Source organism: Dendrobates tinctorius, unplaced genomic scaffold (assembly GCF_039654945.1).
Source record: "Dendrobates tinctorius isolate UK_male_01 unplaced genomic scaffold, ASM3965494v1 ptg000084l, whole genome shotgun sequence".
NCBI classification, from domain to species: Eukaryota; Metazoa; Chordata; class Amphibia; order Anura; family Dendrobatidae; genus Dendrobates; species Dendrobates tinctorius.
In genome coordinates this window covers 36,386,114-36,458,202 of record NW_027361752.1, presented here as the reverse complement: position 1 = coordinate 36,458,202, position 72,089 = coordinate 36,386,114, and positions in this window count along the sequence as shown.

The following is a 72,089-nucleotide window of genomic DNA, read 5'->3' as shown; positions in this document are numbered from 1 at the left end:
CAATGACGAATGAATAAAAAAAATGCTTAAAACCAATCCTTGACAAATCCAAAATAATAGTAAAAAAATCTGAAATTTGGCATTTTTACCAAAAACTGATAGTCTCATTTACTGTCTGTTGAGTGAAAAAAATATGACTTTACCTGCGTCACAGATTGGGTCTGTTTCAGTAAATGAGAAGCATATGGTGATTTGTGAAATATAGTAAATCTCTTAATCTGCAGTGGGTGAAAAAAAAATGTCCTCGCTCTGGCTCAGCAGAGTTCTTGGAGTTCGTTGTTATTCCAAAGTGCAAAAAAGTTTCACTAATGTTTTTACGAACTCAACAGATTCCTCACCATCATCATTACAGAATAGTGCGAGTTTTTCTTTATTCTGTCTTATGAAATATGATGTGATTTTCTGTTTGCGCTAATAAAAATTTAAAACAGAGTTCTAATAAAATTTTCTATCGTCCTTTATACCCGTTCTCTTATTATGTTTCATTTTTAACTTGTTAAAGCAGCAGTTTGTCCTCCAGAGCTGCACTTCCATCAGAAAAAAAGTTACACTTGCAACTATTGTTAGCTATTTTGAAGTTAATAATTTGAAATCTTCCTGTAGTTGGTCACCTGCCTGCACGGACCCTCACTGCTGCCCATGTGAATACAGTTAACTACATTTCCCACAATCCCCCACTTATTCTACAATTAACCCGCTTTCCCCCATGTAACATTAGCTACTCCTTTACTGGTCTGAGACCTGCTAGTAGTCCCCGGCAGAGCTGGCAAGAGGAGCCGCAGTGCTGTGCATAGTTTGGGCAGCATGTTGGCTCAGTGGTTAGCATCACTAGGGTCCTGGGTTCAAATCCCACCAAGGTCAACATCTGCGAGGAGTTTGTATGTTCTCCCTGTGATTTCATGGGTTTCCTTCTGGTTCTTTGGTATCCTTCCACACTCCAAAAGACATGCTGCTAGGAATGTTAGATTGTGAGTGATTATGATGTCTGTGCAGTGCTGTGGAATTAATAAGCGACTAAAATAAATACATTAAATAATATTATATGAATAAATATCACTCTTGTCCAATCCTGCCACCCAGAGTAAATCCTCCAATTCTGTACATGTTTTTTTACACATGTTCCCTCCTCTCTTGGCTCTAAAAGCTGTCCCTGTTGCACAGAGCAACCAATCATAGTCATCAGATTTCATTTCACCAGAGAGGTTTAAAAAATGAAATCTGCGCTCGTATTGGTTCCTGTCACCAGTATAGATTGTACTTATATTGTATTAATAGGCAGGAGGTGGCCATTAAATATGAACAGAAATACATTGGTCCTTTAGTGTCTGGTATTCCTGCGATTACTTCGCTTCGCTTATGACACAACTGGGGGGTCAGTCAGAGGGGAGGATCGCTGTTTCTTCTCTGATGAGTGGGCGCACAGCGCCCAAGACCATCTCGTTCAGCAAGGACCATGCAATCACATATGCTCTGTATCATGGCTCCGTGCATGCATCCCCTCAGCAATGCATCCCAGCAGCTAAGCATCTAGATGAAGCAGTTAATCCATGGCAAGGAATTAACATCCATCTTCTCTCTTCACACAAGTATAACCTCTACTTGCTGTCATCTGTGCAGAAGACAGGTAACCCACACTTTTCTCTCCCTTTTAGCCATGTGCTTTATTTCTCTCCTCCTGTGTTCCCTTGCCATACACATTATCTGCCCCATCCTCCCTACATCACGACTCATACACATCAGCCCCTCTATACTTCCCTCTCCAATGTACAGCTCCCATATACTTCTCACCTTCCTGAAAAACCTCAACCCATCTTGACCAAACACATCGCACAAAAAAACTTGACAATTCCAATAACTACTTGCTCTTTATCTTCCTACTCCTACTGATTTCAGGGGACCTCTCCCCTAACCCTGGTCCACCATCACTCAACCCCTACCCTACCTCACATAGAAACCTTACTAACCTTATTAATATTAGTTGCACTCCCTCATCTCTATTCTTTTAATTGTGCCCTCTGGAATCCACGGTCTGTATGTAACAAGCTTCCTTTCCTGCACAATTACTTTCTGAACAACTCTCTTAATCTGTTGGCCCTCACTAAAACCTGGATTCAGGATTCTGACACTGTCTCCCCTGCTGCCATTTCCCATGGTGGCTTACAATTCTCCCATTCACCCGAGACCCACAAACAGACTTGGTGTTGGAGTTGTAGTATAGAAGACTGGGCACACTCAAGTATATGTGGTGAAAAAGGATTTAATATGCAGTAATACAGTAGTCACAAACATTTCGGCCTTTGAAGACCTTCATCAGTGTACTAAATGAACTAATGGTGAGAAACGTACAGATACATACACTGTGATGGTGATCAGGTTAAGCAGAATGCTGGTGAAGTGGAATGCCAATTCAGGCTATGAGAAGTCAGGGTCAGAGTGGGGCCGTGTGTCCAAGGACGCCCATCCCTGCATTTCCCCTGGCTCACTCTCCCCATTTGATCCCATCAGAGAAGAAGTCTCCATGCTCCTCTCCTTCTCATCTTACTACATGTACTACTGACCCCATTCCCTCACATCTCCTCCAGTCTCTCCAGTCGTCACAACTCACCTAACTACAATCTTTAATCTCTCCCTCTCCTCGGGCATTTTCCCCTCCTCCTTCAAACACTCTATCATTACTCCATTATTAAAGAAACCCGCTCTCGACCCATCCTGCACAAGCAACTACAGACCAGTCTCCAGTCTTCCCTTAATTTCTAAACTCTTGGAGCGCCTGGTCTACTCCTGCCTTACCCGTTACCTCTCCACTCCCTCCTAGACTCTTCACAGTCCGGCTTCTGCCCCCTACATTGGACAGAAACTGCACTCATCCTGGCCGGTTTTTCAAAACAGGGGCCAGGAATGTAGTTAGATAGGAGCCAACTTTCAGGACTCCAGTCAGGTGACTGCTGATGTGGGTGATAGACTGGGTTCCGTGAATTGATTTGCACTAGCACTAATAGTACATAACTATAATAATATGTATCATGCATTTTTAAGCAAAAGAAACAAAACTATAGAATTTGACATGTCTAAGAGAAATATGGCATAAGTGTACCCTTATACATAAAGAACATGCATTGATGAACAATGCAAGCCTGAAATTTCTTTTTTTTTTAAGAACTGTATGACGTCGATGTGCTTGCAGTTGATCACTCAATTAATGTTGTGCCATGAGGAAGAAGGAGAGCCAAAAAGAACATTTCTTTGAAAAACAGCTGACATCATAGGCCATATTTTATCTCAGTTCCCAAATTTCACGACGTCTAAGCACTGCACAGACATATCTTCTGTCTTCTGCCTCCCATAGTAAATATTTCAGGGCAAGTTCTGTAAATCGTATGCTGTACAGATTAAAAATTCTGAGGTCGACCATGGGGCATAGAGTTGGAACTGTATTTTGCAGATGCTTATTAAAAATTATTATAGATATGTTGGATGTAATATAAAAAGTTATTTTGATTTTTTTTAATATTTATTGTTTAGATGCTGTAGTTATTGGAACAAAGGCAATGCCTTCCATAGGAATGAATGGAAATCCTAAGAGCAAGAGTTTGCTGACTCCCAATGTGAATGTGGGTGGTCAGAGGTGGTCATCAGAACCATAACAATTCATGGTGGCATAGGTTCCACTTGGTGTTGAAATTGTTTTGCAGGAATATTGGCACATGTGGACAGAATATTGGGTCGCCCTCCCAGGGCTGTGGGGTACTCGGTACCGGGCCGGTGTCAGCGGGATGTGTCACAGCAGTGGTGACCCGGTCCGTGGCCCTGGGCGCCCAAGTAATGGGGGGAATGTAGTTAATGGAATAGTTTGTGACGCCACCTGTGGTGCTCGGCAAGGGAGGTGTTAAGCCGACGCTGCATGCAGATCCGCTGGGACGGAAGGTAGGGTGCAGCAAGGATGTTAAAGCTCCCCACAGGTGAAGCTATAGTCCCAGGGCAGTGTAGAGGTGGTAGGCACGGGGATGTAGCAGTGCCGTAAGGGTAGGAAGCAGACAAGACACAGCGGGTTGCAATTTCTGTACCTTTACTTGATAACTGTGGTCCAGGGTCCTGATTACAGATGGTAACGGAGCAGACTAGCCTAGAAGCAATTCAGGGATTCTCTCTCAGCAGATGGGCTGTGCAGTCTCCTTCCTAGTGCCTATTTGAATGAAGTACTCCAAGTACTGAGTTACACTGAAGTTCTTCCTGTCAGATGTTCCCAAGAACCTTACTTGCATGGCAGACAGCTGTAGCCTATCTTGGGGGCTCCTTTCTCCTGAGTCCCAGCTCTCTATCCAAGCTGCTGTTGTGCCTTGAGTCTTAGATGGGAGTAGGGCATTTCCAGCCTCCTACTCCTCTGGTATCTGTTGTAGGACCGTTAGTATCCGTACAACCGTGGAGACCAGGCTCCAGTTCATGTGCTCACTGTGAGGGAGCTCTCCTTTCCTAGCTCAACCTCCAGCTTCTCTCTCCATGTCTGCACACTTCACCCTCCGCAGACTAACAACTCACCACCACTTCCTCTTGGCCCTCAGAGAGCACTCCTCCCCTTAATCCCAGTTCAGAGTTCCCCCTGCTGGCCTGGATTGGAACTGTGTTGCATGCATGGATTGACTGCGAGAGAGACCCATCATTGTCTGCAAGCCTGGCATTACCCTACCCTGGAGGAAGGCAAAGCCACTGTGGCGACCATACTCCTGGGGGCGCCACATTCCCCCCTAGTGCGAGTCAGCACTCCTGGGCTGAACAAAACAGGAAACATATATACAGTTATAATAATAATTGTACAAGATTTAAAAAAATGAAAAAGTTACAAAAACCAAGTGCTTCAAAAATGGTCCTATGATGATAAGTCCAAGCATCAATGTCCATGGTCCATTCCTGGGCAAATGGTGAACTGTTTACAAAGAAAGTTTTTGACCACACAAGTCCTGTGGTGCAATGTCCATAAAACAAAACAAGAAAATTCAAAGGAAACTCTTACAGGTTACCTGTAGGCACAAAACTTGAAAACAGTTACATATATACATTTCAACAGTCATATTACTTTATATGCGGAATCTAACTGGTAGTATGCCTTGGGTGATACGAGTAGATCTGCGTAACACTGGTGTGGTAGTGACCCTTACTGACTGTCTGGTTCTAACTACCGGTGTAGTGGGTACTGCTCTGGATACACTACTGGTGGTTCTGTGTAACACAGGGATACTAGATAGCCTAGTAACTCTGGGACTCACCAGGGGCACAACGGGTTCACCACTGGCAGGGCGAGGGTTCTCTGGCTCCACTGCTGGTGTGGCATCTGCTACCAGATTTTCCTGATTCTCTTGAGTCACTTCTCCCTGTACTACCAGTTGGGGAAATGTCAACACTGGCATCGTTCACTTTAGTCCAATTCGCAGGGAATTCTCCAAGCACTGTGCTGACTTTCTCTTCTTCCACTATGGGTTGGATGTTATCTAGTTCTTCTTTTCTTTCTTTTAACTGGTCAGGGCATAATTCCAAATGATCTCTCGATACCGCTGCTGAGGTCTCTCCTCCATCTTTACTAACAAGGCATACCTTAGTATTATCAAAGTTCGAGGGCAGAATGGTATAGGGTTCAGCTTCCCATTGATCATCCAATTTGTGCAATCTCCTCTTTCTTTTCAAGATTTGTTCTCCCGGCGACAAAGGAATGGCAGGTGCATTTTGATTGTAAAGCTTCTCCTGCTTTTGCCTTGCCTGGGCTAGACTCTTCTCCACACACTCTTGTACTCTTCTGTACTGTTGCTGCCTTTCTGTGTCCCAGTCAGCATCTGGTGACGTTACTTCCGGCGTGAGGACTCCCATGTCCAAATCAATAGGCAGCTTACCAGGTCTTGCTCTCATTAAGTAGGCTGGGGTACAGTTGTTAGAGTTCACTGGAATATGGTTCTAAAGGTCCACCAGATCGGGCAACTTCTCTGGCCACAGATTCCTCTCCTCCAAGGGCAAAGTCTTCAGGAGGTCAATCACTACCTGGTTCATCTTCTCGCACATGCCATTGGTCTGTGGGTGGTACGGTGTTGTCCGGATCTTCTTACAACCATACAGGTTACAGAATTCTTGGAACACTTCTGCCTCGAAAGCTGGACCTTGATCTGTCAGCACTCTTTCAGGATATCCATGTGGTCTACAGAAGTGCTGTTGGAATGCTCTGGCTGCTGTCCTGGCTGTCTGATCTTTGACAAGCACAACTACCAGGAATCTTGAGTAGTGGTCCACAATGGTAAGTGCATAGGTGTAGCCTGACCGGCTTGGAACCAGCTTCACATGGTCCAGGGCTACCAACTCAAGGGGCTGTTTGGTGATGATTGGCTGTAGAGGAGCTCTCTGGCTGTTTTGATCCTTTCTGCGCAGGTTACATTGTTCACACTCCCGGCACCACTTCTCAATTCCTTTCCTCATACCAGTCCAGTAGAACCTCTCTCGGAGCAATGCTTCCAACTTCTTCCATCCAAAGTGTCCAGCTCCATTGTGGTATGCTTCCAGGACCATTGATGCCTCTCTCTTTGGGACTATCACCTGCCAAACCAGCTCATGAGTGCGGGCATTGATACTCCTCCGACACAGCTTTCCTTCCTAGATAAACAGCCGGCCTCTCTCCTTCCACAATTGCTGAGTTTCTTCAGGAGCATCCGACTCCGGGAGTGAGTCAGCTTGTGTCAGCAGCTCCTTCACCAGGCAGACTGCAGGGTCACTATCTTGCATTTCCGCCCAGTCATGATGGGACAATGGATTCAGGGTGACCTCCTTCAAGCCAGACCGTCGGTTCCTCACTCCTTGAGCACGTTGGACCGCAAGTGGCCGATGGAAGGGAGGTAGCTCTATCTCTTCAAGAGCCTCAGGGTCTTCTCCTGCATCTGGCAGATTAGGCATCCTGGACAGCGTGTCAGCATTGGCATTCTTGTGCCCTGCTTGGTACTTGATAGTAAACTCATAGTTAGACAGCCGAGCCATCCATCGCTGCTCCAGTGCACCTAGTTTTGCAGTGTCCAAGTGCGTCAACGGATTGTTGTCCGTGAAGATAGTAAACTTGGCGGAGGCTAGATAACGTTTGATCCTTTCGGTGACAGCCCAGACTATGGCAAGAAACTCCAGTTCGAAAGAACTGTAGTTGTCAGGGTTTCTTTCAGTGGGATGCAACTTCCTGCTGGCGTAGGAGATCACTCTTTCCTTTCCATTCTGTACCTGCGACAGTACCGCTCCATGTCCCACATTGCTGGCATTGGTGTACAGCACAAAGGGTTTGTCATAATCTGGGTAGGCTAGTACTTCGTCATCTGTGAGAGTCATCTTCAGCCGAGTGAAGGATCTCTCCAACTCTTCAGTCCATTCAAAGGTGGAATTTTTCTGTTTGATCTTCTTGGACTGCCCCACCAGAAGATTTTGCATAGGGGTGGCTATTTCAGTAAAGCCCTTGATGAATCTTCGGTAGTAGCCTACCAGTCCAAGGAATTGGCGTACTTAATGAAGGTTGCTGGGCTTCAGCCAGTCCCTGATGACTGTGACCTTGTCAGGATCTGGTGCCACACCTTCTGCACTGACCACATGACCGAGGTACTGTACCTTGGGTTTCAGGAGGTGGCATTTGGAAGGTTTCACCTTCAGGCCAAAATTGGACAGAGCTTCAAACACTTCAGCCAGGTGTTCCAGATGATCTTCATAGGTTTTGGAGAAAACAATGACCATATCCAGGTACAACAGGACCATCTCAAAGTTCATGTGCCCCTGGCAGCACTCCATCAGCCGTTGAAATGTCCCTGGAGCGGTGCAGAGCCCGAATGGCATATAGTTGAACTCACAGAGACCCATTGGAGTGGTAAATGCCGTTTTCTCCTTGTCTGCCTCTGCCACGGGAACCTGCCAATACCCACTGGTGAGATCCAAGGTGGAAAAGTAATTAGCAGTTTTAAGTGCAGCTAATGATTCTTCACTTCTAGGTAATGATTGAAGAGAGAGAGAAAAGGAATAGGCCACACAATGGGGATCACCAAACATAAGATTTAGCAAAAATTTGTAACAATCTTTATTTAGACACAAACAACTAAACACCCAATTGTTAAAAACATTAAGGCTGAGTGCAGATGGACTTTTTAGCCCTGCGGATTTTTCCGCGCAGAATGGAAGAAATCCACAGGTCAAATGACCTGCATTTTTCCTGCGGATTTCTTCCATTTTTCCTGCGGTTTTATTGCGGTTTTTGTGTGGTTTTCCACTGCGGTTTTCCCCCTGCGGATTTGTTGACAGGGGAGATGGAAAACCGCACAAAAGAAGTAACATGCTGCGGATTTTGTACCGCAGGAAAACCACGCAGAAAAATCCGCAGCGTCTGCACAGCGGTTTTTTTTTTTCATTGATTTTAAGGCTACTGTACATCACAATGCGGATATGCAACGTTTCTGCACGGTAAAATCCGCTGCGGATCCGCTGAAAATCTGCATCGTGTGCACACAGTCTTAAAGTTAGTCACACATGTGACTTGAACATCTAGGTTCACAATAGAACCAAACCCTAATAACTTCACCTCCACAGAAAAACATCTCAATAACAGACCAAATATGTATGTAGATAGCATACCACAGTATAAAAGGTTTTTACATGTAAACTGGCTCACATTCATAAATAAATGCACACACCAAAAATTCAAATATTGGCAATTGATAGCAGAAAAATAAAACAATATTAAAGCCACATATGCTATATACACAGGAAGAGATGGTATAAACCATATATCAGCCAATTATAATAAATATATATGATCTAATTTACCTGTGAGAAATTGCACAAAAAGCCCACAAACAGTATCTGGCCTATATAACACACTAATGCAATGTTATTGATCAAATCCCTTAGAAGTGCATGTATTTCCCTAACAACCGCTCAGACTTTCATGTTTGACCAAACGCATTGAAATAAAATGGTATTGGCTAAAAAATAGCTGCATAATGGGAAGGCAATGCTCAACCTTAGTTTGGTTATGCACTAGTTTCCAATCAGAAGTGGATCATGCCTGGATCATGACAGTTTAAATGCACAAATTGAACTTTTTTCTTTAGGCTTGGTGCCAAAGTGGGTTGATTGCCCCTGGTGGCCATTAGAATTATTACACGTGGTTTCGTTCATTCTAAGTTGCCCCGGTGGTGGTGAGTGGTAACGCACTTTAGTTCTTTGGTTAATGTGCACGCAATTACAAATCAGGTGTTAAGCTTTATAAAAGGGAGCCAGGTGGGTTCAATCACTGTTGGTGATATTGTGTGTTAGTCATTCACAAGGAAGCCTGGGTGAATGAAGGAGCTAAACATGAGTCCTGCGCAGCCCAGCCAAAGGGGACGAGTGGCAGCTTGGTGGTCTGCAAGAAGGGCTGGGATGGCGTGGTGGAGTCACAGTTTATGGTGTTGGCAGGAAGTGCTTGCATGGCTTGGTGGAGTGCCGACTATGGAGAGAGTTGCACTCAGCATGCGGGACTTGGTTGCTGAGAGCTGGACTCAAGCATGCTTGACTTTTTGGGCAGGAGCTGAAGTCATCTTTGGGACTCTGTTACTGGACTTCTGCAACTGGTGGAGGACTCTGCTCCAAGGCTGCACTACGGTGAAGGATCCAGTTATGGTGATGGATCCGGGTGGAGGAGAAGATGCACGCATGTGGTGGGCTCTGTTGCTAGGAGCGTACGCAACAGAGCAAAGCTAAGTGGTGTTTCCCATGTTTTGTCATCTTTCCTCATGTGTGTTTTAGTGCAGTGGTGGGATTAGTTTCTGCACCGACCAATTCCCTAGTGAGGGTTAGGTCAGGGCGAGCTAGGGTTTTTAGGTTCCTGTTGCACGCCCGGTGCGGAACCGGCATAGGGAACGTTAGGAGTGCAGGGACACTGGCCAAGGGGAGCTCAAGGGGTCTCCACTTCCCTATTCCCTATCGCAGGGCCCACCATTGTTAATGTTTCCCAGGTTTCCCTTATTGTTTAAATTTGCCTTACTGGAGGCAGGGTTTCCAGACTTGTATATACGTGTAATGTCTAAATTCGCCAGTTGGAGGCAGTGTATCCAGCTGCACGTGTTTATTATTTAAATTCGCCCCACTGGAGGCGGTGTATCCAGGGTCACATGCGTCACATGGGTTCGCCTTGCGGTAGTCGCTGCGTCCAGAGACACACGTGACCGTGACATTATCACCAACCGTGATTGAACCCACCTGGCTCCCTTTTATAGAGCCTAACACCTGATTTGTAATTGCGTGCACATTAACCAAAGAACTAAAGTGCGATACCACTCACCACCACCGGGGCAACTTAGAATAAACGACACGACGTGTAATAATTCTAATGGCCACCGGGGGCAATCAACCCGCTTTGGCACCAAGACAAAGGAAAAAAGTTCAATTTGTGCATTTAAACTGTCAGATCCAGCCTGGATCATGACAGGTGGATGGTCTCCAGTGGGGATATGATGTTGAACCCATTTTGCCTGCCCAATATCTAGTGGGTGTTTGCTGAATACCCGCTCATACTCTTGCGCCACTCTGTAAACCCCATTTTTCTGGTATGAAGGCGTAGAGTCAGTTCCCACCTGCAGTTGCTGACACCACTCCTCTGGCTGCTTCACAGGGCCATTGTCATCCACCTGACCGGATGAGACCAAGGGCTCTGCTGCCTGCAAAGAGTTGTTATTAACAGTGAGCAGCTTAGCAACTGTGGCGTACCAAGGTATTGTGGCCTCTTCCTCCCCACAATTCAAAAGACGTACAGGTACTCTCCCTTTTCGTACATCAACCACCCCTCTGGCTGTCAGGACAGTGGGCCTGCTGTCGGAGTATACTGTTCTACCAATGCCTGGTAATCTCTCCCTCTGAGACCTATAACCGCCCGACACCAAAACAACATTTCACATCTGGGGGGTATTGCAATGGGGAATGCATCACTCACTCTGACGCTGCCAATCTCTCCGCCAGAGAGTTCTACCTGTTGTCTTTGCATCAGGGCTCTGATCTCCTTCTGCAGGACTCATTGGTCACCGGAACCAGCAGTCTCAGCCACCTGTTGCAACAAGACAATAACCTCGGAAAGACAGTTTTCAATTACATTTGTACCAAGAGTCATCATGGGATTACATTCACGTCGATCAATATCAACAACTATCAGACCTTGAGATTTTAGCTCTACCCGACCCACTTTAACAGTAATCTCTTTACATCCAATCTGTGGCAAAGACTGACCATTACTAGCAACTACTGTTAGTTCATCAGTTGGGCCACGAGTGAGTTCAGAATCAGCCCAATACCTCTTGTAAAGAATGTATGGCATAGTGGTCACCTGGGAGCTAGTGTCCAGCAAAGCGTTCATGGGGATGCCGTCAATCACCACAGGAAGGATCGGTCTCATTCCAACGTACTTGGCTCTCCAGTTCCTTGGGCCTACGGATCCTATTCCTGGGGGTTGGCCCTCTGCCCCAGGGGTTGCTCGTTTAAAGGACAATATCTTGCAAGATGACCTGCCTTGTAGCAGCGGCGACAAATGGGACGTCCGTCCTGGTCATAGCGATCGTTGTTCCTTCCTCGAAATGGCGGGGCTCTCCTCCTCTGGAGCCTCAGGACATCCTCTGGACTGGAAGCAAGCTGGATGTTTTCTTTGGAGGACACCTGCAGGGACTGCACGGTTTTCGTAAGTGCAGCCATCCCTCTGGTCAACTCCTGGACCTGAAGACACAGCTCCTCATTTGGATCTTTATCCAGAGTCTGTGCATCAGCCTCCACAGGGATGGAAGGAAAAGATGTTGCTTCTTGATGGTAGGTGATCGCTGGGCACCTAGGGGGAGCTGGACGGCTGTCGGTGGAATCCTGCAGTCCTTAAAATCAGCAATGTCCAGATCAGGGTTTTGCAAGGTTATGATACGCAACTGTCCTCTGTGGGTACTGGATAGGAGTCCTTCAATGAACTGCTCCTTTAACAGTTTATCTTCCTCTTTCATACTGTCAGGATCAACTTACTTAACTGCTCATAGCGCCTCCTGCAGGTTAAGAGCATAATCCCTGATACTGTCCTGTGCTCTCTGCTTACAGCCAAAGAACCTCATCTTGATTTCAGCTGCAGTGCGGGTGTCAATGGTGCTTCTCAGCTTGGCCAGGATCTTTGCAACAGTCTCTTTATTACTGTCCTGCCAGGTTTTCACATCTCTCTGTGCTGCACCCGTTAGCTGTAAAATCAGGATATTCACTTTCTAGCTTTCAGACAGAGGGTATACTTTAAACAAACTGCACAGTCTGTCTTTAAATTCACTCAGGGTATGCGACTCACCCGAGTACTGGGGCAGCCATGCAGCTCCCGGTATTTAGGGCATGGACAGCGGCATAATGGAGACCGCTGCGGCGGGCGCTCCTCCTTGCGGTGCTGCGGGGTTGGCAACGGCGCCTGCCGCTGCATTGCTGTCTGGCGCGGACATCCTCTTCCCCTCCTACTTAATGTTAGCCAGGGCCGGGGGTTAAGTGAGCTCACCGGCATCCGCTTCACAGGCCCGTCGCTCCGGGCTGTACTCGGTACCGGGCCGGTGTCAACGGGATGTGTAACAGCAGCGGTGACCCGGTCCGTGGCCCTGGGCGCCCAAGTAATGGGGGGAATGTAGTTAATGGAATAGTTTGTGACGCCACCTGTGGTGCTCAGCAAGGGAGGTGTTAAGCCGACGCTGCATGCAGATCCGTTGGGACTGATGGTAGGGTGCAGCAAGGATGTAAAAGCTCCCCACAGGTGAAGCTATAGTCCCAGGGCAGTGTAGAGGTGGTAGGCACGGGGATGTAGCAGTGCCATAAGGGTAGGAAGCAGACAAGCCACAGCGGGTTGCAATTTCTGTACCTTTACTTGATAACTGTGGTCTAGGGTCCTGATTACAGATGGTAATGGAGCAGGCTAGCCTAGAAGCAATTCAGGGATTTTCTCTCAGCAGATGGGCTGTTCAGTCTCCTTCCTAGTGCCTATTTGAATGAAGCACTCCAAGTACTGAGTTACACTGAAGTTCCTCCTGTCAGATGTTCCCAAGAACCTTACTTGCACGGCATAGAGCTGTAGCCTATCTCGGGGGCTCCTTTCTCCTGAGTCCCGGCTCTCTATCCAAGCTGCTGTTGTGCCTCAAGTCTTAGATGGGAGTAGGGCATTTCCAGCCTCCTACTCCTCTGGTATCTGTTGTAGGACTGTTAGTATCCGTACAACCGTGGAGACCAGGCTCCAGTTCATGCGCTCACTGTTAGGGAGCTCTCCTTTCCTAGATCAACCTCCAGCTTCTATCTCCACGTCTGCACACTTCACCCTCCGCAGACTAACTACTCACCACCCCTTCCTCTTGGCCCTCAGAGAGCACTCCTCCCCTTAATCCCAGTTCAGAGTTCCCCCTGCTGGCCTGGAGTGGAACTGTTTTGCATGCATGGATTGACTGCGAGAGAGACCCATCATTGCCTCCAAGCCTGGTATTACCCTCCCCCGGAGGAAGGCAAAGTCACTGTGGTGACCATACTCCTGGGGGCGCCACAATAGCTTGTCTCAGGTGGAGCGCCAGTGTTAACATTATGTCTGACCAACCTTCTTCACCTTTTTTTTTTCCAATTTTTCCATCATTCACATTCTCTTCAAAATCTTCAAACTGGGAAAGTTCTTGTGGTTGGACAAGAGACGGTACAGCATACAATGACATGATTCAAGATCGAAGAGTATGTGCACAACGGAGAAAAGAGAGAAGAGGGACGAAGACTTGTTTGTGGGCTGCAGGTGTAAGAGTCGGTTTGCACATCTTCCCTCCTTACTAAGGCGAATATGCTTTAAATAATTAAAATGTATGGTTTTATGACTATTATATATATGTACAGATTTATGACTATATTATATAAAGGTAAAATTGTTTGTATGTCTATAATGCTGTACTCTGTGTTGAAAGGGACAATGTATGGTTAGAAATAATAAATAGACATCATAGATAGAAATGGGAAGCACCGTTCAGTGGGCGACATTATAGTGCAATAGTATTAGAATAAGATATGCCCACATCATGGGGGACTTTCCAAGTTGGGAGGGGTTAGAGATGGGTCTAGTGTCTAGTGTAATATAGTGTAGAGACTTTCTGATTGAGATGAGACATAGAGATAACATGAGGAGACGGAGTACAGATAAGCCAAGGGGTTGTAGAGCACAAGAGGAGTACAATTTCAGTGGTCCTCCAGGAAACATCCGGGGCCTACTGTCCAAATTAGGTAGAACTATAAGAGCCTCTTTCTTCTTCCAAGGGAAGCCGGATGGGAGAGTGACTGAAGTTAGCGGGCCTAAGAGTACCAGACCTGCAGAGGTGGAAGGAACATCTCCGGGACCCAAGTTGTCAGAGAATGCAGGGAGAGCTCAAGGAATATAAATGGAAATATGCTGTGCTGCTTCTATACCAAAACCTCTGTTATCAAGCAAAGTTGAACTGTTGAATATGAACACAGAGTCCGGAGTTGTTTGTGTGAAACCTGAATCTGGAACTAGGAATACAGGACCAGAAGGAACTGCGGAGCCTAATGTGAATGTTCTGCCTTGCACATATCACACACACCAGATGGGACATTGCATTTCCTTTATGGGGTGCCAGGGTGTGGGAATACAACAGCCCCTCACCATGACTACCACCCTGACCATCTCACAAAATTAGCGTAGTCGGCAGGATTTAGATTCCTCGCATTTGAAAAGCAGAGGAACCCCTAAGATTATAAAGATGGCGGCCGTTAGAGACTTTAAAATGGTGGATGATGGCGCGGAGGCTGGCGTGGGCATCCTAAACTGAAAACGGCTCAAAAATCCACCTGGCAGAAACAATGGTCTGAGCCCAAGTTTCATCCCTCTGTGAGTGGTGCCTGCCCACAGTGGGTATAGCGAAGAAAGAAGAAATTCCGACCCCTGCAACAGATTCCTGAAGAATGGGAAGAGTCCAAGGAAGAACGGATGGGGCAACCAGAAGCGGCTTCACCCACAAAATGGCGGAGTCTGGAAGAAAAATACATTGTGTAGGGCAGCATGGCACCATTGCTGAGCATACAGTCTATCCATCTGAAGCGGAGCACCATGACTTTTTGAGGGGACATCTGGCAGCAAGGCTGTGTCCCTGAATAGGCCAAAGTTGGAGCCACGACCTGGAGGACTGTGTAGTGTGGAATCTGAAGAGGACCTCGAGAGAGACGTTCTCTCTTTCCCTGGACGACTGGTTTCCAATCTCCCGGTGAGGAAGAATGACGGTGGATGCAAGAGAGAAAAAGCTGAGAATACTGAGCCGCAGCAGCAGGAAGAAGAAGCTATCGGGAAAACCAGAGCAAGTGACTGTGGAACAGTCGCAGCTGTGGCCCCTAATTCCCACTGACGAAGTAGAAGGCCATCCCGGTCAGAAGCATCCAAAGCGGTGAGTCCAGCACCCATCCCTGCCCGTGCTCCGCAACCCATTAGTCACTCAGGGGGGCCCCTACTGATGAGGAAGCCTGGTGGATAACGGGGTTATTGAGGAGAAGAAATGGTGGGAACGTCTCATTAGAGAGGAGCTGTGGTGCCCTGGGGAGGAGCCATGCCGGTCAGACGACACACGACCTGATTAAATATTTTAACCATACAAGGGGATATGGGTTCACTCAGCAGGCTGGGACCGGTGATAAAGTCTACGTGAATGCCAGGTCCATCGAACACGAAGGTCCTTTGTAAGAGTTGGACCGGGTGGCTTTCATAAAGGAGGAGAGGCCCAGGGGACCATATGCTATCGCGGTCACTATGATTTCCAATATGGAAGAGTGGCAGGCGAGAGAGGCCCGACATATCGTGGGTCCGACTGTTACGGTGACAGCTCAAGTGACAACCCCGATACTTGAGGGCTTCACAACCCTGAGAGCGGTGATGCCTCCAAACAAAATGGTGGGAGAAGCCGAGCCACAAGAGCAGGAGGCTCCAAAGTCGCCAGGCCAACTGTCTGCTGGAGGGAGTAGTAGGAGAAGCAGTGAAGAGTCTTCTTACAGTGGATCTTTGGTCCATATTTTTATTATTGTGCAGCTCACTACTCTGGTCACAAGCACACTGCCGAGTGAAGGCTATCCCTTTAAATTGTTAATGATGTGCTAGTTGCACAAGGAAAGAAAAATGGGACTGTTCTGTATCCCTGAGGGCAGGAGCCCCTGAGTAAGCAGGATTCAGGAACAGCTGGTGTTGACCAGACTGGTCGGTGTTTTATTAACAGGAGTTATATTATTTCCCTCCCCTCCAAGTTCTTTCATGCACATCTGCGCATGCCCCTGCTGGATTACGGGACTGAGACCCTAATGGTGTCAACGACCCTTTGTGATAAAAACAAACTGTGCAGCTGCTCTATGGACTGTGCTCTATTAACCATGAACTGCCTTTGTTTTAACTTGAATTTTCTCCCTAGGAGTTTAAGAGCAGCACCCTTGTTTTTAAAGGGCTGTGCTCTGCAAAAAGGAGGGAGGGGAGGACCCAAACAGGATGACCGGAGGAGTGAGCCAGATCAGGACTACATGGACTGTGAGTGCTCCTGAACCGTTGGAGCTGTGGTGAGTTGGCCACTGGGCCATTAAGTTTCAAAAGGACTTCCTGTGTTTGGACACTTGGAGCAGGAAAGGATTGGCCAACGGGCCTGGAATGTTGTAGGTGAGTACGATGTGTGTTCGGGTGCCAGGAGCAAGGGGACCGGGGTCAGTCGGACCATGTTTAAGGAAAAAGGATCTTGGACACACTGTGTCGGTGTCCCTAGGAAAAGAAACCGGGGTCATGTGGACCTGTACCACTGAACGGACAATCCAAGGATCGTGCTGGGTTAAAAGAAACTGTGCCCATGCGTCTTCGGGCAAATGTGTATTGTTGGCTAAAGGACCAGGATAATAAAGTATTGATTTTAGGTGTATTAAAATTAGAAAATGTTAGCGTTTAAAGGGGATTTTATGCATGTCTGAATTACTCAGTATCTTACTGGCATCATATGGTCGGGAACAACCATGTTTTAGGAGGGAGAAATGTAAGGGTGTGACAGAGTCGGTTTGCTCCTGCAGCCAGGAATACAAAACCAGAAGGAACCCTGGAGTCTAATGTGAGTGTTCTGCTTTGCACTTATCACATTATCACACACCCCAAATGGGACATTGTATTTCCTTTGGGGGGTGCCAGGGTGTGGAAACACAACAGTCCCTCGCCATGACTACCACCCTGGCCACCTCACACAGGGACGGTGGGGCAGGTGAGCCATAAGGTGAGTATCAATTTTTTACATCAATTTTATATCCAGCTATTACTTTCCAGATCACAGGAACATTCAATGCATAGAGAATAATCTCACAGCAAATTGAATTTCCCTGTAAAATCTGTGTGATTTTCCAGATTAGCATCTCAGCAGATTCGCTCGTTCCTACTTATAACTATGCCTCATTCGAAGTCACTCAGATCACTAGATTTTCCCATTCTAAATGCTTGCTCACATCTGTGTACCGTATGACATCCATATGCTATGCGTTTTTCTCTCTTCAACTATTATTCGACAATCATTTATAGGACTATTTACAGTGTTCTATGCTAGAGAAAGGCAATGTATCCATAAAAATCGGACGACATACACATTGGCGAGTCCTGTCTGTTTTTTTGTTCGCATCCAGATTCCACCTGAAGAAAAACTCGTAGATGTGCACTGACTCATTTAATAACATTGGTGTGAATACAATGCGAGTTTTTCTTGCATTGCACTAGAGGATTTTACACGCAAGTGGGAGGCCTAATGTGGAATTCACACTGAAAGTGATCAACGAAAAAATGATTACTTGACTCTGGGGGTCACTTGTATAATCTCCATACAGGGAAGATCAAATTGTGAAATGTCATCTGTCGCTAAAAAAGTGGCCATTCAAGGTACGTGCCCATTTTAACATCAAAGGCGTTTGTAATATCCCATGCATATGGCCAACCTTAAATTCTTAAACTTTTGTAGTCCTCTTGAAAAAATCAAACACAAGCATGGTCCACTCCACACCTGGTCAGGCACCATTCCCGTCAGTTCTGTTTTTGGCTCAGCATTCTCAGTTTGATGTGACAGGTCTGACCTCACATTCTCAGGAAGAGCGAAAGTGAAGGGTATATGCAGTATAGTATAGGATATGAACTGAGTGACTAGTCTATCACAGAAGTTCAGCATAGCTGTCAGGGAGATACTATGGCAAGTTCATCTGAAAGCCGCACTAAAAACCTCGACATGTTGTGACGCGAGGGAGAACAAATGATGCGGTTTGGCTTCGTTCCATGATCAAAGTGTCCTCAAACCCGTATTCACAGTGGAAGGTCAGGATTTACAATATATGATTGGAACATGTGCAGGGAAGATACAATATTTGGCCTGAACTCCAGATTCTTTTTCCATGACTAAACCCCAGGATTCTGAACAAAAATCTTTCTTATTATTCGTTATTTGCAGTTTCTAAACATTTATCACACTTAATGACAATTGAGAAACTTGTGGGGCATGTAAAAGCTTACGCTCAAGTGTAATACGGGAAGAAAAAGGAGGTGTACAGGTACATTAGTAGGAGCTACTCCACCACACATATTGTGTACTGTACCCTTATCTCTACACCGTTCTTTGGCAGAAATATAAAAAAATCTAGCTGTATTTTATAGAAAAGTATTCAGATATATGTCTTAATTATTTAATTACAGTTTATAATTCAGTCCCAATGCCCACCGGTGTATAACATCTGGCACCTACGTCTCCAGTGTATAACATAAGGCCACATTGCCTCTGATATAGAACATCTGGCCCTTCTGCCCTCGCTGTGTAAAACATTAGGCCCCAATGCCCCCAGTGAATATAATCCGGCCTCTCAATCTAGTTTATAACAGTAGGCCCCATTGCCTTTGGTGTATAACATCCAGCCCCTCACCTCCAGTGGCCCTTCGACCCCGGTGTATAACACCTGGCCCCTCACCCCTGGTGAATAACATAAGGTCCCATTGACCCCAATGAATAATATTCAGCCCCTTTTCCCCGATGTACAACATCCAGTGTGGAACCCCAGGAATTTGGTTGCCTCAATGGCCTTGCCTCCCTTCAGGGGGGAGTGATGTCACGTCTGGAAGCCAAGAATGAATCCTCTTACTAGGTAGTTCCAGCCTACAACACAGTTCCTGCTTCAGGCCAGCAGGGGGAGCTCTAAATCCGACTTCAGGGGAGCTGCTCTCTCTGGTCAGGATGAGGAAGTTAGTGGAGAGAGTTAGAGCCTGAACAAGGTTGAGAGAGGACATGTGAAGAGGAGATGGGGATAGGAGCTCCATCTGAGCTCACCCCAGGCTTGAGCGCCAGTGATCAGGTTCCAGAGCCCGAGGATGTGTGGGTACTTAAGCCCCAGCAGCAGAATCCGGAGGGCAGAAGAACGCAGATCCTCTGTCCCCTGCTGATACTCGACGACACAGCAGCATGTATGAGCCGGAGACGCCAGACAGGAGCAACCCCTGAAGCAGGCTCCAGCTGCCTGTCATGCAAGTGGAGTTCTACCTAAGCATCGGACAGAAACAGGGACTTGAATAGAGTATACAGCAGCAAGTACCTCAGAGAATAGCGCTAGAAAGGAGGCCTCACAACCCACCTGACTAGGGAAATTCCCAAATTGCTTCCAGGCTGACCGACTCCAGAACCATCTGTAACCTGTGCCCCGGACTGTACCTACACAGCTCAGTAAAAGATAAAGGAAACTGCACCCTGCTATGTCTTCCGAATCATTCCTGCATCACCTGCCCTGCACCACACTCACCATCCTCACCTTTAACATCTACATCCAAACTGCCCTGGGATACAGTTCTACCTGTGGAGAGCTCAACCATCTCTGCTGCCCTGTCTCCATCCCAGAGGATCTGCATAGCAGCGTCGGTCCCTGACCGAATACCACAGGTGGTGTCATGAACACTTTATCATCACTTTTTCACAATCTCTTTTATTGGACGCCCAGGGCCACGGACCAGGTCACTGCTGCTGTGACACTTACAATTTAAGAAGCGGCCCGGTACCGAGTATCCGCACTGCCCTGGTGGGTGATCCACCGGCCCCTGATGTATAACATAAAGATAGGTAAGCAGGCCGCATGCAGATGTAAGCAGATAACGGAGGAGGTGCGGCAGTGGGCGGTGCTTCACGGAGGAACTACGCAGCCCTCTGCAGCTCTGACATCCGCAAATCTGAACCTAGCCATAGATGATTAACACATCTCTTTCACGTGTGTTCATTGGGAGAAACCTATCAGTCACCTGAAGCCATTTGGGGGCAGCATCCAGACTTGCCTTGCCTTTGCCTACCACAGAGTCCCCCAGATGGCTCTTTGAATTATGTTTGCCCTGAAATGCCAGAACATTTGCCCAGCCAGTCTCTGATTCATGTTGCCCGTGATTTGAAGTGCATGAATCAAATGACAGGTTCCCTTTAATATTGAAATACAGTATATGGCACTATCATTTGCACAGCTTGTGGTTGTTGTACTTGCAGCAGGCAGTATATAGAAAAATCTTCAAGATAAGATGAAATAAATACGCTGTGCTCAGTTTAATAAATGTATTCATACGCCTACGAGCGGAAAGACATTGAATAGGGGCGTAATAATTATTTTCTTCTTCTTACTAATTTTTATTCATTATTACATTTAATTTTCCCGTTAAAGCCGATTTTTTGTTTTTTTTTAAATGCACAAAATCCTTTAAAGAAAAAGCAAATGTTGCCTAATATTCTTATCTCTGTCTGCAGACTCTTCTCAACAGTATATTCCTTTCAACTTTTAACTTTACAGGCAGCACCCCGGGGTGTCAGCGTTCATACAGGTTCTCGGGGATATTGCCTGCTATTAAATCTGAACATTTACAAAGGACACATGTGTCTCTGATGCTACAAATGTACAACTCTTAACTTTATATTATTACCTTCCATATTGGATTTATCTGGTTGCCCGTCTCTGCTCCACTTAATAGATATATTAAAATTTGAATTTAAGTTTGTACTTTCCCGATAAATGGAGAAGCTATAAGTGCATCCTGTATTACATCCTCGCTGCTGCCCGTATCAGAGATAGCACTGATCTTGACAATTTAATCGCTTACATGCCACAATCATTATCGACTGTAGACCCTAAGGTGTTTGAGTGATGTTGGAGACTCTCTCTGCCTTCCCAAAAATGAGACCTCCTTGGCATTAGTGAGTTTCCACGGCAGTTGGGAGACATATTGTTATCTGGCTATTAATCCAATTTTATTAGTAAAAATATATTTTTTAAATAGTTCGCCATAAAAAATACATATTTGATATTGTTGCAACTCACATAAATTAACTTATTATTTATATTGCACAGCACATAAAAATTGCATAAAAAACAAGTATTGAAAAGTTCCTGTTTTTCATCCATCCGTCAAAAAAAAACATTTTTACAAAAAAATTATTCAACATATTACCTGTAGCTCAAACTGGTACCAGCCTCGAAAGCCTGATAATAATAATCGTGATAAAAAAGACAATATTATTACTTTCCAAATGCACCAGCACAAACATTGCTTTTTTCTCTCTGTGAAATGTGTGTAAAAGTAGTAAAATGTAAAAACAAAACGATATGCATAGAATTTATTATAATTTTTAGATCAATTTTACGATCCCTAGAATGAAGTTACCATTATATTTTTACAGTATAGTAAATATTCTTCATTCTGCGTTCCTTCCTAAAAAAAAAAAAAAAAAGAAAGAAAATATTAAAGTTTGCAAAATGGGAGAATTTGTCCTAAAGGGAATGGCCCTCTAAGTGGTAAACCTACATTTGTGAGGCCAGACATTGATGGTGGGGATAGGCTAGACTTACAACCTCCATTCTATTCTTCTACACCAAACTCCCCAAACCATGTCTGTATCGACCTTGTACATTGGGGTACAGTCTTGGGTAACAAAAGGGTCCTTCCCAAACAGTTCCAACAAAGTTAGGAGCTACAATTGTCCAAAATATCTTGTTTGCTGAATCAAAAGGTCACTTCCTGCCCACGGTCGCCGCAGCTATTACCGCTGTGCTTCAGCCTGTTGTGGCTGGTCCGCCGCCTCTCGCAGCCGCTTCACTCCAGCCCGCGGCTGCGGCCTGCCAGCTGCCATCTCACTTCAGCCCGCGACTGCGGCCTCTTCATCATCGGCTGCAGTGGACGTCACCCCACTGCAGTCGGCAGTTGGGGCCTACTCCTTCGCTTAGGCCCAGGCCGTGCACGTGGCCTACCAACCGCTACTCCTGGTAACTGTGACACAACCCTACGTGGAGACTGGACTCTCATTGAACTCGCTTATGATCAGAACCCCGCTGTTTCTACAGGGGGGCACCTCATCAAAGGACTTCCTCAGGGCCTGTTGTGCCCCATCACCTCCTGGGCACTGGGCGCCCGAAGACTACGACAGATCCTCAGCAGCTGGGCCCAGCGGCTGTGACGCCAACGCAGCCTCACCAGAGACGCCAAGGGACATCAGGACGGATAAGTGACACTATAAAAAATAAGGACCCGTAGTCGGCCATATCGCGGCCCTATAGTAACCGGCGTTTGCTGGATTAGTCGTGTTCACTTTTAAAGTGTTTGTTTGTGCAGAGTCCCTACGAGGACAATAGCTGTTATTGTTTTGGTTGCTTAGCATAGCCCTAGCGGCTTAAATTCATAAAAGTTGTCTAGCCAAAATTCAACTCAGTCTCGCGTCTCGTCACTGCATCCTGCGTTCCTGCTGTTTCCTACTCACATACACCCGGTTTCACCATTATCCTCGGTCTTTGGACTCCTGTCCTGCAGCAGATCCATGCTTTTTACGTGTTGCTTAGTTGCAACAAAACAAGGCGAGTGTACCTCTTCCTGGTGCACCCCATGTTTTTACCAGTTAGGGACCTATTTGCGTTTTTTTTTGCTCTCCAGATTTTCTACTTCTTTTGTTTGCTGGAAGAGTTAAGATAATCCCTCCACCTCCAAACTGTACAGCGGACATAATGCAGTCAGGCAGATAATGTCCTTCTTGCATTCACCAAGTCCAAACTCATCTTTCTTGCCAAAAACAAAAGTGTGGCCCTTCAGTCCACAGGACACGTTTCCAGCACTCCACAGTCCAGAGGTGGCAGCTTTAGACTAATCCATCTCTCTCTCAATCTTTCTCCTCTCTCTCTTTTCCCTAAGGCCATATTAAGGATAAAACAGATTGGATACAGCATTGGGGAACTGCAAAATGTTCAACACACTTTTCCAAGACCATTAAACTACTTGAGATTCGTGCCAAATTCAAATTTTTACAAAAAATTTGCCAAACCTGGCAAATTTGAATTTCAAATGGTTTAATCATCTCTCCTGGCAAATCATATTGTCAATGAATATGTCAAACTCAAAGATGCAGCTTGAAGCTTTGGACCCCAATGTGTCATTTATTACACTGGTGGAACTTTGACCTTGAGAAAGGAGCTGGTTTGGAGCCAAAAGGCGTTGGTACTAATAAAAACCTTATCTGAAGCTCCAAGACTCCTCGTTTCCTAATACGATTCTCTCCGTTCTGGTAAAATGTATAATAATGGTGTCATCCTATGCTGGAGAGGGGCCTTTGGGCACTAGAACTTGGGTACTATTGCTTCCTCTGCTCCACTTACACCTACACCACCGGCTGTTCTGAACCAGCCCTTAGCCGGTGATCTGAACTGGACATGACCTGCGTTATCTTCTTCTCATCTCCATTGTTTTAGCATGTGTCCCTGATTTTTGTTTTACCACATGTTCAGATTCATGTTTTGCACAATCCATAACCCTGTGGTAATTGCTTCCTGATCTGCTTCATTTCTACTTGCTCCCACTACAGTATATACAGACGCCATCGCTCAAGGCTAAACAGGTGTTATAGGAAAATGAATTCCTATTTCCTCGAGTTACATAAAGTATTTATTTTTCCAATGTCAGCAGGGTTCACCTCTGATGAGGTTCTCACCAGTGTTGATCTTAAGACCAGGATAACGGAACCATCCTCCGTCCATCTTTCACAGCTCTGTGATGGAGCAAATAGACCATCTGAGGGTGTGCAGCGAGGGGCTGGGAGTCTCCTCTTACATCTGTGCTCATCCTTCCCAGCATCGTTTGTAAATGGCAGGCTGCAGAGAACAAAATGTTTTCATCCTTGGAATAATTGGCTAAAAATGGAGTTCAAACAATCAGTGATCACATGTCAATATATGTCTGCAAGACAGCGGTGTGACAATGCTCCGCGATGAGTAAATACGAAGCAGATGGGTAGGAAGTGAGGTGCTTAAAGCTGTGTTCTCTGTATGGGCCATAAATCCAGAGGCAGGTCTCTGGCACACATAGTAATGTTGTAACACGATCATTTATAATTCGAGGCGTGCTGCAATATCTGGAAAATAAAACCAAGCACATTGCAATAATTCAGGGATCGGGACCAGAGTTCAATTGTTGTTAATATTACTTTTACTATTCAGGTTTTGTTATATATACTATAGTGCTCTCCAGCAGGGCCGGGTCCAGATTTTTCTGGGCCCCGGGTGAAAGAGTATCAATGGTCCACTTTAACACTTATCACGAGTCATGATGCACAGATATGGCAAAGAAATATAGGTATAGTACAATGCCAAAGATTTCACTTATTTCTTACATTACATGAGTGATATCTATTGTAAATTCTACAATAGCTCAGAAACTGGCGAATACTCACAGCACACAGTGCGTGCACTGGGACAATTCAAAAATCTGTAGTCAGCTTGACTGTAGACTTTTTATTTTAGACCAAACAGTATACTCCACCATACAGTATTATGGGCACCACATAGTCCTCCATACAAAATTATGACCACTTAGTTAGTCCATACAGTATTATGTGCACCACATAGTCTTCCATACAGTGTTATGGGCACCACATAGTCCTCCATACAGTGTTATGAGCACCACATAGTCCTCCATACAGAATTATGAGCACCTAGTCCCCCCATATAGTATTATGAGCACCACAGTCCTCCATACAGTATTATGGGCACCACATAGTGTTCCATACAGTATTATGGGTTCCATGTAGTTTCCATACAGTACTATGGGCACCACATAGTCCTCCAAACAGCATTATGATCACCACATAGTCCTCCATACAGTATTATGGGCATCAAATAGTCCTCCATGCAGTATTATAAGCACCACGTAGTCCTCCATACAGTATTATGAGCACCACATAATCCTCCATACAGTATTATAGGCACCACATAGTCCTCCATACAGTATTATGAGCACCTAGTCCCTCATATAGTATTATGAGCACTAGATAGTCCTTCATACAGTATTATGGGCACCACATAGTCTTCCATACAGTATTATGGGTTTCACATAGACTTCCATACAGTACTATGGGCACCACATAGTCATCCATACAGTAATATGGGCACCACATAGTCCTCCATACAGTATTATGAGCACCACATAGTCCTCCGTACAGTATTATGGGCACCACAGTCCTCCGTACAGTATTATAGGCACAACATAGTCCTCCATACAGTATTATAAGCACCACATAGTCTTACAAACAGTATTATGGGCACCATAATGTCTTCCATACGGTATTATGCACCACATAGTCCTACATACAATACAATGGGCCCCATTTATTGCTTCATTCAAAATAATGGGCCCCATGTATTGCTCCATACAGTATAATGAGCCCCAAATATCGCTCCATATAGTATAATGAGCCCCATATATTGCACCATACAGAATAATGGACCCAATATATTGCTCCATAAAGAATAATTGACCCCCATATATTGCTCCATATAGAATGTTTGACCCCATATAATTCTTCATACAGAAAAATGGGCCCCATATAATGATCCATACAGAATGGACCCCATATAATGCTCCATACAGAATAGGCCCCATATAACGATCCAAGCAGAATGGGCTCCATATAATAATCTATACAGAATGGGCCCAAATGCCCCATATCATGCTCCGTACAGAGTGGGCCTCATGTAATACTCCACACAGAAATGACCCCAATTACCCATATAATGCCTAAACAGAATGGGCCAGATATAATGCTGCATACACAAAACATAAATAGTCAAATACTCACCTCTCCTCATTTCTTGCTGGCTGCTGCTCCGGTCTCCTCAACGTCTTCTTCTGACTCCCTGCAATGCTCAGTACAGAGGGCTCACTGTAGTGACATCATTGTGCCCTCTGTCCTGAGACTTCACAAAATCAGAAGATGTGGAAGAGACCAGAGCTGCAGAGGAACATGGAGAGGTAAATATTTCAAACATTTTAAATTACAATGTGGTGGGGCCCGTGGTAGCGCCTGCGCTGGAACCAACCCCTCCCAACCCAGACTTTTCTTTACTTACAGCTGAGTATATTCTTATTTTCTTTCTAGCTTAGGTTTTGCTACTTAATGCGTAATGTTAAAGGGGATTTTGATTTTTAGAAAAGTTGACCTCAAATGTTTACTGTCATGTGAAATAAAATCAGATCATACCACACCCCGCTTCTGCATCGACTGTCTAATCTTGCACAGTCTCAATAGTTTGGCTGCAGTGGTGACATAATGTTGACAGCACACATCACCGCTGCAGTCAATCGCTGAGGTAAACGACACAAGTCACTGATCTCAAGAATTGCCTGCAGACCGGAGCAGCAGCAGACCAGGGAAGGTGATTTTGATCTTGTTATTTGACATGGCAGTGAACGTTTAAGGTTCACATTTCTAAAAGTGGAAACTTCCTTAAAATACTTAATTCTCGTTTACTAAAAGTTCATTCCTGGGAATTGCCATGCAAGTTCTGTGATATCCTCGTTGTATAGTTTCCTCTACACTGGGTTCCTGTGGAAGAAACAATGAAGTTTTATCTGGGGAGAAGTCAGCTGCGAGTTAAGGGGGTTTTACACATAGCGATATCCCTGGCAATATCGCTAAAGCGTCACCGATTTTGTGACGCAGCAGCGATATCGCTAACGATATCGCTATGTGTGATACTTACCTCCGACCGGCTCCCCCGCTGTCTGTCGCTGATCGCGCGAGATCGCGCAGCTCCATTTCTCGTCGGGCGCTTCCTGCTGGGATTCCTACTGGCGCCGACGAGCGACGCGTGGACGCGGACGGAAGGACATCAGGATTGCCTCGTCTGAAAGGTAAGTAAATAGAAAGGACACCATTGTAGGCATTTACTACAGGCCGCCTGTGCAAGCTGAAGATATGGATGAACTCTTTATGCATCAAATGGCCAAGTTCTCCAAAAAATATGACATAGTTGTCATGGGAGATTTCAACTATCCAGACATTTGTTGGGAATCTCTCTCAGGCAAAACTAACAGGTCAAGGAAATTCTTATCCTCTCTTGCTGACAACTTTATCTTCCAAAAGGTAAGGGAGAAAACAAGGGGAACTGCTACCTTGGATCTAATCCTTATAAACAGGGAGGAAATGGTTGAGGAGGTAAAAGTGGCTGGGACCCTAGGAGGTAGCGACCATGCTATTTTAGAATTTTGGATAACTAGAGGCGGAAGACCTGTGAAGACTCAGACGTCAAGGTTAGATTTCAGAAAGGCAGATTTTAAGGGATTCAGAAAGAGAATTGGAGGGATCCAATGGCTGGATATCCTTAAAGACAAAAATGTCCAGGAAGGATGGGAAATCTTGAAAAATGAAATTCTCAAAGCACAGTTGTTAACAATTCCAAAAAGAGGGAAGAATAGGAAGCATTTAAGGAAACCAGGATGGATGAACACAGAACTTAAGCACATGCTAAAAAGGAAGAAAAAAATGTTTATAAAATGGAAAGAGGGAGGCATATCTAAAGAAGAATATAATGCTGTCTGCAGAACCTGCAGGGCACAAATCAGATTAGCTAAAGCTGAAAATGAATTGAGGCTTGCAAGAGATGTCAAATGCAATAATAAAGGATTTTGGGGATATGTCAAAAGTAAAAGAAAAGTCAAAGATGCTATAGGATTTTTACAGGATGAAAATGATGAAATGGTAAGACAGGATGTTGAGAAGGCTGAACTTTTAAATTCCTATTTTGCATCTGTTTTCTCTCAGAAAGGAAATGTAACATCAACTGTTATTCACTGTCCTATTAAGGGAATAGAAGAATCCAGGATATCTGTAAACAGAAAGATAGTGAGGAAACACTTAGCTAACCTAAATGAATTCAAGTCTCCAGGACCAGATGAATTACACCCCAGAGTACTGAAGGAGATAGCAGAAGAAATTTTTGAACCCCTCTCCATAATCTTTGAAAATTCTTGGAGAACAGGAGAAGTGCCAGAAGACTGGAGAAGAGCAAATGTTGTTCCTATCTTCAAAAAGGGGAAGAAGGTGGACCCAGGCAACTATAGGCCGGTGAGTCTGACTTCTATACCAGGTAAGATCTTTGAACAAATTATTAAACAACATGTATGTCAATACCTGGATAAGAATGAAGTGATTAAACAGCGTCAGCATGGGTTTGTAACTAATAAGTCATGTCAGACTAACTTAATTTCCTTCTATGACGGTATCACTGATTGGGTGGATCAAGGAAATGCTGTAGATATAGTATATCTTGACTTCAGCAAAGCATTTGACAAAGTCTCTCATACAATCCTTATTGAAAAAATGACTAAGTATGGAATGGACAAGGCAACTGTTAGGTGGATTCATAACTGGCTTAGTGATCGGACCCAAAGGGTGTCCGTAAATGGCTGCACATCCAGTTGGAAGAATGTCTCAAGTGGGGTACCACAGGGCTCTGTCCTGGGCCCTGTATTGTTCAACATCTTTATCAACGATTTAGATGAAGGAATTGAGGGTAAACTGATTAAATTTGCTGATGACACAAAGCTAGGAGGGATAGCTAATAATAGAGAAGAGAGAGAGAGGATTCAAAAAGATTTAAATAAACTGGAGAAGTGGGCAGCAACTAACAGAATGGTTTTTAATAGGGAGAAATGCAAAGTACTACATCTGGGCAATAAAAATGAAAAAAGCATATATAGAATGGGAGGAATAGAGCTAAGTGACAGCACATGTGAAAAAGACTTGGGTATACTAATAGATCACAGACTGAATATGAGTCAACAGTGTGATGCAGCAGCAAAAAAGGCAAATGCAATTCTAGGATGTATTAACAGAAGCATACAGTCTAGATCACGTGAAGTCATTATTTCCCTCTACTCCTCTTTGGTCAGACCTCATCTGGAATATTGTGTCCAGTTTTGGGCACCACATTTTAAAAAAGACATCATCAAACTGGAGCAAGTTCAGAAAAGAGCGACCAGAATGGTGACCAGTCTGCAAACCCTGTCTTATGAGGAAAGGTTGCAGGATTTGGGAATGTTTAGTTTGCAAAAGAGAAGACTGAGAGGAGACTTAATAGCTGTCTACAAATATCTAAAGGGCTGTCACATTGTAGAAGGCTCAACTTTATTCTCATTTGCACAAGGAAAGACTAGGAGCAATGGGATGAAACTGAATGGGAGGAGACACAGATTAGATATTAGAAAAAACTTTTTGACAGTTAGAGTGATCAATGAGTGGAACAGGCTGCCACGAGAAGTGGTGAGTTCTCCTTCAATGGTAGTCTTCAAACAGAGGCTGGACAGACATCTGACTGGGATGATTTAGCGAATCCTGCTTTTAGCAGGGGGTTGGACCAGATGGCCCAGGAGGTCCCTTCCAACTCTACGATTCTATGATTCTATGATTCTAAGTACCGAACACTGTATCGCTGCTGCATCGCTGTGAGATCTGCCTGTGTGGCAGCTCACTAGCGACCATTTAGCGATGCACCAGCGATCCTGACTGGGTCGTATCATGGTCGGGATCGCTGGTGCATTGCTAAATGTAAAGGGGCCTTTAGTCACAAATTCAGGGTTTTCCTCTGCAAGTTCAGGTTTTAGCACAATAGTTTCAAGATCGTTCAGATTGTGATTTTGATAAAGACAGACATGGCTGCACCTCAAGGGCTTCTTCAAAGTCAAGATTAAATCTCCCAAAAATTTAAAAAAGGCTGTCGATAAATTAAGACTGGTGTCTGGTATGTTGGTCTTAATGAGGAGTATGCAGCAATAAGGCACACTAAATTCATTAAGAGTTGCATGATGCTTAATGAATTTGGTGAAACTTATACGTGATTAGTGCCTCATCAGAAATGTAACTCCAGTCTGAGACCGGAGTAACATTTCTGGCATAAAAGACACCGACGCTTTCCATGAATTTGACTGTCGAGCTTAGCCACGTCCCATCCTGACCTGGCTCCTTCCAGAGCTGCTTGATACTGGAGTGAAAATTTAAATTTCCACAATGTGTAAAAATGTTGCGACTGTTCAAAGTGTTTACCCTAGTTTACTGGTGCAAACACTTTGATCTGTCGACCCCTAAATCTGTAAGATTAAAGTCGGTCAAAACTGACACCGGTTGGCCATTTGATGTGTATAAGTTCCTTTTGACTCTTCATTAATAGACGATATTGGGGAAGAGAAAGATCAGGCAGTTGGAATATCAATGTTGAATACTTTAGTTTTTAGGGAAGATAAGCTGCTGCTAATGTTATCTGACAGCAGCTTTCTCCTCTCTTCTTGTTGAAAGCTCATGACTGATCAGTCAGGTTCTAATAGAAAGGAAATGTTCTTCCTGTAATGCCTGCTGCAGTGCAGTAGCACACAGCCTCCACCAGGGGGTACCGGTGAAAAAACAGGTACACTCACAGGGAAACCACAGAGCAGCAGGCAAGAGCCACTAGGTGGGGGAAGAATAGTCAGAAAAGCCAGTTCAGCAACAGAGAGGGAACAAAGTACCAGAGGTCACAGCAATACACATGGTCAAAAACAAGCAAGAGAAGTCAGAGCCGGTCGGGAGAAGGAAAGCCAGAGACGGAAGACAGTCAAACAGGTCAGAGGACAAGCCGAGTCAAATACCAAGGGGGTCACAACACAGAGAGCGAGTACTACAATGAGCGAAGTCACAGGGGAACACAGGAACGGGACCTAGGAAATTGGGCAGAGGACAAATCAGGGTTTAACGGGGTCAGCTGCTCAAGCCAGAGACAGGAACTATAACTGACGCTGCTTGCAGGTAACAGCGAACTGAAATAGCCAGACAGATCTCAAAACGAGGCAGGGAAGATTAACCTCCACATGACCATCCCGGGGAGAGAATAATCAGAAGCAAACCCTGAAATGGATCATGACACTTCCCTTGTACCTTCCCTTCCATTTGTGATTCTAGTCTAACTATACATCTTAAAAGGGAACTTGGTTGGAGAGGTTCCATACACCAAAACAAAAAAAAAAATGGTTCCTGATGTTCTGCCATTAAAGTCATATTGTATTTTATGTAGAAGCAGAGATTACGTGTGATGATGTCAGGTGCAATCTCAGTAGGGTGGATGGATGAGGTGTTTGGGTTCAACAAGAGTCTCAACAAAAAGTTTGTTGAAGACAAATGTCAAATAGCCTAAGATTTCATGAATTTTAACATTTATAAAAAGTCTCACAATCGGTCTTTGAGCCTGTGCTATTGTCTAGCATTCAATGGACTGATAATGACCAATCCAAAATGTGGATTTCTAGTCCATCTAAAAAAAAGTACATTTATAGCATTTTCAGAGTAGAATAATCAGTTTTTTAAAATCTCTTCCAGTCAATGGAAACCGATCTACTCGTTTTCCTGATAACGTGCCTGCTCCTTTCTGTGAACAATTTGTAGAATATGATAAGAAAACAAGCAAAGTGACGTTTTCTTGATTAGAGTCATATCCATTTATCTCAAGTTTTTCATCTTTTACCATCAACTTTGCTTCTCCTTTTTGGTTTTAACGGGAATGATTAAAGAACATGTGCACATAACAAATATTTTCCAGATACCCGATCTGATTGGCTAGTAGACATCTTGCGATAGGATCTGCTATGACTTTGATAAAGCAAGGAGAAGAACAACGGTTGTTGATTTACTGTTTTGTCCTTGGACATATGTGAAGACTATACTTCTTTGATGCCTACCAAATATTTAGCAATACATAATTACTGTTATGAAATGTTCCCAAAGAGGACAAGCTACTGATGGTAGCTACTAACTATTTATGGTGTGAGTTCAGACTCAGGATGGCTTGTCAAGCACACATTTCAAAGTTACAATCCATCTGGATACAATAGAGTCATAAAGTGATGTAAGCGCTGAAGGACGAAATTCTCGGAACCCATTAGAGTACAAGGAATGTTGCTGATGTTCAAAATTGCAAGGTGTCTTGTGCTTTAAATAACCAGTAAATAGGCTCCTCGTATGGATGTTGGAGTTATCAGGGTTTCCTGAAAATGATCTGTTGTAATAGGTTCCTATTTTTCGGAAGGCAACTTGAGGTTGACACAAAGATTCCATAGATGGAAACTCCAATTTTAAGAAGCTTGAGTTATTTTGTTGTATTGCTTGACTGCTGATTTCCAACCTTTGGCTTTCTATGCCAATTCCTGATAGAGAATGAAATTTCCAACTCCAAAAAGCTAGTCGGCAGAGGGAAGCATGAAGTGCTCTAAAATGTCCTGGTAAACGGACGCGCAGACTTTGTTCTTGATAAAACACGGTGTACCCATACCAGCAGATGATATGGCTCTTCAAACCATCACTGATTGTGGAAACTTCACACTAGACCTTAAGCTGCTTGGATTGTCTGTCTCTCCACTCTTCCTCCAGACTCTGGTACCTTGATTTCCAAGGTCTAGTGTGAAGTATCCACAGTCAATGATGGTTTTGGGAGCCATGTCATCTGCTGGTGTAGGTACACTGTGTTTTATCATGACCAAAGTCAGCGCTGCTGTCTACCAGGAAATTTTAGAGCACTTCATGCTTCCCTCTGCCGACAAGGTTTTTTTGGAGATGGAAATTTCATTCTCTAGCAGGACTTGGCACCTGTCCACACTGCCAAAAGTACCAATACCTGGTTTACAAACATCAGTATCACTGTGCTTGATTGGCCAGCAAACTCGCCTGACTTTATCCCCATGGAGAATCTATGGGGTAAGAGAAAGATGAGAAACTAGACCCAACAATGCATATGAGCTGAAGGCTGCTATGAAAGCAAACTGGACACCTCAGCAGTGCCACAGACTGACCTCCTCCTTGCCATTCCACATTGATGCAGTAATTGATGCCCCGACCAAGTATTGAGTACATTTACTGAATATACATTTCTTTAAGCCAACATTTAGAATTTTAAAATCATTTTTTCAAGCTAGTGTTTTAAAGTATACTAATTTACTGAGATAATACATTTTGGGTTTTCATTGGCTGTAAGCAATAATTATCAACAGTAACAGAAATAAACACCGGAATACATCACTCTGTTTGTAATGACTCTATTTAACATATGAGTTTCACTTTTTGTATTGAAGAACTGAATTAAATTAACTTTTTGATGATATTCTAATTTTGTGAGATGCACCTGTAGTAGTCATAAAGGAGGGCCCAATACACATTCTCTTCAAATTGCTATGTAGTGGTACATCATAAAGACTGTGCACTAAGTGCAAAGGCTGCCAAAAATTAGAAGCAGGGTCATCTATGCACCCTTGAAAGCACCAACTGTTGCATCTCATTCAAATATTATGAACAAAGTGTAGTTGTGGTACTACTACACTCATAAAAGCTCTGCACACAATGCAAAGCCATAAAAAGGAAGGTCATCCATATAGCCTTGAAGGCTCAAACTGGAGAGTCTCATTCAAATAATTAAGAAAGTGTAATTGTGATACTTGCACACTTATACAGACAATGCAGACAGTGCAAATCCAGAAAAAAATTATAAGGAGAATTGTGACGACAGCATGCCGCTGCCACCAAATTGTGATGAACGACAGCACCCTGTGCCACAATACGTCACGATCCCACCACTGGCACCAGAATGTCAGCGGACGGAGGGATGCGACGCACTGTCAGCACACAGCTATCACAGGCCCAGTGGGGGCTTATCTTAGTTATCCCGCCACTGATACCATGTGACAAAAATATACAGCAAGCTAATCTCGCTCTAACAATTTACCGCAGAGGGGTTATTTTGGATGCCCCACCACTGCTAACAACCTTCCAAGAACTGCGGGGATTTATGTATATCCCACTTTCTCAGTTCCACTTTGGAAATCGCAGCTATCCAGCGCCCCCCTTACCTTCAGTTCAGTCAGGGAACTGCACCAAGGATAATTAGTCGCCGGACGGGCTGCTTGTTGTGCACGGGCAATTAGGCTACTGCAGTGAGGGAATTATCAATGCTTTGAGCCTCAGCCCCTCATTCAGCAATATAAGACCCTTTCAGACTGCCAACTAGCCCAACCAACTGAACACACCACGCTGCCACCAGCCACGATTCACTTAATTCAAAGAGTTAAGTAAGAGGGTCCATGGCAAACCCCCAAATTAGTAGAGATTATGTAAAAAAGGCGCATAGTTCATTTCTTAGAGCATGGAGGCAAACTGATAATTTTTATCATTTATTCCCAAAAATGTGGGCAGTGATTACACAGATAAAAGGTTGTTACAAAGTTGAGACATTAAATATGTACAGTACAAATATAAGACAACAAAGGATTAAAAGGCAGAAAAACACTTACATGTGCTTAGTTGGTATTAGGCAGACTATGTGGCTGGGGGATGGGTCGCAACCAGACATCCCAAGACATCGGCAGATCTTTCTAGCAGGGCATCTGCAGCTCAAAAAACTGAAGCACTGTACGTGAGTGGTACCTAATAGCCCAGGGTCTGTGACCTCACGAAAGGGGTGGTCTGGTGAGGTCCAACCACCCTCCTCTCCAAGTTGAAATTTTACTAAAAACTTATAATATCCATATCTTAACTCACCAAGGGTATCTGTCATAAACTCATTTTCTGCTCCACCAGTTGAGAGTTCCCCTTCCGTTCTCCCTCTGGTGGTGACAGGAGGTAGTGTGGTTGGTTTAAGTGGTAGTGATCTGCCACCTGATGAGGAAGATAACGATTGGATCTCTGGAGTATCAGACTGGATATAAGACAGCCGACGCCCTATCCGGGTGCTGGTGATTCAATCTGCTTCTCAGGTCCTGGACTTCAACTCTCTTCCAGTCTTCTCAAGTTAAGTTTGTTTTTTGCTAATGTTCACACTTGCGCTTGTTGGTCAATTCAGTTTTTTGTGTAATCAGCCTGCCCCTGCTGAGGCTATACTGAAATTCCACTCCTATTAATCAGTATTTGCCAATCTGCTTTTTGTCCCTTATTAGTTTGGCCTCTTTTTTGCTCTGTCTCAGAATAGTTCAGAGTGCTGATATAGGTTTAGAAGTCTAGTGACTTCAGGGTTAATTTTGCTATCAGAAGTGTTGGACAACATTTTTGTAGGTTTTTTTGGCAGATTGCAGACAGTGTCTTTCCTTTTCTGTCCTTTTAAGTTAGCCGGGCCCCATCGTTTGCTCAGCCTATTTTCCTGCCTTTGTTTGTATTTTCATCTTGTTTCACTGTCAATACATGTGGGGGGCTGTCTTTCCTTTGGGGTCTGCTCTGGGGCAGTTAGTTTTCCTCTTTTCCTGCTTTAGACTTATGTAGTTCTCTGGTTGTGACGAGGCATCTAGGACCAATGTAGGAACGCTCCACGACTGCTGCTAGTTGTGCGGTTAAGATCAGGGATCTGCAATCTGCATAGTTACCAACTTCTCTGGTTTTCTGAGACTTAGCTTGCCGTCTTTTTTTCCTCCTCGGTTTCCCATTTATAACAGAATCACCAGCCATACCGCAGATTCTAGGGTACTCAAAAGCAGGAAAGAATTGTTAGAGAAAGAAAAAAAAGGGAAAAGAAAAAAAGTGTCAGAATTTTTTTTTTTTATTATGTATTTTTTCCTCTTTTCTCTGGGGCTGTAGGAGGATTTTTTTCCTAATGGAGATTAAGCAACTGTCTGATCGTGTGGAGCAGCTTGCTGCTGAAGTACAGGGAATTTCCACCTACCTTATTCATGCTGTTGAACCCAAGATTCGTACTCCTGATGTGTTTTCTGGGGATCGGTCTAAATTTCTGAATTTTAAGAATAATTGTAAATTATTTCTTGCTTTGAAGCCTAACTCATCGGGGAGCTCTGTGCAGCAGGTTAAAATTGTTATCTCCTTGCTGCGCGGCGATCCCCAAGATTGGGCTTTTTCTCTGACACCTGAAAATCCTATTCTGACTAATGTGGATGCATTTTTTCAGGCCTTGGGGTTGTTGTATGATGAACCTAATGCCATTGATCAAGCTGAGAGAACCCTGTTGGCATTAAACCAGGGTCAGGATTCTGCAGTTATACTGTCAAAAATTCCGAAAGTGGGCGGTCCTTACTACATGGAATGATAGTGCATTGGCGGCTCTCTTTCGGAAAGGTTTGTCAGAGACCGTAAAAGATGTTATGGTGGGATTTCCTGTTCCCTCTGGTCTGGATGGCTCTATGTCATTAGCCATTCAAGTTGATCGGTGTTTACGTGAACGTAAAACTACATGGGAGGCGCTGCCACCTTTTGAATAAATGTCTGAACCTATGCAATGTGATGGGGTTTTGTCTAGGGCGCAACGTCGGGAGTTTAGAAGGCGTAATAAGCTGTGTTTTTTCTGTGGAGACGCCTCATACTATTTCTGTCTGCCCGAAATGAGAGAAACGTTTTGCACACACATTTGCTGTGGGCAGTATACAACCTAAGTTCCTTTTGGCAATTACTCTGATCTGCTCCTTGTCCACATTTTCCACTAAGGCTTTTGTGGATTCAGGAGCAGCTCTGAATCTGATGGATTTGGACTTTGCTAAACATTGTGGTTTGTCCATGATGCCTCTGCAGACGCCCATTCCTTTGAGGGGTATTGATGCCACTCCTTTGGCAGAGAATAAACCTCAGTTTTGGACCCAGGTGATAATGCGAGTTGCCCCAGACCACCAAGAAAATTGTAAATGTTTGGTGCTGCATAATTTGCATGATACTATTGTTCTGGGGTTCCCCTGGTTGCAAACTCATAACCCAGTTTTGGATTGGAAATCTGTGTCTGTGGTGGTGAGTTGGGGTTGTCAGTGTGTTCTTAAGAACGCTCCTGTTTTCTCCACCTCTCCTCAGTCTCATGATATTCCTGTTTATGTGGCTGATTTCTCTGATGTTTTTAGTGAGAGTAAGTCTGCGTCTTTGCCTCCTTATAGGAGTTATGACTGTGCAACTGAGTTGATGCCTGGGTGTAAATTTCCCAAGGGTCGGCTTTTCAACTTATCTGTACCCGAACATGATGCTATGCAATCCTATATTAAGGAGTCGTTGGAGAATGGTCATATTAGACCATCCTCGTCACCGTTAGGCGCTGGTTTTTTTTAGTGGCCAAGAAAGATGGTTCATTAAGACCGTGTATTGATTATCGTTCCCTTAACAAGATGACGGTTAAATATCAGTACCCGTTACCTCTGATGTCTGATTTATTCTCCAGAGTTAAGAGTGCCTGCTGGTTTACTAAGCTTGACCTCAGGGGGGCGTATAATTTTATACGCATCAAGCAAGGGGATGAATGGAAGACGGCGTTTAATACTCCGGAGGGACATTTTGAGTACCTGGTGATGCCTTTTGGGCTCTCTAATGCCCCTTCTGTCTTCCAATCCTTTATGAATGATATTTTCCGAGACTTTGTGGATAAGTTTTTGATCATCTATCTGGATGACATTTTGATCTTTTCTAGTGATTGGGATTCCCATGTGGAACATGTCCGGACTGTGTTCCGGATTTTGAGGGAGAATTCCGTTTGTTAAGGGATCGAAGTGCCTCTTTGGTGTACAGAGGATTTCATTTTTGGGATTTAACTTGTCTCCATCGACTATTGAAATGGACCCGGCCAAGGTACAGGCCATTTATGATCGGGTTTAGCCTACTTCTTTGAAGGCTCTCCAGAAGTTTTTGGGTTTTTCTAATTTCTATCGTAAATTCATAGGTAATTTTTCTAGTATTGTCAAACCACTGACTGATCTGACAAAGAAGGGAGCTGATGTGCTGAATTGGTCTCCTGAGGCTGTCTCAGCATTTCAGGAGCTTAAGCGGAGATTTACTTCAGCTCCAGTTTTACGGCAACCTGATGTCTCACTTCCATTTCAAGTGAAGTTAGAAGCTTCTGATATTGGTGCAGGAGCGGTGTTGTCCCAAAAAGACCCTGTGACTTCTAAGATGAATCCCTGTGCCTTCTTTTCTCGAAAGTTTTCCCCATCTGAATGCAACTATGATGTGGGGAATCGGGAATTGTTGGCCATGAAGTTGGCATTTCAGGAGTGGAGACATTGGTTGGAGGGAGCTAGACATCAAGTTGTGATCCTCACCGATCACAAGAATCTGATTTATCTGGAGTCGGCCAAACGCTTGAATCCTAGACAGGCTAGATGGGCCTTGTTTTTCATGCGTTTTAATTTTGTGGTCTCTTTTCTTCCGGGCACTAAGAATGTTAAGGCAGACGCCCTTTCTAGGAGTTTCTTTGCTGATTCTCTTAATGTGACCGAGCCTACTAGTATCCTAGGTGAGGGGGTAGTTATTTCTGCCATTTCGCCTGATTTGAGATGCGCCCTGGAGGAATTTCAGGAGGATAAACCTGAGTGTTGCCCTATGGGAAGATTGTATGTTCCTGACCAGTAGAGAAAGTGAGTGATGTCTGAAGTCCATTGCTCCGCATTGGCTGGTCATCCGGGTATTTTTGGTACCAGAGATTTGGTGAGTCGGTCGTTTTGGTGGCCTGCCATATCTCGTGATGTCAGGAATTTTGTACAGTCCTGTGGGACTTGTTCTCGGTCTAAACCCTGTTCTCGTTCTAGTGGGTTGCTGATGCCCCTGCCGGTGCCCAAGAGGCCATGGACCCATATCTCAATGGATTTTTTTTCTGATCTTCCTGTCTCTCAGAGAATGACTGTTATCTGGGTGATTTGTGATAGATTTTCGAAGATGGTCCATCTTGTACCACTCCCAAAGTTGCCATCTTCCGCTGACCGCTGAGTTGATGCCCTTGTTTTTACAACAGGTGGTTCGGTTACACGGGATTCATGAGAACATTGTGTCCGATAGAGGGGTCCAGTTTGTTTCCAGATTCTGGAAAGCCTTTTGTTCCAATCTGGGAATTCAGTTATCCTTCTCCTCCACGTTTCATCCCCAGACCATTGGGCAGACTGAGAGAACAAACCAGACCCTGGAGTCTTATTTAAGATGTTTTATATCTGCTGATCAAGATGATTGGGTCTCATTTTTGCCCTTAGCCGAATTTGCGCTGAACAATAGAGCTAGTTCTGCCACTCTGATGTCACCCTTTTTCTGTAATTTTGGGTTTCATCCTCGATTCTCTTCAGGGCAAGTGTAATCTTCGTCCTGCCCAGGTGTGGTCACTGTGGTTGTGAGAATGCAGCAGATATGGGACCAAGTGGTGGATAAGTTGTCACTCTCTCAGGAAAAGGCCCAGTGTTTTTCCAACCGGTGTAGGACCATTGGTCCCCGATTTAAAGTGGGTGATATGGTTTGGCTGCCGTCTAAGAATATTCCTATGAAGGTTGCATCTCCAAAATTTAAGCCAAGATTTATTGGACCTTATAAGATTTTGGAGATTCTTAATCCTGCTTCTTTTTGATTGGCTCTTCCAGTTACGGTCAAAATCCATAACATATTTCACAAGTCACTATTGAAGAGGTTTGTTGAGCCAGTAGTTCCTGTGGCGGCACCTCCTGATCCTGTATTGGTTAAAGGCAATGTGTAATATGAGGTAGAGAAAATATTGGATTCTCGTTTGGTTAGACGGAGACTCCAGTATTTGGTCATTTGGAAGGGTTATGGCCAGGAGGATAATTCTTAGGTCTTTGCCTCTGATATTCGTGCCAATAAATTGGTTCGTGCTTTTCACCGGGCCCATCCTGATCGGCCTGGTGGCATGGATGAGGGTTCGGTGACCCCTCCTCAAGGGGGGGTACTGTCATGAACTCATTTTCTGCTCCACCAGTTGAGAGTTCCCCTTCTGTTCTCCCTCTGGTGGTGACAGGAGGTAGTGCGGTTGGTTTAAGTGGTAGTGATCTGCCACCTGATGAGGAAGATAACGATTGGATCTCTGGAGTATCAGACTGGATATAAGACAGCCGACGCCCTATCCGGGTGCTGGTGATTCAGTCTGCTTCTCAGGTCCTGGACTTCAGCTCTCTTCCAGTCTTCTCAAGTTAAATTTGTTTTTTGCTAATGTTCACACTTGCGCTTGTTGGTCAATTCAGTTTTTTGTGTAATCAGCCTGCTGGGGTTATGCTGAAATTCCACTCCTATTAATCAGTATTTGCCAATCTGCTTTTTGTCCCTTATTAGTTTGGCCTCTTTTTTGCTCTGTCTCAGAATATTTCAGAGTGCTGATATAGGTTTAGAAGTCTAGTGACTTCAGGGTTAATTTTGCTATCAGAAGTGTTGGACAATATTTTTGTAGGTTTTTTTTGGCAGATTGCAGACAGTGTCTTTCCTTTTCTGTCCTTTTCAGTTAGCCGGGCCCCATCGTTTTCTCAGCCTATTTTCCTGCCTTTGTTTGTATTTTCATCTTGTTTCACCGTCAATACATGTGGGGGGCTGTCTTTCCTTTGGGGTCTGCTCTGGGGCAGTTAGTTTTCCTCTTTTCCTGCTTTAGGCTTATGTAGTTCTCCGGTTGTGACGAGGCGTCTAGGACCAACGTAGGAACGCTCCACGACTGCTGCTAGTTGTGCGGTTAACATCAGGGATCTGCAATCTGCATAGTTACCAACTTCTCTGGTTTTCTGAGACTTAGCTTGTCGTCTTTTTTCCTCCTCGGTTTCCCATTCATAACAGGTATCATTGTTTGTAGTTTATCGAATACAATAAAACAACATCAAGCATGCCGTAATTAGGACACTTCATTTGGGAGCAATCCATATCTCAGGTTCTTGAGGTCCGAAAACTTCGCAAGATCCACCATAGCGAAGCCGGGTCCACTCAGATCACAGAAATGTAATTATTATATCTCTGGCACGAGCGGAGTGCATGCTAGGCTTCTTTTAATATTTCCTATACCTTTATTCAGCTTCTTGGCCAGGACAAAGGAATCCTTTAGCTTAACTAATTAACATTCCTTTCTCAACAGGAAATGGACGGTATCCTGTTACCCAAATGCAGGCAGAGAGCTGTATGTGGAGGAAGGGAGAAACAAAAGGAGTGGGGCTGCAGCGGTGTGACAAGGAGATAATCTCCTCAGTGGGGTGAAATGGGAGATTTCTAGCATGTTCTAGAAACATCATGCCTTACAGTACATTACAAGAATCATCCATACTGTTAGGGCTGGCGGAACGCACCAAATTATAAAATAGTAGCAGGTGCGTTCTCAGCCCGGGGTCCACCGTGCAGAGGTGGTACACTGCTGCTAGATAATGGTGGAAGAAATAAGCGGTGTGAAAACAGTCACACGTGGGTTACGTTACCCAATGTGAACAGGAGCAAACTCTGTTAATTCACAGAGCTGCACAACCGCTGAACGTAGATGCCAGAGCCTGTTTAGCTCACAGAGCCCGGCCAAAAGAGCGCACAGTGTACGGCCACAGAACTCTAACCCAAGGACACGGGGTTAGAGTCTCTCTAGGCCCACTGAGCGTGTGGCGTCGCTGCCGCGAGCGCCGCTGTAGATGCTGGCTATGGAGTGTGGAGCACGTGCACTGAGGTGTGCCGAGTCACTGGGGGGAATTGATGCCTGACTCAACCTCTGACCTACCTACGCCTAAGCCTGGGCGCTAGCAGGCTAGGCTGCATAACACATGCTTACCGAGGGTAGGGGTTTCTTAATGAGTCATTCATCAGAGGCATTCATAAGTGCATACATCACTCACGCCTCATAGTCTGAAAATACAGTCTATCCTAGCGCATGGCCGAGCGGCCATGCAAATCTTTTATAGCCGCGAGCGTCCGGGACCTTCCTAGCTTCTCGGATGGGCCAATCCGAACACGAGCAGGACCTGAGCACGTGACCTTTGATCTCCAATGAGAGAGCACTCCTCGGGCATGCTCAGTAGTCCGACATGAGGACTTAGTCCCTGGAGAATCTCGCTTTTGAGCAGCATGCATTGCCATAGCTGTGCCAGAGGTGGCAGCAGCAAGGAAACCCATGGAGCTGATCTGGGCAGAGCTCCAGGACCGACGAGTTTGCTGAGCAACCTCCTCTGCGGCTGGAGAGGAATGGGAGACCGCCGGAAGCAAGGCTCAAGATTCTTGCTGTGCAGTGACAGAAATCCGATGCCTAACATTACCTTCTCTCTGAGCCTCGCTCCGCTCAAATTCTGCAATGAGAAGAGGAGCATGGATGTTCTCCACTGGCTCCCAGGTCCAAGCTTCTGGACCATGACCCTTCCAATCCACCAAGTGAAACTTTATGCCCCGCATCACCTTGCATCCCACAATGGCATTGACCTCAAACTCGTCAGACGACAGGTCTGATGTCCCGGAAGATGGCTCAGAAAACCGGGACATGTGAACCGGCTTAAGAAGAGACACATGAAACGTGCCCGAGATAGCCAAGTGTGGTGGAAGGGCCAGATGGTAGACCACAGGGTTAATCTGCTCGAGGACCTTGAAAGGGCCAATATAGCACGGTGCGAACTTAGCGGATTCCACCCGCAGCCTGATGTTTCGAGCGGAGAGCCACACTAAGTCGTCAGGGGGGAAGGTCACAGCAGGGCGCCGGCGAGTATCAGCGGAGGACCTCATTCTCTCCTTGGAGGCCCAGATAGCATCCTGCGTGCGATCCCAAATGTCACGAGCCTCCACCGCCCAGTCTGCCACCTTAGAGTCGGTGGATGACACGGGCATGGGCATTGGGGATGCGCGGATACTGACCACAATTTAAGAGGAATGGGGTCTATCCACAGCGTTGTTCAAGGCAAACTCCACCCATGGCAGCAAGGATGCCCAATCATCCTGCCTGGCCGAGACAAAATGTCGCAGATATGTCACCAGGGTCTGGTTGGCTCTCTCAACCAACCCATTCGTCTCAGGATGATAGGCCGAGGAGAGATTTAGCTCAATGCTGAGCAGAGAACAGAGCTCTCTCCAGAATCGAGACGCAAACTGAGGACCCGGGTCACTGACAATCTTATCCGGCATGCCGTGTAGGCAGAAAACATGTTTAATAAACAACGCTGCCAGGCCCCGTGCCGAAGGTAGCCGACAGAGTGATACCAGATGCACCATCTTGGAGAAATGATTGGTGACCACCCAAATGACGGTGCTGCCACTGGACTTGGGCAGACCCACCACAAAGTCCATACTGACCATCTTCCAGGGCCTGTCCGCAAACGGCAGAGGATAGAGTAACCCAGCGGGCCGCTGCTGTGAGGACCGATTCTGGGCACAAGAGACGCACACCTGAATATAGTCCCTGACGTCACGGGCCATATGCGGCCACCAGTATGTCCTCGTCTGGAGATCAGAGTTCCTTTTGATCCCGAAATGGCCACCCACTCTGGACGAATGAGCCCAAGAGAGGACCTCCGGTCGCAGATGGGCAGGGACAAAAGTCTTGCCCGGAGGTACAGATTTGAGAGCAACTGGAGCCATGGTCCTCAGGCTCTCCGATGGGACTATCAGTCGAGGCTCCTCCTCCTCCGATGACACCACGGAGCAAGAAAGAGCATCGGCCCGGACGTTCTTCTCCCCGGAGAGAAAATGCAGTGTGAAATGGAATCGGGAGAAGAACAAGAACCATCTGGCCTGGCGAGAATTCAGCCACTGGGCTGTCTGTAAATAGACCAAATTTTTGTGGTCGGTGAACACCTGGAATGAGTGGCGAGCTCCCTCCAGGAGGTGTCTCCACTCTGAGAAGGCCAGATTCATTGCTAGCAACTCCCTGTCCCCGATGGAATAATTCCTCTCCGTCGGTGTGAAGGTCTTAGAGAAGAAGAAGCATGGGTGCTTCCAACCTTGCGAGTCCTTCTGAAAAAGGACCGCTCCAGCACCGACGGAGGAGGCATCCACCTCCAGAATGAAGGGCTTATCTACATCAGGGCGATGTAGAATGGGAGCACTAGCGAAGTGGGACTTAATGGAGGCGAAGGCCTTGGAGACAGTCTCCAATCACAGTTTGGGATTTGCACCCTTCTTGGTGAGGGCTACCAAGGGCGCTACCAAAGTTGAAAAATGCGGAATGAATTGGCGATAGTAATTTATGAACCCCATAAAGCGCTGCACCGATTTGAGAGAATGGGGTTCCTGCCAATCCATCACAGCCTGTAGCTTGGCAGGATACATGGCCAAACCCTGGGCTGAGATGATGTAGCCCAGGAAAGGCAAGGACTCCTGCTCAAACACACATTTCTCCAACTTGGCATAAAGCGAGTTGGCCCGCAGGAGATAGAAAACTTTGCGAACATCTCTCCGGTGGGACTCAATCTCTGGAGAGTAAATGAGAATATTGTCAAGAGAGACTACTACCGAGGTGGTAAGAATATCCCGGAAGATATCGTTCACAAAGTCTTGGAAGACGGCTGGAGCATTACATAACCCGAAGGGCATCACCAGGTATTTATAGTGCCCGTCTCTGGTGTTAAAAGCCGTCTTCCATTCGTCCCCCTCACGGATGCGAGTCAGGTTATAGGCTCCCTGCAGATCAAGCTTAGTAAAAACACTCTCACTCCCCGTAGCCTATCAAATAGTTCCGATATCAGGGGCAGAGGATACTTGTTCTTAATGGTTTTGGCGTTAAGGCCCCTGTAATCGATGCACGGACGTAATTCTCCATTCTTCTTTTGGACAAAGAAGAATCCCGCTCCCGCCGGGGACACCGACTTCCTAATGAATCCTCTTGCCAGATTCTCCCTGATATACTGAGACATGGCCTCTGTCTCTGGGAGAGATAGGGGATATACTCGACCTTGGGGAGGCTCAGCGCTGGGCAAGAGGTCAATAGGACAGTTGTAAGGGCGGTGCGGCGGAAGGGTCTCTGCCGCCTTCTTGGAGAAAACATCTGCATACTTCTGATATGGCTTGGGAAGCGAGGAGAGATCCGCAGGAACCTCAGAAGTAGCGACCTGTACGCAGTCCCTCAGACACCTACCCTCACAGGATTTACTCCAACCGAGGGTTTTTCCCGAAGACCACTCTATGTGGGGAGAGTGGGATCGTAACCAGGGAACCCCTAGGAGGACCTGGTCGATACCTTCGGGCATCACAAGGAGAGACAGCATCTCCTGATGAGAAGGAGACAGTGAGAGTCTCAGTGGAGCTGTCTGGTGGGTGATTTGGGACAGGAGTGTCGCCCCATTCACCACCCTGATGGTGACTGGTTGAGGTAGCAAGACCAGGGGGATTGCGTGTTGTTGGGCGAAGGCAGATGACATGAAATTGCCCTCCGCCCCAGAGTCCACGCAAACCTCCACAATCAGAGTGGAAGAATTAAACTCTAACGCTCCTTTAAACAGGAGCTTGGAGGAGAAAGTCGCGGTGTCTAGTAGGCCCCCTCCAATAACCACTAGACGGGAGGGTTTCCCGACCACTGTGGGCACTGCTTAGCAAGGTGCCCAGTCTGCCGACAGCGGAAGCAGACTGGAGGTACCCGGCGGGCCGAAACCTGGACACCGTGCGGGACACCTCCATGGCCTCTAGAGGCTCGGGCTACTGACCGGGAGGTTCCAGCGGTTTAGAGAAATTTGGAGCCAACTTATATCGTTGGCGGGACCTGGAGCGCTCCAACCCTCGCTCAGTGAAGCGAATGTCAATTCGGGTGGAAACCGTAATGAGCTCCTCTAAAGTGATGGGCACCTCCCTGGAGGCCAGGGTGTCTTTGACATGACCAGCCAGGCCTCTCCAGAATATAGGTATGAGAACCTTATCTGGCCACTCCAGCTCTGAGGCCAGAGTTCTGAAGAGGATGGCATACTCGCTGACCAGAGACAAACCCTGGGTTAGGGCCAGCAACTGAAGTGCGGTATCGTGCGTGACCTGAGGTCCCAGGAACACCTGCTTCAGAGTGACCAGAAAATGGGTGGCGCTCTGTACCAGGGGATCCCTGCGCTCCCACACCGGGGTGGCCCACTCCAAGGCCCTGCCCAACAGGAGGGAGATGATAAATCCCACCTTGGCCCACTCAGAGGGCAATCGTGTAGCCAGCAACTCCAGGTGAATGGAGCACTGACTCACAAAACCCCTGCATGAAGCACTATCACCCGCGAACTTCTCGGGCAGCGGGATGCAGGACAAGGTCGGGGCAGGACTGGCCGTGGAAACACGGGCGACAGCCTCTGTAGCTGTTTGAACGGCGACCGAGGTAACATCCGCAGCGGAGGTGGAATGCTCTAGCGCTGCCAACCTACCCTCCAGCTGCTGGATGTACCTATGCAGTCGTTGTTCGTCCGCCATTACTAGCCAGACCCTGGTGCTAGGATAATGTTAGGGCTGGCGGAATGCACCAAATTATAAAATAGTAGTAGGTGCGTTTGCAGCCCTGGTCCACCGTGCAGAGATGGTACACTGCTGCTAGATAATGGCGGAAGAAATAAGCGGTGTGAAAACAGTCACACGTGGGTTACGTCACCCAATGTGAACAGGAGCTAACTCTGTTAATTCACAGAGCCGCACAACCGCTGAACGTAGATACCGAAGCCTGTTTAGCTCACAGAGCTGGGCCAAAAGAGCGCACAGTGTATGGCCACAGAACTCTACCCCAAGGACACGGGGTTAGAGTCCCTCTAGGCCCACTGAGCGCGTGGCGTCACTGCCGCGAGCACCGCTATAGACGCTGGCTATGGAGTGGAGTGTGGAGCACGTGCACTGAGGCATGTCGAGTCACTGGTGAGGACTGATGCCTGACTCAACCTCTGACCTACCTACGCCTAAGCCTGGGCACTAGCAGGCTAGGCTGCACAACACATGTGTACTGAGGGTAGGAGTTTCTTAATGAGTCATTCACTAGAGACATTCATACGTGCATACATCACTAACTCCTCATAGTCTGAAAATACAGTCTATCCTAGTGCATGGCCAAGCGGCCATGCGAACCTTTTATAGCCGCGAGCGTCCGGGACCTTCCTGGCTTCTCGGATGGTCCAATCCGAACACGAGCAGGACCTGAGCACGTGACCTTCGATCTCCAATGAGAGAGCACTCCACGGGCATACTCAGTAGCCTGACATGAGGACTTAGTCCCTGGAGAATCTCGCTGCTGAGCAGCATGCATTGCCATAGCTGTGCCAGAGGTGGCAGCAGCAAGCAAACCCATGGAGCTGGTCTGGGCAGAGCGCCAGGACCGACGAGTTTACTGAGCAACCTCCTCTGCGGCTGGAGAGGAATGGGAGACCACTGGAAGCAAGGCTCGGGATTCTCGCTGTGCAGCGACAGAAATCCGACGCCTAACACATACAGCCTTGAAGGCACCAACTGGAATGCCTCATTCAAATATTATGAAAGTGTTGTTGTGGTACCTCTACATTCATAAAGGCTCTGCCATTAATGGCTCTCCCATCAGTAAAGTGTGAGCTCTTATGGTCAGTGTGATACTTTCTCTCTTGTAGAGTGCAAGCTCTTATGGTTAGGATCCTTTCTCTCCTGTACAGTGTAAGCTCTTATAATCAGCAAAGTCCTCTCTCTCTCCTGTAGAGTGTAAGCTTTTATGGTCAGCAAAGCCCTCTCTCTCTTTTTAAAGTGTAAGCTTATATAGTAAGTGGGGTCCTCTCAATCACTCCTGAAGAGCGTAAATTCTTATCGTCAGCGGGTTTCGCTCTCAATTTCTTGACTTTGTAAGGTGTAAGCTCTTATGGTCAGTGGGGTCCTCTCTCTCTCTTATAAAGTGTAAGCTCTTATGGTCAGTGGGGTCCACTCTCTGTCCTGTAGAGTGTAAGCTCTTATGGTCAGTGGGGTCCTCTCTCTCTCCTGTAGAATGTAAGCTCTTATAGTCAGTGGGGTCCTCTCTCTCTCCTGTAGAGTGTAAGCTCTTTTATTCATCAGGGTTCTTTCACTCTCTTGACCGTAAAATGTAAGCTCTTATGGTCAGTCAGGTTCTATCTCTCTCATTTCCCTCACGTGTATTTCTTGATCAATTACAAGCTTTCCAGTATTGAGATTTGTGCAAATGTATTTGGCCAAGTCAGCGAATTCAAACTTCGAAAGATCTATTCATCTCTAACCAGCACATAATGTTAGCACCGGGGCTCAGAAGTTACAAGTTATGTCTCTATATATACTTTAAATATCAGCCTAAAACAATTTGTGAATCACGTACATTTGTAGGTTAGCAAGACTTATCCTTGTGTGAGCGATCATTCAGACTTGTTGATGGAAAGTCCTTTTATCAGTAATTATTTAATTACTATGACAGATTTAACAAATATAAATAATTCTCACTTAATATGATGAATGAATTATGGCTGAATGGTTACACAACCTTACTAAGAAAATGAACTTGTTAGCTCCTATTTCTATTTCTAATTCACTAGAATTTTCCCCTCAGGAAGCATCTCTGCTCTGTGCCAAAGAAAGAGCAGGAAACTCTACCCTTTCCTTCTAGTGACTCACAATATAGTGAGGAAAAGATTACAGAGCAGAATGGCCAGGGAAAGTGAAAGTTTTCACATTGTGCTAACCTCTGGTTCACATACACGGAAATGCAGAATAATTCTCCTGCTGCCTTCATCTAATGACTTGACCAGTGATTGAGGCGATCGTCACTTCCTGTATGTCATTTCCTGTCATTACTTGCAACCAATTTTTATTTATTGATTTCTATCATTTGCGTGTAAATAAGTCACCTTCTTTAAAATTGAATCCAGACAAAACCCATAATCCGTGAGGACCTACTAATGGAACGGATCACTTATTATAAATGCTAAGTTCTAATGGATACATAAATAGAGCTATACTTAGAGAAATGCACCAAAATTCTTCCAAATTGCACCTAAAAGTGAGTACATGCTTCACTCATTAACCTATCTTAAAATTGCTCAAAAGTGTCCGGAAGCAAGAGAATGGCTAAAAGGAGTATTTGGTCACAATTCTCCCTCAGTATTTGTAAGCCAAAACCAGGAGTGGGTGAAAAATGAAGAAGTGGTGACGTGTTTCTATTATAACTTTTCCTCTGCTTGGTCCTCTCCAGATTTTGGCTTACAAATACTGATGTAAAATACTGACCGAATACTGAACGCGTGAACTTGGCCTAAGGGAGAGAAAGATATTTTACTCCAATAAATAAGATACAGACTGACATCCTGCAAATTTTTGCATTACCTTTTAGATCTTTTGATCATTGGGCAAATGCAATATGTATTTCTCTATACAGCAGGTAAAAAAAACAAACAAAAAACCCAACAGTTTTATGTGGGTCATGTCAATGACAAATGATATGACAAGGTGACAAAATCTTCTCTACCTGAACTGCGAAGGCTCTTGATATAGAAGTAGGGATGTGGACTGTCTTACCCTGTTCCTGCTCCTGAGGGCAGCAGATGCGCTGTGTGAATACTGTCGTGCGGTTTTATATGTGAAGTAACGTGTGTCTGATATAATGTCATATAATGTATTATGGTGATGTACAGGATATAAGGTTTTAATGGATAATGTTAACATAGCATAATGGTAAGCTTAGGGAAGCATAGAATATAGCATAAGTATAATAGGTTAGCATGTTAGATAGGAAATGGTTAAGGTTAGGATTAACCCTGTGGGTGAGCACTAGTGCTGATAAGAAGGGGCACTTCTTGGTTAGAGGGAGTTCAGTGTCAGTCAGTGAAGTGTGGAGTGAGTTCAAGTTCAGGTAGGGTGGTGGGCTGCTAGGGACAGCATGGGCCAAACATTTAACCCTCCGTCAGGCGCAATATAGATTCTCCTCAGTTCATGCGCAATGTGCCTGACAAGCACAGGTCAGAAAACCACCTATAGTAGCTACATATTTCAATTTCAGGACTATAGAAGTAGTCAGTGACCTTCATAGGAATGTATTAAAAGAGATTACACCAAATCAGATGCAAAAAAAAACATTTATTAACCATAAACTTATTAAAACTAAAAGTACCACTTTTCGGTAGTACCGCCAAATAGGCTAGAGTTATCTTTACTTAACTATTGCTTAAATATAAAATTATGGAAAAAAACTTAAAGGATATTGCACTTAGATGTTACTTAATTATTTTCTACTCATCTTCAGTGGTTTCAATTGCAGCAGAAGCAGCACAGGTACACTTAGAAAAGCAAGGCTGGCAGACGAAAGTTGCATGGGAAAGGCAGATTGATTCTTTACATATTTTGCAGTCATATTTAGAAAGCCTTCTGAAACCAGATACAAATGAGCAGGTAGTACAACTGCGTCTTTTAGAAGGTGGTAGAGTCGGTGTTTGTTCTGGAACGTCCTTGGGACGATATCTCTTCAACTGGTGTTGCAGGGCAAGGGGCATTCCAACCGTCTTTGTACTTCTTAGGCTTAGCTCTCCACTCACCAGTTCATTAGCCAATTGTTTTAGGTACATTCGTCTGCGCATTTGTTTAAGTTCATTACCGAGGTAAATTACTTGTGAGTTGATGCCACCCACATTCAGCATTGTAAAGAAGATTACCATCGGCCAGCGTTTGGTATTTCGACTTACATTGAAATTGCCACACATTTGGTCAGCAGTGTCAACACCGCTTTTGGTCAAATTATAAAAAGTTATGATTTCTGGTTTCCTTAGCTCCCCAGACTCTGGATCAATGGTGTAATCATTATGTAATGAAGAGACCAAAATCACATTTTTCCTCTCGCGTGGGATGTAAGAAACTAAAATCTTTCCATTACTGAACCCAAACATAGTGCTATACTGTTGTTTGCCTTTTGTATATAGAAAATCTGGCGGCAACTGCCTTTTGTTTTTTCTAACAGTTCCCACATATGACAGCTTTTTCGTTTTTAAAAAATCAATCAGATCAAAGTCAGTAAACCAGTTGTCAGCAGTGATATTTCGACCAGATCCAAACATTGGCTCAGCAATTCTCTTTACCACATCACTAGGCTTGTTGCTCACATTGAAAGGACCTGGTGGCTGTCTTCCACAATAAACTTCCATGTTCATAGTGTACATCATCCTTGCATCAACCATGGCAAAAATTTTAATTCCATATTTGTTTGGCTTTGATGGTATATATTGCCGAAAACCACATCTTCCACGGAAACCTGGAAGCATCTCATCAATAGTGAGGTTTTGCCCCGGGCAATAGCTTTTTTGACAATTCATAATAAATTGTTGAAATATGTCCCGAATTGGTGCAAGCCGGTCATAACCTTTTCGTTCTGTCCGGGTACTTCGATCATCGAAACGGAGGCAACGGATCAGGACTTTGAATCGTTTCAGATTCATCACAAGGCTGAATTTTTCGATGACATCACCGTCTGTCCCCCACAGCTCCTCCAAACTTTGCCTATTTGCTCTGAAAGCACCAGCTAGGTATAACAAGCCAATAAATGCCTTGAGTTCAATCACATCAGTGTTTTTGATGTCCCTCTCTCTGGAGAATTGCTCTTTGATTGTGTCAATATACTGGTTAGTGAACCGAACAATAGTTTCCAACATGCTATCTGTAATTAGATTACTCCAACATTCCACTGCAGTTTTAGCTTTTCTAGCACTTCCAATAACTCCAGGAAGGTGTGTAATAATATTGTGGGATTTTCTGCGCTGTTTGTTCTTGGGTGCCTTTTTGTTCCACTTTGTATTTTTATCTTTGCCCAAATAATAAATAATAAGCTAGATCTGTGTCTGTTTCCTCTGTATCAGTGTCATCACCATCCTGCTCTGTTCCAGAATCAGTGTTACATTCTGCTACCTCATCTTCAGATGAAATGTCACTAGATTCCTCTAAATCCTCAGTTACTGCTGGGTCTTCCTCATCATCTTCTAACAAAAAAATCTTCATTTCTTCTAAATGAAGGGGTTTAGATGAATCATACTGTTTTCTGGCCATTGCAGCAGAAAATCTGAAGCAAGAGAGAAAGAGTATGTGTTAGGGCGCAATGTGCCTTAGAAGCCACCCTCCTTTTGTCTAAGAAAACAGTACTTATGTACACTAACTTAGCATTAATCCTTCATAAAACAAGCTAAATACACAATCGTGATGAATAAAAAAAGAAAATACTAACTTTTCAATTTGTGTTGAAATCAGGCACAATGTGCCTGAGAAGCCAAAGTGTTGATATCTGCTCACTAGAAGGTCTGCTGAGTCACTGTGATATCAGGTTTCACAGAGCCTGTAGAGTCAGGAGATAACTAGGAGGGGTGGGGTTTTCTGATAAGTGGGCAAGGAGAGAGAAGTGAAACTAATTACTGTGTGCCTGTCAGATCTATTGCGCCTGACGGAGGGCAGTTGGCGGACAAAAGGAGATCCCTAATGGACATTCCAACAGTGTCTGGAGAATAGGGCTTGGGTCAGGTGCCATGGAATGGGCCTGGTCTTCCAACATCACAAGGTCAGTGAATATGGAGTTACATGAGGGGAGGTCGGTTCCAGGTGTACTATCGGAGTTGAGAACGAATCCCTGGGACTGATGGAGTCATCGGGCTTGGGGGTAGTCCAGAATGAACGTGTGGCAGAACAGAAGAGGGGTTGTGCTAAGGAAAAAGAAAGTCTGAATTGCCGTGCACTCTCCTACCTAAACCCACCTGATGAACTTGGACTGTTTAGTACAAATTTGACTGTTGCAAAGAACTTAAGGTCCCTCACATTGTGTGCGGCAACTTCTAAGGATGGAAGCCTGGAGGCAGTAGAGTCATGAGGCCTACAAGTGAGTGTGATGCACCCCATATCCTAAAGCACATTGGGACTGGGACAACCCTTGTCTGTAAAGTGCCAGAGCGCAACTAGACAGCATTGCAGCACTTTACATAAATTTTGGCAGTAATAAAAGGTATAAATAAATTTATAAAATATTTATAAATAAATAATATGAACTGTGTATAACCCCACCCACACCACTGATTGGTAGCTTCTTATAGTGACAAAAAGCTTCTAATTATTAGAGTTGGGGATGGGGGTTACACAGAACTGTTGACTTGGAGGCATGAGACACCTAGTCAGATAATCTCCTGTTGATAAAATACTGATTTTATTCAAACAGCAACATACAGCCCAGTAAGTGACACAGTGCACAGGGTCTTTCAGAGAGGGTATCCTGACCTGACAGCCTTGTCTGTGACTCCATTAATGGGGGTTCATACAATCTACCTAGCATTGCCAACTTGACTTTTTATTTTTTATGGACAGCTACTCCAAAAATCATGGAAAGACAGTATTTTTTATGGACACACTGTAAAATCATAATAAATCATTAGGATTATAAGGGAAACATGTCTATCTCTTTCTCTAATTATAATAATAATTATATATCAAAATAATCTGTAGAAGTTTCTTCAGTTTCCAAAAATCACAAATAAAATATAAAGTCCTCACAATCCCACAATATGGGCTTCTTTTGCATCATTCTGTGCATTTCCACTGGACATCCTGCAAATTACAGAATCCTCCTTTGCTACGGACTCACAACCTACTGCGTTTCAGTGTGTGAGTAGGAACAGCACTTGGCAGCGATGGGATTCCTAACCACAAATAAACACGTAGGCACAGGAGGACCATTGTATAAGATTTCATGGGAAACCAGTAACTTCCCAGAGATCAGCACAGCAGAGTTATTTTACATCTCAATGAAGTCATGAGGAGGAAGATCCCCGTGTTTCCACAGCTCCAGTGCTCAATTCACATCAGTCATTTTACGTGTGTCACGTAGATAGTGTTATCATTTCGTCCTGTTACTTTACATCTGGGACTGGCCATAAATGTAAATGCGTTATCCAAGTGATGTCACTAGATTAACCAGCAAAATAAAATGGTTAGGAAATCACTGAAGGTGTCTCATCAGCTCCGTGCTCTGCATATGTGATACAGAAAATCAGAGAATGACTTTCATGAATGCTGAAACTGAATACACTAAACTCCCTAAACCTCCCCACGATGGAAATAATGATCTGCTGTAGCTTGAAAGATGAATCCATCTCAGTATCTGAAATGAACAAAGTAGCATCAGGAAAAAATACTATTTAATGTCAGCAGCAGGCCAAATCAAAGGGAAACATGGCAAGAAATAGTTAAATAGTTTATCTTAAAGAGGTTGTCCAGTGAAAACAAGATATCACCTATCTGCTTGATAAGTGATTGTCATGGGTTTACCACAACAGAGAGATGCCAGAAGAGCGCAGTGTCTGATTTCTCCTACTCCTGCACTGATTAGAAGCACTTCACTTACTTTTTAAATGGTGTAAATTTCTTTTGGCAGTGCAGGGATTAATTTGCACTTTTTGCAACTCCCATTTCCAATATAATCTGGGTCCTGGCTAGCACTCATTGTCAGAGTAGAATCTGCTGCATGGCTGGAGGTTGTTGTTGGTTATTATAGGAGAAGGTGTTTGGTGGGTTTATCTGTGACAGTTGCTAGGTTTTGAGTGCGTGATAATTCCCTTTCTTCTCCTATTTTGGTTTAACCCCATCCTCTACTCCCTGATGCATTCTTCTGTTATTTAGTTAAGTCCGCTGTGCCTCCACCCAAATCTTGATTGGAGTTCTGTCTCTGGGGCTGCAGAAGGACAGTTATCTTCTGCCAGGGGCTGATTCAGGGAACCTCTGCCACAGCTCAGTAAACACTCAGGAAACAGGAGTAAAACAGTTTAACAGATTTATTGCTATGCAGCAGACTTGAGGTGGGTTTAAAGGGATAAACATACAATGCAATTAACAGTGCTCTATAAAAGTCATATACACATCACAATCTAATTCAACTCCAACCCTGAAAATATAACGTGGCAGGTTCCCCCTCTTTTGTATTGACTCAGTCCAAATGTTGGGGCCTAGTTGCCGCGGATGTTGGCGCGCAAAGTAACAACCGTGGGTGCACTTAGATGAATGTTGCTGTCAATAGTCTAGGTTGCTGTGTACTCACTGTAAATAGCGCTGATAGAACCACAAGTCTCAGAAGGGCACTCACTGTGTCTCTAACAGCCGAAGGATTCTTTGGACTCCAGCTGGGGGCTGCAGGATTTAGACCTTGATGCGATGGGAGTGCCGGCAGTACTCTCTGGATCTTTGCTCTCTCCAGCAACACGGGTATCTCTGCTGGGTCCCCCACACTCTGCAACTTAGGGGAATCAAGATCCACACCGCTCTGTCTTTCATAGCAAGCAGCTGCTACGTTCTCCCTCCTCTGCACATTTACTTTCACTCTCTTCCCAGCGTCCTCCCCTAAGTCCCTCCTTCTCTCTTCTTCTATCATCTCACTGAAACAAGGGTCCCTGGGAATTGTAGTCTTCTGCCACTCAGGAGAAAAATGATTAGTGTCTGTAGGTCCCTGTTTAACAGCCACTGCAAAACTCTTCTCAGGGTCTGTAAGTTCCAATATGTCGGTAGATGCTGTGACAGTTCCCTGTGCAGGTGTTACATTCTCCCCCTGGTGAGTCATTAAAAGTGTCCCATCACGATATGAGGACTCACCACCTGAAACATGAAGGGGGGGTTATGGCATCCTGACTAACACCAAATTTACATGCACACAAACCCACAAACCACCACCTGGACACATGGGAGATACAGAGAAATAAGGCCAAACAGAATTTGAATTAGGGGGTATCCGCCTAGGGACCTCAGTGGTATGTCCCATTCTATCATAGGTCAGCATCATGGGTGGCCCAACGTCCTGTTTGGGACGAGTGTGTATCGAGGGGGCCCCCTTCTCAGCCCCTGACTCTTGTCTCTCCAGATGGATTTCTTCATTCAATAAATGTCCTTCTTCTGAACACTCACCCAATTGTGGGCAGAGCGCATTAGCCTCCTGACAAATGTCCTTTTTTCGTGTTTCCACTTCAGGAGTTTGGTTTACAGGGCCCGAGCCTATGGGGCATGAGTCCTCGGTCCATCTGTAGCTCCATTGACCATTGGTTTCCCATTCATCCCCAGACTCGCTGTCACTTCCTCCGGAGGCAACCCCAAGCAGGGGTGGGGGTTCACCCCTACGACTTCCCCTATTGCACAGAGGGGTGGTACGATCTCCTTGAGTTGGCAATGGTGGTAAAGGGATGTTTTGTCCCACAGGCAACAAATGGTGTCGATGATAGGTTTTGACAGCCCCGCCCCCTTTCTCAGGCTTTACTCTGTAGGCTGGGATACCAGGCAGCTTCTCCATCACCACATAAGGGTCAGAACACCACCGATCAGCAAGCTTGTGCTTCCCAGGATGGTGCAAAAGTTGGATAAGGACTCTATCTCCAGGCAGTAAAACTTGTTCTCGAACTCTACAGTCATAGCAAGTCTTATTGCGCCTCCCTGATGACCCAGAGGCCTGTTCTGCCAATCTGTAAGCTTTTTTCAAATCTTCCTGTAGCTAGGACACATATTTTAAGTAGGTCGTCCCATTAAAGTTGTCAAAGGATGTCCCAAAACTGATATCCACTGGTAGCTGGGCCTGTCTTCCAAACATGAGGAAGTAAGGCGAGTATCCCATTGACTCATTTGTGGTGCAATTGTAGGCATGAACAAACTGACTCACATGCCTGCTGCAGTGTCCTTTCTTCCTGGGATCCAAAGTGCCTAACATGTTCAAAAGGGTACGGTTGAACCTCTCGGGTTGAGGGTCCCCTTGGGGGTGATAGGGGGTGGTTCTGGATTTCTTGATCCCACAGATAGCGCATAGCTCCTTGATTAGTCTACTTTCAAAATCTCTTCCTTGATCAGTATGGATGCGGGCTGGCAGCCCATAATGTACAAAGAACTTCTCCCATAGGGTTTTTGCCACAGTAATTGCCCTTTGATCTTTAGTGGGGTAAGCTTGGGCATATCGGGTGAAATGATCAGTGACCAGTAACACATTACTGACATTACTTTCATCAGGCTCGATGGAGAGGAAATCAATGCACACTAGCTCAAGTGGGCCATCACTGGTAATGTTCACAAGGGGGGCAGTTCTCAAAGGCAAAGTTTTTCTCAACACTCACTGGGAGCATGATCTGCAGTATTCTTCTATATCCGCTTCCATCCGAGGCCAGGAAAATTGGTCAGCCACAAGACCCGTGGTCTTCTCGATGCCAAGATGTCCATGATCATCATGCAGGGACTTCATGACCATCCTCCGAAATCGGGTGGGTAGCACCAGCTGTCTACGAACTCCTCCCTTCTGGCGCTTTGCCTCCCGGTATAGTAGTCCATTTCTTACTACTAGCGACTCTAGCTGCCGAGTCAGCAGGACAGACTCCTCTGTTCTCAATGCATTCTTCTCGGGCCTCAAGCCCCTCTTAACCCACCATCGGACTACCCCCACCGACCGATCCTCCTGCTGCGCCTTTCTAAGGCTACTTTCACACTTGCTTTTTTTTGCAGCTCGTTTTTCCCGCAAAAAAAAGCATGGAAAAAACGCATACAAACGCATACAAATGCTGTGTTTTTTTCAAGCATTTTATGAGCATGCATGAAAAAAACGCAGCCTTTTTATGCGTTTGTATGCGTTTTTAGTGCGTTTTTACCGTGTTTTCGTTTTTTCCAACATTAGTTGGCCCCTCACACTAACCCAAACCATGACTTTACTAACCCTAACCCTAACCCTGACCCTAACCCTGACCCTAACCCTAAACCTAACCCTTAACCAAACCATACCCTAACCCTAACCCTGACCCTAACCCTAAACCTAACCCTAACCCTTAACCAAACCATACCCTAACCCTAACCCTAACCCTGACCCTAACCCTAACCCTTAACCAAACCACACTAACCCTAACCCTAACCCTTAACCAAACCCTACCCAAACCCTAACCCTAACCCTAAACCCTAACTAACCCTAAACCCTAACCCTTAACCAAACCATACTAACCCAAACCCAAACCCTAACCCTAAACCCCCTTAACTAACCCTAACTATAACCCAAACCCCTAAATTCCATTGTCTAACTAATGGTCAACAAAAAAACGCATACATGAGCATGGCAATGCGCACATATGCGCACCCATAGACTTATAATGGGTGTTTTGCTGTAAAAAAACGCATTGCGCGCGCATGCGTTTTTTTGAGGCAAGTCAGACGCCCAAAAAATGCAACAGGATGCATTTTGTGTGCCCGAGCGCACATCACAAAAAAACGCATGCGCGGAAAAACGCATACAAACGCATGTGTATGCGCACATAAGCGCATCCCATGCAAAATATAGGGAAAAAACGCATGCATTTTTTAGCGCTAAAATCTAGCGCAAAAAAACGCAAGTGTGAAACCAGCCTAACTTGATTACGAGTCAGTTGAGGAAGAGAATCTAGGGTCACATTTGTCACTTGGCAGTACAACAACAGGATCGCTTCATTGGATGCTTCCAAGAATTCAGCACAGCACTGCATAGGGAGGGCATTAGTTTGATGTCTATGGCACAGAGTCTTCACCTCCGAGGCAGGGACCTCTATTCATTCCTCCCTCTTCTTCCTCAATTAAGGGTTCCCTAGGCAGGCGAGAAAGGGTGTCTGCATCAATGTTACTGATCCCTGGTCGATATTTTAAGCTGAAATTGTACAAAGAGAGTGCGGCAAGCCATCGGTGCCCCGTGGCATTCAATTTTGCTGTGGTTCTCACGTAGGTTAATGGATTGTTGTCAGTATGAAACACGAAATGTACCCCATAGAGGTAGTCATGCAGCTTGTCCACTACAGCCCATTTCAGAGCCAGAAACTCCAGTTTGTGAGCTGGGTAGTTGCGTTCACTAGGAGTCAATCCTCGACTAATGTAGTAAACGGGATGCAGATAGCCATCATGGTCCTGGTAGAGAACCCCTCCTAGTCCATTGAGAGAAGCATCCACATGTAACACATATGGTTTACTGGGGTCTGCATAGGCCAACACTGGAGTTTGGGTCAAACATGACTTCAGTTTCTCAAATGCCTCAACGCATACAGGGGTCCATCTTTCCTCAAAAAGTTCATTAAATCAGAAGTAGACCCTCTTTCTGGACTTTAAGGAGTGGGCTGGCCTCCCAGAAGGGGGATACCCTTGGGTAAGGGCAGTTAATGGCTTCGCAATCCAAGAGTACTGGGGTATAAATCTTCGGCAATAGCCACAAAATCCTAAAAAGGACCTACGCTCCTTCAGTTTGGTAGGCTTAGGCCAGTTTACAACAGCCTCCACTTTGGCGGGATCGGTGGAAATTCCTTCTCTGCTGACTATGTGCCCCACATACTTCACAGTCGTCTGGCAAATTTGGCACTTGTCAAGTGACAACTTCAACCCAGCCTCTTTCAACCGATCCAGCACCTTGAACAACCGCTGGTTGTGTTCTTCCAGAGTCTTCCCAAAAACAATAAGATCATCTAGATAAACCAGGACCTCACGTAAGTGCATGTCCCCCACCACTTTGTCCATACATCTCTGAAAAGTGGCTGGAGCACCTGTCAGTCCTTGAGGCAGTCTCTTAAACTCGAAGAACCCAATAGGGCAGATAAAAGCAGTCTTCTCTTGATCTTCTTTTGACATGGGTATCTGATAGTAACCACTCTGGAGATCTAACACAAAACCATTGGCTCTCTTGCAGACAATCCAAAGCTTCATCGATTCGGGGCACAGTGTACTGGTCAGGGACCGTACGTTTGTTCAAGGTACGATAATCCACACACATCCGAATAGCTCCATTTTTTTTCTTGCTATCACGATAGGGGAACCATAGGGGCTACTAGACTCTATGATGACTCCTGTGTCCAGCATACCGCGTAAATGCCGCCTGACATCTTCGATATCCGCCGGAGCCAATCTTCGGGATCTCTCTCTGAAAGGTTTTTGATCCTTCAACCGAATGCGATGCTCTACTCCTTGGGCAAGGCCCATGTCCCATTGATCCAGAGAAAACACTGCCCCCCGCATCATCATGCCATCGATGACCAGCCTCCTGTCTTCTCCTTCCAGCTCACTTCCTTCAAAACAAGGGTCAAAACTTTCAGGCTGTAGTTCCCTCTTCTCCTCCTCCATTTTCACATAGGCTTCCAAACAGACTGGGTGGATGGATAGGGTCTGTGAATAATTTTCTCCCCCAATTTCCCGACACCACTGAGCTAACGTACGGAAGATATTAGCATTTATCCCCACTATGACAAGTGTTGGTCTCTCATCTGCCTCTGGGCAGATTAACGCTATGATGGGTATCTCTTTATCCACTCCAACAACAGTCTTTTGGAATCGTGAGGTCACAGACACGTACCCTCTGTAGGGGTAGCTGTGCTCACTCAGTCCCCACACCACGGGTCCAGACAACGGTTTCAGAGGCACGTTGGATAAATATCTCTTATACCATCCATCGAAGATGATGGACACTTGAGATCCGCTATCCAGCAATACTGTACAAGGTTGACCATTGATATATGCAGGGACATGTGGGGCTGGTCCCACTAAACCTTCAGGCAGTGTTTCCGATGAGGCACTATTGGATGGGGCGGTAGAGTAGGACTTAGCTGCTGATGGGGGCACCGTATGGGGTTCTACTGGCCCCCCTTTCCCGTTTCCCGACTGCCCCAGAGTGTGATGGGGAAGATGTGAAGAGTCCTTTGAGCTCCACTTCTTCGGACACTGACGAGCCATATGGTCTGGACTCCCACAAGCAAAGCACCCTTCTGGTTTCCTACTCTTTACTCTACAGAGGTCATCCTCGCTTCCTGAAACCAGGGTTTTCTTCTCGGCTACCTCCGCAGCATTTTGTAGCCGCTGTATTGTCTTAGCCTGGGCACTTAACAATTGTGTGATCTGCTCCCCCTGTTTCTCGATGACTGTCAGCAGTTCCATCTCTCGGCAGTCGGCTGCTGGCTTCAGGGCAACAGTAGTCACCCGAGGGGATGTCTTCTCTCTTGCTGCCAAAATAACCTCCTCCTTGCGAACTTCCTTAAGCAGCTCATGAAAAGAACCAGGAATCTTCTTTCTATCACAAGACCTCATCCGCTGGGCAATTGGATCCTGCGTGAGAGCTCCTCTGAGTACTTGTTCCAGATGACACTGATCAACTTCTTTAGGGCTGACTCCACCTTTAGATACTATTCTATGAACCAGCTTGTCTAGTCGGTAGAGATAGTCAGACATCTTCTCATCTGGCAGTTGGTAAGTGGTACGGAGTATATAGAGAAGATCAGTAGCATCTTCAGGGGATCCAAAAGCATCTTCTAAAGCACTCATATAATCTTGATAAGTTGCTTGTGGCTTGCTCCGCCAAGCAGCCTGCACCACTTTCATAGCAGTACCCCTCAAACCTTCAACTATTTTCTGCTTCTTTGCGGCATCCGTGCACTGCCACTCTTCTAAGCACAGCAAAGTGACATCCCTCCAAGTCTCATATCCTTCTTCTCCAGCAGGGGTGGGGAGGGCACCCGAGAAAGTTCTTAGACGACGGTAGTTCCCTTCTGGCTGCATCTTTGCAAACTGACTAACTAATTTTTCCATAGCTGTCATAAGCACATCAGCAGGGGCCGCTGTCTCTTCCTGACTGGCTCTAAATGGAGTAGAGGGCGGACCTTCACTAGTCTTTCTAGGCTGAGTGGTGGATTTCTGTTGCCGGGTCTCCACTTCGGACTCAGTAGGCCAAGTGATCCTTCATTGTCGACCATACTCTGGGGACACGGCTAGCATGGATGGGAAATATTCTTTCCTCAAGATCTGCCCGGTTGAGATCAGGACTGTGGGTAACTGTCCCCCTTTTTTCCTTCCTGCGGTCGACCACTTTAGGGTGGGCAAGTTCAGTGAGTCGGTTGACTATTTTCAGTATTTCCTCATCAGACGCATCACGGAGCTCACCACTCACTGCAAAGCTTTGTTTAGCTCTAACATCCATCTCTCTGCACCACAAATATGCTTCTCAGTTTGTTAAAGTCTCCATAGTAAATATTCCTGTGTTAGTTCTGATCTCAGCAGTGCCTCCACTGTAACACCCCTTTAGGGCTACCACGGTACCCTGGGTGTTATGGGGGTCTCACCTCTCTAGGGCGCTGTGCCTCCACCCGAATCTTGATTGGAGCTCTGTCTCTGGGGCTGCAGAAGGACAGTTATCTTCTGCCAGGGGCTGATTCGGGAATCCCCTGCCACAGCTCAGTGCACACTCAGGAAACAGGAGTAAAACAGTTTAACAGATTTATTGCTATGCAGCAGAATTGAGGTGGGTTTAAAGGGATAAACATTCCATGCAATTAACAGTGCTCTATAAAAGTCATATACACATCACAATCTAATTCAACTCCAACCCTGCAAATATAACATGGCAGGTTCCCCCTCTTTTGTATTGACTCAGTCCAAACATTGGGGCCCAGTTGACACGGATATTGGCGCGCAAAGTAACAACCGTGGGTGCACTTAGATGAATGTTGATGTCAATAGTCTAGGTTGCCGTGTACTCACTGTAAATAGCGCTGATAGAACCACAAGTCTCAGAAGGGCACTCACTGTGTCTCTAACGGCTGGAGGATTCTTTGGACTCCAGCTGGGGGCTGCAGGATTTAGACCTTTATGTGATGGGAGTGCCGGCAGGACTCTGGATCTTTGCTCTCTCCAGCAACATGGGTATCTCTGCGGGGTCCCCACACTCTGCAACTTAGGGGAATCAAGATCCACACCGCTCTGTTTCTCATAGCAAGCAGCTGCCACGTTCTCCCTCCTCTGCACATTTACTTTCACTTTCTTCCCAGCGTCCTCCCCCAAGTCCCTCCTTCTCTCTTCTTCTATCATCTAACTGAAACAAGGGTCCCTGGGAATTGTAGTCTTCTGCCACTCATGAGAAAAACGATTAGTGTCTATAGGTCCCTGTTTAACAGCCACTGCAAAACTCTTCTTAGGGTCTGTAAGTTCCAATATGTCGGTAGATGCTCTGGCAGTTCCCTGTGCAGGTGTTACATATATATCTTGAAGATTGTGAGCCCTCGCGGGCAGGGTCCTCTCTCCTCCTGTACCAGTTATGACTTGTACTGTTTAAGATTATTGTACTTGTTTTTATGTATACCCCCCTCACATGTAAAGCGCCATGGAATAAATGGCGCTATAACAATAAATAATAATAATAATAATAATAATAATATTTGGACAGAGACAACATTTTTCTAATTTTGGTTCTAGACATTACCACAATGAATTCTAAACAAAACTATTCAGATGCAGTTGAAGTTCGGACTTTCAGCTTTCATTTGAGGGTATCCACATTAAAATTGGATGAAGGGTTTAGGAGTTTCAGCTCCTTAACATGTGCCACCCTGTTTTTAAAGGGACCAAAAGTAATTGGACAGATTAAATAATTGTAAATAAAATGTTCATTTCTAGTACTTGGTTGAAAACCCTTTGTTGGCAATGACTGCCTGAAGTCTTGAACTCATGGACGCTGTGTTTCCTCCTTTTTGCTGCTCTGCCAGGCCTTCACTGCGGTGGTTTTCAGTTGCTGTTTGTTTGTGGGCCTTTCTGTCTGAAGTTTAGTCTTTAACAAGTGAAATGCATGCTCAATTGAGTTGAGATCAGGTGACTGACTTGGCCAGTCAAGAATATTCCACTTCTTTGCTTTAATAAACTCCTGGGTTGCTTTGACTTTGTTTTGGGTCATTGTCCATCTGTTGTATGAAACGACGACCAATCAGTTTGGCTGCATTTGACTGGATCTGAGCACACAGTATGGCTCTGAATACCTCAGAATTCATTCGGCTGCTTCTGTCCTGTGTCACATCATCAATAAACACTAGTGACCCAGTGTCACTGGCAGTCATGCATGCCCAAGCTATCACACTGCCTCCGCCGTGTTTTACAGATGATGTGGTATGCTTTGGATCATGAGCTGTACCACGCCTTCGCCATACTTTTCACTTTCCATCATTCTGGTAGAGGTTGATCTTGGTTTTATCTGTCCAAAGAATGTTCTTCCAGAACTGTGCTGGCTTTTTTAGATGTTTTTTAGCAAAGTCCAGTCTAGCCTTTTGATTCTTGATGCTTATGAGTGGCTTGCACCATGCAGTGAACCCTCTGTATTTACTTTCATGCAGTCTTCTCTTTATGATTAATTTGGATATTGATACGCCTACCTCCTGGAGAGTGTTGTTCACTTGGTTGGCTGTTGTGAAGGGGTTTCTCTTCACCATGGAGACTATTCTGCGATCATCCAACACTATTGTCTTCTGTGGGCGCCCAAGTCTTTTGCATTGATGAGTTCACCAGAGCTTTCTTTCTTTCTCAGGATGTACTAAAATGTAGATTTTGCCACTCCTAATGTTGTAGCAATTTCTCGGATGGGCTTTTTCTGTTTTTGCAGCTTAAGGATGGCTTGTTTCACCTGCATGGAGAGCTCCTTTGACCGCATGTTTCCTTCACAGCAAAACCTTCCAAATGCAAGCACCACACCTCAAATCAACTCCAGGCCTTTTATCTGCTTAATTGAGAATGACATAACGAAGGGATTGCCCACACCTGTCCATGAAATAGCCTTGGAGTCAATTGTCCAATTACTTTTGGTCACTTTAAAAACAGGGTGGCACATGTTAAGGAGCTGAAACTCCTAAACCCTTCATCCAATTTTAATGTGGATACCCTCAAATGAAAGCTGAAAGTCCGAACTTCAACTGCATCTGAATTGTTTTGTTTAAAATTCATTGTGATAATGTCTAGAACCAAAATTAGAAAAATGTTGTCTCTGTCCAAATATATATGGACCTAACTGTATGTGTGAGTATATTTATATATTTGGTATTTTTCATTACCCCTGTTCATATTACCTTGTTAGTCTGTTTGGTGTACTACGTTATACTACTACTCCCCTCTTCCCTGGGAGGGAGAAGGGTACAGACTGAGGGCAAATTCAGCAGCTAAAGCAAGGTACGTGGCCCCGGCTTCTTCACCATCAAAAATAATCCGGGGAGCAGGGTGAGCTAGGGTGCCCCTAGCATTAGGGAAATTGAAGGCACCCCTGGTCCCGGGACACCCGACAACAGATCATGATATTAGCTCTGACTGAAACCATTTTTTTTAATCCATTATGGATCTTATCACTGCTCTGACAGGGCTACTGCAGCAGCTCAGCCAGGAGGTGGCAGATCAACGCACTGTCGTTTTGCAGCACCCTAACACATCAGGTTTGCGGACCATGACTACCAGTCAACCCTTAGTGGAGCCCAAGATCGCTTTGCCTTACAGGTTCTCTCGGGTGTGTGACAAGTTTGTTGTTTTCAAGGAGGCCTGTAAACTATACTGAGGGACCTATGTAGATGGGTGGGGCAACTTGTTCTGGAAAGCAGTCTGTTGTTCGGTGCAGAGGGGAAATATGTTTTTACTATGATAGAAAGGGCCAATTTGTGGGCATTTGTCCTTCACTATCTCACTGTAAACAGCTGCCGACAATCTAAGCAGCCCGGGTTGCGAAGAAGATAGCAACCCTGGTAAACATATCTTCTCCATAGGCAGGACATAATTTTTTCTGCCTTCCAAAATCCAGCTGGGCAAAAATAAAGTGGTTAATTCTACCTTTGTAGACATTGGGGTTGTGTTTAACGTGATGGACGCTAGGTACGTCCAGGTCCAGGGCCTCAAACCACATACACTGTTCAGACCTATACCCATAATTGACATTGACTCCGCACCCTTGAGAAAGAGGTATTTTACTCCAGCCATCCAGGGGTTACATCTACAGGTAGGGGCCATGCACTCAGAAAGTTTTGACTGTTATGTACTAGAGGGCCTGCCTTCTCCTGTGGGTCTTGGACATCCTTGGCTCACTCTGCACAACCCTGTGGTAGATTGTTCGACTCGGGAGGTGGTAAAGTGGAGTGAGTATTGTCAAGGACACTGCTTGGGCATCTGGCTTGCAAGGGTGGATACCCAGTCTGTGACTAAATACCTGTCTGACCTGGGGATGTGTTCTCAGAGCAGGGGTGCCAAGAACTTTCTTGCCATCTCGCCACGTGGTGCTCCTGATGAAGAAGTCTTGTACTTTGAAATGCCTTGAGAATAAATCCACAATTTAATGGCTACATAGTCTGGATCCTGAAATATTCAGCAGCGGAGATTAAATCCACATTTCCCCATTTTTTTAATCAAAGAGCAGGCTATATAATATCTCTGCTCCAGAGAGACAGGCCATGAAGGACTATATCGCAGAAAGTTTGGCAAAAGGCCATATCAGACCATCCTCATCCATCATTGCTGCAGGGTTTTTCATTGTGAAGAAGAAAGACACGGGGGTTACATCCCTGCCTAGATTTCCGTGAGCTCAATCTGATCACGGTCCGGGATCTGTATCCTCTCCATCTCATCCTAGACCTCTGTAATCATATTTTAGGAGCAAAATGGATTTCTAAACTGGATCTCAGGGGGGTGCATAATCGAATTCGCCTTAAAGAGGGGATGAATGGAAAACAGCTTTCCATACACCTGAGGGACACTGTAAGAACCTTGTAGTTAGGATTGGCGGAACGCACCAAGTAATAAAATAATAGTAAGGTGCGTTTGCAGCCCGGGGTCCACAGTGCAGGGATGGTAAACTGTTGCTTAGTAATGGCAGAAGTATAAAGCGGTATACAAAAGGTCATATGTGGGTTAACGTCACCCAGTGTGAACAGGGCGAACTCTGTTACCCCACAGAGCCGCACTACCGCAGAACATAAATGCCGGAGCCTGTTTAGCTCACAGAGCTTGGCAATGGAGCACCAGAATGCGGTCACAGAACTCTGTCCCAAGGATACGGGGTCAGAGTCCCTCTAAACCTTCTGAGTGCGTGGCGTCGCACCTGTGGACGCCACTATAGGCACTGACTATGGTGGAGTGTCGAGCACGTGCACCGTGGCGTGCAGAGCCACCGGTGGACACTGATGCCAGGCTCAGACTCTGCCTCTACCTACACTTATGCCTTGGCGCTTAACAGGCTAGGCTGCACAACACAGGCGTACCAAGGGTAGGGGTTTCTTAATGAGTCATTCACCAGAGACATTCATACATGCATACAACACTCACTCCTCATAGTCTGGTAATGCAGTCTATACTAGCGCATGGCCGAGCGGCCATGTGAACCTTTCATAGCAGCGTCCTTCCGGGACCTTCCTGATGGTCCAATCTGAGCTGGAGAAGGACCTGAGCATGTGACCTCCGATCTCCAATGAGAAATCATCCCACAGGCATGCTCAGTGGACCGATAGGAGGACTTAGTCCCTGGAGTAGCTCGCTGCTGACCAGCATGTGTTGCTATAGATGGACCAGAGGTGGCAGCAGCAACCAAACCCACAGAGCTGGTCTGAGCAGAGCGCCGGGATCGACAAGTATGTTGAGCAGCCTCCTCTGTGGCCGGAGAGGAATGGGAGACTGCTGAATGCAAGGCTTGGCATTCTTGCTATGCAGCAACAGGAACCCGATGCCTAACATTTATGATGCCATTTGGGTTGACGAATGCTCCCGCCGTCTTTCAGCACTTTGTAAATGACATCTTTAGTCACCTGGAAGGTAGATTTGTTGTAATCTATCCTCATTACATATTAAGTTACTCAACTGACCTTGAGTCACGTCAAGCAGGTCTTACAGATACTCAGAGACAATAAATTATTTGTCAAACCAGAGAGTTGTATGTTCCTGGTTGAGGAGATCCCTTTTCTAGGATATGTGTTATTGACCACTGGTTTTCGCAAGGATCTGGCCAATATTTGAGTGGTCCAGGATTCTGATCGTCTTGAGGATTTGAAGGCGTTAGGCTGGTTTCACATTTGCGTTTTTTAGCGCTGGAAAAAAACGCTAACCTGCGCATGCGTTTTTTCCCCTATATTTAACATGGGTGCGCATACCTGCGCGCTGCCATGCGCATGTATGCGATTTTTATGCGCTGCGTTTTTTTGGGGTATGCGTTGGTATTTTCCAGACGCAGCATGTTGCATTTTTTGGCCCTGCAAAAAAGCGCATGCGCACATATGCGCACGTTTTGCGCTAAAAATGGCCATTATAGCCTATGGGTGCGCATATGTGCGCATTGGCATGCTTATGTATGCGTTTTTTTGCACAAGCGTTTTTTTTTTTTAACCATGGAATTTAGGGGTTTGGGTTAGAGTTAGGGTTAGTTAAAGGGGTTTAGGGTTAGGGTCAGGGTCAGGGTTAGGGTTGGGGTTAGGGTCAGGGTTAGGGTTAAGTATGGTTTGGTTAAGGGTTAGGGTCAGGGTTAGGGTTAGGGTTAGGGTCAGGGTTAGGGTTAAGTATGGTTTGGTTAAGGGTTAGGGTCAGGGTTAGGGTTAGGGTTAGGGTTAGGGTCAGGGTTATGGTTAAGTATGGTTTGGTTAAGGGTTAGGGTCAGGGTTAGGGTTAGGGTTAGGGTTAGGGTTAGTTAGGGTTAGGGTTAGGGTTAGGGTCAGGGTTAGGGTTAGGGTTAGTTAGGGTTAGGGTTAGGGTTAGGGTCAGGGTTAGGGTTAGGGTTAGGGTTAGGGTTAGTTAGGGTTAGGGTTAGGGTTAGGGTTAGGGTCAGGGTTAGGGTTAGGGTTAGTTAGGGTTTAGGGTTTGGGTTAGGGTTAAGTATGGTTTGGTTAAGGGTTAGGGTCAGGGTTAGGGTTAGGGTTAGGGTTAGTTAGGGTTAGGGTTAGGGTTAGTTAGGGTTAGGGTTAGGGTCAGGGTCAGGGTTAGGGTTAGTAAAGTCTTGGTTTGGGTTAGTGTGAGGGGCCACCTAATGTTGGAAAAAAACGCAAACGCGGTAAAAACGCACTAAAAACGCTTACAAACGCATAAAAACGCTGCGTTTTTTTCATGCATGCTCATAAAAATGCTTGAAAAAAACGCAGCAGTTGTATGCTTTTGTATGCGTTTTTTTAATGCGTTTTTTTGCGGGAAAAACGCGCTGCAAAAAAAAGCAAGTGTGAAACTAGCCTTACAAAGGTTTTTCATCAAAAACTTTTCGATAGTGGTCTAACCTCTGATGGATATGACCAGGAAAGAGACAGACTTTTCCAAGTAGCCCAGCATGGCCAGGAAGGCATTCAATACCTTGAAAGAGTGTTTTGCATGTGCGCAGAATCACTTACAGCCTGATGTCACTCAGCCTTCAATTGTAGCAGTTGACTTGTCTGAAGTAAGAGTGGGGGCTGTATTGTCGCAGGGTGCATCTCTAAAAAACTGTCATCTGTGGAGAGAAATTATGACATTGGTAACAGGGAATTCTTGGCAATCAAGTGGGCCTTTGAAGAGTGGTGTTATTTTTTGAAGGGGGTAGGTTATTGGGTTACATTTTTGGTGGTCAGGAGTACATCAGGATGTCAGGGAGTATGTGGTTGCCTGCAGTGTCTGTGCATGTTCTACTCATCCGTCTTTCCAACCATTGGTGAATCCCAGTAGACCTTGGACTCATTTATCGGTTGATGTTATCACTGATCTACCCGTGTCGGCAGGTAACACTGCAATTTTTGTGGTGGTGGACAGATTCAGTAAAATATCACATTTTATTGCACTACCCGCTTTACGTAATGTCAAGACCTTGGCACAGATTTTCTTCAGAGAGATAATAAAATTCCATGCTGCTGATATGTCTGACTGTGGGGAGCAGCTTATTTCCAAATTTTGGAGGGTGTTTTGGACTCGTTTGGGGATCCACCTGCTGTTCTCTTCAGCATTTCACCTGTAGCCTAATGGACAAACTGAATGAGTTAACCAGAATCTTGAGACATATCTTAGGTGTTTTGTGTCTGAGAATCAGGAGGATTGGGTTACCTACTTACCTCTAGTTGAATTTGCGATAAGTAATTGTTGTCATGAGTCTACAGTAAGCCCCTGTTTTTCTGGGCATACAGGTTTCATCCTCAGTTCAGCTCATTTAATAGGGGTTGTCCTCAAGGAACATTAAGTTGAAGGTTCCCTCTTGGAAAAAAGATCCCAGGTTCATCGGTCCTTAAAAGATTGTGGCTGTCTTCAATCCTATAGCATTCTGCCTTGCTTTGCCGCTAACTTTTAGGATCCATAATGTGTTTCATCAATCTCTGCTCAAAAAATATGTTGCTTCCTCTGTACCGTCACCGCTACCACCATCTCCAGTCATTCTGGATGGAAATTTGGAATTTCAAATAGCCAAGATCTTTGAATCTCGCTTAGTTCATTGGTCGCTTCAGTATCTGGCACACTGGGAGGAATATGGTCCTGAAGAGAGGATATAGGTACCAGCATCTGATGTCCATGTGGCCAGGCAGATCTGGTCTTTTCACGTGGCACACCCTGGTAAACCCGATTCTGAGGTTCTGGAGGCCCCTTATAGAAGGGGGGGTACTGTCATGGGTTTACCTCAACAGAGAGGAGCCAGAAGACTTCAGCATCTGATTTCTCCTACTCCTGCACTGATTAGAGGCACTTCTCCTTCTCATTAAATGGTGTTAATTTATTTTGGCAGTGCAGGTGTTAATCTACTCCCTTGAGAGCTCCTGGAGCACTAAGGTTCTCAGCTGTGCACTATTTTCCACTCCAATGTCCTTTATATTCTGGGCCCTGGCTAGCACTCATTGTCAGAGTAGGGTATGCTGTATGGCTGGAGTTTGCTGTTGGTTATTATAGGAGAAGGTGTTTGGGGGTTTATCTGTGACTGTTGCTTGGTTTTGAGTGTGTGATAATTCCCTTTCTTCTTCTATTATGGTTTAACCCCATCCTTCACTCCCCGGTGCATTCCTCTGTTATATGTATGAGTATATTTATATGTTTGGTATTTTTCGCTACTCTGTTTTGTATTATCTTGTTAGTCTGGTTGGTGTACTATGGTAAACTACTACTCCTCTCTTCCCTGGGTGGGGGAAGGGTACAGACTGAGAATGGATTCAGAAGGTAAGGCAATGTACGCGGCCCCGGCGTCTTCACCGTCACAAGTTATCCGGGGAGCAGGGCGAGCTTGAGGCCCCTAGCCTAAGGGACTGGGAAGGAGCCCCTGGTCCTGGGACACCCGACAGCAAGCAGAGTTGTGACAGTGATAACTTGCAGATCGTTGGGGGTCTAATTGCTGGGACCTACACAAATCACCAGAATGCAGAACTTTTATCACCCTTTCATTCTGTATGGGGCTACCAGTCAAAGCAAAGTACAGTGCTTTACAGTCATATAGGGACTGAATGGAGCAGCAGTCAATCATGTGCACTGTTGATCCTTCCTAACGGGATAATAGTTCACCATTCTGCCGATGAGTAATTGGGCCTCCACCGATCAACAAATTATTACATAACATGGGATAGATGCTAACTTGTTTTCAGGTGGATAATCCCTGTGATGATGATGGCCATATACTCCACCATATAGACTTGGGACATAGGGGAACTATTAGCCCTTACCTCCTTTTGGGCAGAAGGATGAGTAATCATCAATCTGGGACACTTGCATACTACCAGACTACTGTGACTTAATGTACTGAACTTTCCATACCTCCCTCATGATGGAATTCAACTCAGTGCACAATTATTTGTTGGATGTAGATGATTCCCAACAATATTATTAACCAGCCAAGAACAAACTATCTCCATTAATTTTCCACCTGTGCATTGAATTCAGATCCCCATCCAATAAGAACGGCATGTGCGCTTATCTATTCTGTAAAAAATGGTGAGATCCTATGGGATCTGGAGTGTGTTGAACTGTCAGTTTTGTTGGTGTCAGTCCAGATATCCAATCTTATCCTGGGGCATGCTGGGTTGTCAACAGTTTAGTTGACAGCACTGCTGCTCAAACTGGTTTAGTTTGCGGTCGATTCCTCGGGTGACTCCCATCCATAATCATTTGCAATGTATTAAGCTGGAAGCTGCTAGTAGTTTGTGTCAGTTGTAGATTTGCTTTAGATAGGTGTGTTTGCTTGCTCTGTGTCTGTCTCTGATCTTGCTGATGACCCTGGATTTTGTTCTGACTACTCTTTTTGATTTCCCCTTCTGCTTTTGATGTACCCTCCTGACATTTGACCCTGAACATTTACCTGACCACACTTTTCTATCATCCGTCTGTACTATGAGCCTTCCTGGTATCTGACCTTGGAACTCCTGACTACCCTGTCTCTAGGCTTGCCCATCAGTAGTGGGTCGCTCTCCCAGGGCA